This window comes from Phoxinus phoxinus (genome assembly GCF_949152265.1).
Source record: "Phoxinus phoxinus genome assembly, chromosome: 19".
Lineage (NCBI taxonomy): Eukaryota > Metazoa > Chordata > Actinopteri > Cypriniformes > Leuciscidae > Phoxinus > Phoxinus phoxinus.
Window position 1 is genome coordinate 15,396,232 of NC_136894.1, and position 72,089 is coordinate 15,468,320.

Below are 72,089 nucleotides of genomic sequence, written 5' to 3' on the forward strand. Positions count from 1 at the left end.
CCTGCGATGACCGAGCAGGATCAGATAGAGGTGGGGCGGCTCAGGGTGAGTGGGCACAATGTCCGGTGCCCATCGGGGACACATATCTTCAGCTTAAGGGGGACTCCAATGAATGTCAACTTGAAGTCCGGCTCTTCAATGGGTACAGGAGCTACACGTCAAACATCAAATGCTAGACCTCATTGTCGTAGGGTAGAGACAGCACATACACCATGGCTTCAACGTCTTGTGGTGATGTAAGAAACGATATTCTTCCAAAGGCATGACTTTGGTGTCTCTCTTGAGGGTTATGGTGCTCATTCATTGTTTGGTTAGATTTTGATCTCCAAACTATAACTGGTGTTTAGGAAAAGTAACACTATTACTTATATTGTCTTGTATACATTGTCTTATATTTTAAATATAACTTGAATATTTCTAAGGATGCTATGTTCTTTCTGAGAACATAGTTTATTGCAGAATCAGTGCATTATATATTGAGATATACGGGGAGATGGATTTCCTGTCTTACCATGCATATGGAATCATATTTTAATTATCGCTTTTAATATTGTTTATATTTAAGAACACACTTTGTCATTTTATTGGCAAGGCTAACCATCAACAAATATCAAATATAGCTTTTGCTTTTAATATTGTAGATTGGCATGCTTTAAAGTGTAATTGTTTTATATGTGTGTGTGTGTATATATATACACATACACATAGCCTACAAAAAATTATAATTAATGCATAAGCCAAGTCTTGTATTTATTATAGATTTAAAGCATTCTTTGCATCAAACTATTGTTACCAGCTATTATTATTACATAATTTAACGTATAACGTATTTATGAAATGGCATTCTCAACCTATTTGCTTAAAGTGGAATGTGACATATTCCTAAGTGAAACAGGATATTCAGTGAGGAAAAAAATGTAGGCAGGGACTTGATTTTATCCATTGGGAATTGATGTTCCTTAGCAGAATAGAGCCAGACTTGAATGCAAGGGGTTTACATTTAAGTGGCTTTAGCTTAAAAGGGCCGTTGATTTAGTCGGTTAATTTGAGGAATTACTACAAAGACACGTATGCCCGGTTTCACAGACAGGGCATGGATAAATCCAGGATTAGGCCATTGTTCAATTAGGGCAACTTTTTAAAATGTGCCTTAGAACAAAAAACATTACTGGTGTGCATCTTGAGACAAAATAATGGCACTGACATGTTTTAATATATATCAGTGCAAGTTTCTTTCAGTTAAAACAGCTCAAACGTGCATTATAGTCTGGGACTAGGCTTAAAGGAACACGCCAACTTTTTGAGACTTTAGCTTATTCACCGTATACCCCAGAGTTAGATAAGTCCATACATCCCTTTTCATCTCTGTGCGTGCCGTAACTCTGTCTGACGCACCCACCGCTAGCCTAGGTTAGCACAAAGACTGGAGGTAAACGGCTCCAGCTAGCATACTGCTCCCAATAAGGGACAAAATAACGCCAACATTTTCCTATGTACATGTTGTGATTTGTATAGTCACACAGGTACAAATAACAAGGTCACATGAGACACAGCCATCTTCTAACCGTATACATACTGGGAACTATATTCTCAGAAGGTGAAGCACTGCTACTTCTGCGGAGGTTGGTGTGTTCCTTTAAGCCTTGTCCGTGAAACCAGGGGTTATTTTTATATGCATGATCCTAATCTAATCATGCACAGTAAGACTAGGAGCAAAGGAAAATAAACAAGATCATAATTTTGATGTCATGTTGCCATTAATACATTTTTGTTGTCCTGAGAATTCACATTGCAGCCGTTTTGGATGTTCTGTTTGAAAGCTTTACTCTTTCAATCATGAACTATGAAATGACAAGTTTAATGCTTTAAAATTTTGTTTTTAAAAGAAATATCAAAGGGTATAATGGCATATTATTAATCCTAGTCTAACAATCATTACACACACATGTGAGTGAGTGAGAGATTATATTATGATATTATGATCCAGGTATGTATTATGAGGGCAAGCACATGTCCATGTCATTATTTCACCTCAAAAAAAAATGTTGTTCAAAGAAAATTAAGCCTATTTTTATATTATCTTGAGAATGTGATATTTTTTCATGCCAATTAAGCTCATTTCCTACATGAGAAAAACTAATATTATTTATACAGTTATATGTAATACCACTTTAAATCTATATTGATTTTTTTTAATACAGCATTGCTATTTTATTAACAGTAAAAACTGTAATAATTAAATTAAAATGGGGGGGGGGGTGTTTTTCATTAAAATTAATTATAATAACATGCTTTATTTTCCTTCTGCAAAATATATTAAAGGGGTGGTTGAGTATGATTTCACTTTTCTAACTTTAGTTAGTGTGTAATGTTGCTGCTTGAGCATAAACAACATCTGCAAAGTTACAACGCTTAAAGTTCAAAGCAAAGGAAGATATTTGCTTTTAAAGAAAAGGACTACAACAAACGGGTGATATGGACTACACGACATTCCTCCTGGGTTAGTGACATCAGCAACCCTAAAATGTACATAAACCCCGCCCCCGGGAACACAGTCCATGTTGAGAAGAGGAAAAGTTGTTGTATAAGAGTACATTTGTGAGTCAGCTCAAACTTTAGCATCCATATTTTCCAAAGCAATAGAAAGTCACTCTGTGTGCATCTCACAACAGTTCCTATACAAGCGATTTATAGATTATCTTGACAGAATTCATGTCATTCAGACAGAATTTCTGTCATTTAAGTGTGGTTGCTTGAGGTAATAGCTAACAAGCGCGAGCTCTTGAAACCCCGCCCTCTGCAGCAGCTCGTTTGCATTTAAAGGGCCAGGCACAAAACGGTGCGTTTTTGCAAACCCTCAAAAAGTGACAACTTTAACATGCTATATAAAAATATCTGTGGGGTTTTTGTGCTAAAACTTCACACACACACTCTGGGGACATCAGAGATTTATTGTACATCTTGTGAAAAGGGCATTTTACCACCCCTTTAATATTTCCTTCTGATTTTGGAGGTAAATGGCCTGTTTTTTTTTAGATTCTCTCATACATCTGAATGGATCTGATTGGTGTATAACCAGGAAGAAAAACAAAACTGAAGTCAAATTGGGCCCTCAATAATATCACATTATTTTTATAGTAATAACAGTAAATACTGTGTTTACAGTAATGACATTTTGGGGGACTTTTTTTAATTGTCGTGAAAAAAATAAGATATCCTCCTAATATAGCAGGCTTTATTTTCTTTATGCAAAATATGTTTTCATTTCCTTGTGATTTTGGGTGAAAATGTTTCACTCGTACATCTGAATGGATCCGATTGGTGTATAATCCAGAAAAACAAACCTGAGGTCAAAGTGGGCCCTCAGTGTTCTGGATCGAATCTAACCTCCATTACTGTAATCTAACACAGAAATCCTGTTAGAGGTCTGTTTGCTCTTCTCCACTGTCGCATTGAACTGTGCATTTAGTTTCAGACACATCGAATCCTGCTGTAATCTTAGACTATGGTCTGGACACCAAATCCGTTTCCATGGCTCCTGTGCGTAAATGAAATCCCCTCTTTGTTTCGACTCAAAAGGAAAAATCACTGAACTCCCCTCTTATACCTATTTCTCTCTTCTCACATTTTTTCTTTTCACTCCCCCTTTCACACTCTCTCGGCCTTTGGAAGTATTGCCAAGAGCAGCAGGTAGCCAAATGTCTTGAGCTCTTTGGAGACTCTTCAGATGGGTTGCTGTGTGTGTGAGGAGTGTGTGGCCCCTGCTGGCACCGGCTAGAGCTGATCAGATTAGAAAGCCTGTGTGAAGTGTGACGTTCTTACCGACGGCTTTCCTGTCTTCAAAGACGTGAACTAGTGGATCAGAAGCACATTTAACTGTTTTAATAGTCACCGCAGCCCAGTAGTTCCCATTTCCTGTTTGTAATCCCTAAAGGTGATGGCATTCCACGGGTTTATACTTTTTATAAAACATTCATTCATTCACTGAAATCCTGTCTATAGTTACAATATGTAAAATGTTAAATGCACATGCCACTTTCCACAAATAGGGGACAAAAGGGCCTGAAAATATTTATAAAATATCTTATTTCATTTTTTTTGTTTTTTTGTTTACAAGGCTAATTTGTGTGATTTTTCAAAACAAAAAAATACAAGTTATATTATATTTATAACAATTTATTACAGGCTTGCAAATGTGGCTTGTTTGTGACCTAATTATTGATGCACTCTTATTTCTCATAAATTATTGAAAATGACTTGATAACTAACAGGTTTGAATGGTTGAGCTTGACAAATGTAGTCATTATCAACACAATTCTTTGTAAAAGTTTACTTTAATGATTGGGGTGTCACCGTTACAATTAATGTTCCCCTTCTTGTAATGGGGGAATCATTTGGTAAAATGTGTGACGCTACAAAGTATGGCTTCTAATTAAAAAAATATATATATGTTTTCATGTTTGTTAGATAATAGTTTTCCCTACAAAAACATTGGATTTGTGCTCTGCCTTTAAAAAGCAATGAGAGATTATAGGCTTCCCTATATGGAAAGCAGCACTTAAATATGTGATATATTTTTGGCATTAGAACAGTTTTGTTAGCAGATTCCATGTTTCTGTTATTGGTTATTGGCTAATTTACAACTTATCTATAATGTGTAAAAAGGAGCTGCAAATGTTTTCCTTTCAGCGCTACCTACATTACCTTTGCACAATGGATTGCTGTGATTATCACAACTTAAAATTCAATATTAAAATAAGAAATAATGTGTAGTTTCAAACTTTCAATTTTTGTGTTCGTGTTTCATTTAAAATATTAAGGTTAGTTAAGTTGGATATTTAAGTTATCTCATCAAATTTTAAGTTGTTATAACTAAGTACGCATGTGTCTGCTACTGAGAAAGTATGATATTGGCGATTAGTTGATAGTTCTGGTTTTCTTATTTATAGCTAATAATCAAATGCATTTTAATATCAGGTCATAAGAATCTTTGTAATTATATATTTTGCCTTATAGAGAACTGGCCGCATGTATTTTGCCTTCTGACTGCAGTATGTGTGGTATGTTGAGTGTTATATAAGTTTTTTTTAACCCTGCCTGCATAACATTAACCATTCAGTAAGAGCACATGGAACAACTAGAAACAGGGTAAAATAAAAACACTTCACAAGGCCTTTCTTATTCCAGATGAGTTACCACCTATTTTTATATTCATGATATAATAACCTTATTCTGCATTCAATATAAGAATGAGGAAAAGATTACTTTGTGCTTTATCCGATTTCTTTTTATAAATTGTGCATCAGTTTAAAGTGGTCTATTGGTCTTTCATTGTCATTTACTTTTCCTTTTACTCCAAAGCACCCAGTAATGGTGGTTTTAAATCGAGTTATTGAGTTTGCACAATGTATTTCCCTCTGACCATAACAAGAAAACCAATGGCAAAAGCCAATATCCTGTCATCAAAAACCAATGGAAACATCATCTTCTAAATCATTTAAAGTTCCAGTTTTGTATTATCATCACATTTCAAACAGATTCTGCCAACAATATAAGTTATGATATTTAATGTCCATGCATCATTGATTTCAATAAAATGTTTACTACTACAATGGTTTTTTTTTTATCTTTCTGAGTGCAAAGCAGCATTTGTCTCTACAAAACTGTTTCAATAGCAGCATGATGAAAGACATAATTAATAAACAAGTTTAAACAGTTATTTTAAGTATTGTAGTTAATTACACTGTTCATGGTTTCTGATGAACAACAACTGGTTTAACTGGTGTGCATTATATTTTACAACAAGCACTGCCTTATTCAATAAAAATGTTGAGACTATATGTGTTCTATTTGATACATTTTGTATAATTCAGAAAAAGTGGACAACATGGTTTTGACTCGGGATATATATAGCATGACTTAAGATACATGCATGCATTTTCAGAATGTTTCAAATGTTATTTTTTTGTGTGCTCCTTTGCACTGTTTCCCTGGAAACATTTAATTGCGCTAGAGAACAAATGACTGACTCAGCAGGCAAAAGAACAATGTGTTGAATTCATAGCTTATTGTCCCCCTGCACTTCAACAGACCCCCGCCGAGTTCAAAGGATGAGGAGTCCTGTAGAGTGGGATATCACATCAATGTTCCCAACTTCACCATGCAAAAACATTGAACTATTAATCTTCAGAAAACCTGAAGCCAATAACACTGACCCGAAGAAGCTCTACAGTGCTTTTCATCCAGTCAGTTTCCAAAGGCCCCTGCATAAGCTATAATAATTAAAGGAACAAAGACTGTCATATATTCAAATAATGAATCATAATTAACTTTCATAATTAACATAATTTCATAGTTTTTTTTTTAGGGTTAAAGAAATCAAAACACTCATATAACAGTTTTTTTCTTGGTCTTGCAAAAGATACTGAATGTGTTGCTTTGGATACACAACTTTCTTAGAATCCTCAGTCAACCTACCTTTTTTTCTTTTAAAGGAATAGTGTTAAAAAAAAACAATACATGTTTTTTTTTTTTTTGGGGGGGGGGTAATCAATATTATAGGATCATTAAAACAAATCCTCATGCCATTCCCTTCCGGACATCACTTTTGGCTGGTATATTATGGGTGAATGCCCCCTTTGAAAGTTTACCCACCCCCTAATGGAGAACCGCTCTGGTGTAGCATTTATAACCTTGTCAAGAACATGCAGCCACAAAAACCTTTGCAGAACCTACAACTTTTGAACAGTCTTATGTGTATTGGCATGGCACTAGCAAATTGGAGACCTTGAGCTATAGTACTGAAGTGAAAGATCGACTAAACTGAGAGATCTTGGATTGTCGTAATCTTTTGATGAGCTTTAATCACTATTAATTAGGCCTATCAATCACTGTGATGAGTGTGAGATGTGAGTGATCCTAGTATCGGTCTATATGGTGAAGCGGAGGGGGAGAGGTGTGAGTCCAAAGCTCCTCCCTGCTGATTGTTGAGAGCAGTAGTGATTCAGTCCCATTGTTTGAGAGAAGCGGATCAAACGCCCCACACAGAGAACCCCCTTTTCTCATGGAAATAAAGTGTCTGCCTCTCATTCATACATGAGTTTCTCTAATGCAAAGAAGTCGAGCACGCAGAGAGACTACACACACACTACTGAGTGAAGTTAAGAGCACGCGGGACTTGGAGAGCGACTTTAGAGAAGAGGATCCCTGGACGCGCACACACGCTAAATGAGGGCATTTCTTTAGTGAGATTGATGAGGTTTTGCTGATATTTCACCATGTTAGCCCTTGGACGGTGCGCGCTTGTTTTCGGGCTGCTGTGCGCTGCGCTCTCCGCGGGCGCATCGGTGTGTCCAGCCGGCTGCGAGTGTTCAGAAGCCGCGCTCACGGTCAAATGCGTTTCTAAAGATCTGCGGGACATACCGACCGGCATACCGAGCTACACCAGAAACCTCTTCATCATCGGAAACCACATCAGTCAGATCGGACCCGAATGTTTCCAGGGACTGGACAACGTGACCAATTTATCACTGTCTAACAACAGGTAAAGTCAATGATCTAATTCATCTTGACCCATAAAATAATGTTTTTGTGCTATTATGTGCCACTGTTACTAAAGTCATGGTGAATTTATATGGGATCTCCTTCAAACTGTGTAAGAATTGCTGTCATTTTAATTTCTTATTTTAAAGACAGTAAAGACTAAATCTAAGTTGCATGTTTCTGTATTTTGTTAGAAACTGTGCTTACAATGGTACTTTTTTCAAAAGCTCAAAGCTCTAAGTTGTTTAATGTGTGTACAGGTTTTATTGACCCTCAGATAATTTTAGCTTGTGATTTATTTTTAAATAAGTCAGATTCTATTGTGCTGAAGAATGTATGAACTAGTAAAAAAGTTTAATGAAGAAATGAAGTAGGATCTTATTAGTCAAGGATGTGACCACAGGACCAGATGTGAACACTCCATCATCTTAACATTGTTTTTTTTTTTCAGAAAGTTCCCCAAAAGAGTGTTTAATAGTGTTAACAAAAAACAAAACAAAAAAAGTTTTATCTCCAGTTGGTGTTATCTCAGTTTAAATATGCTTATCAATTTATATGCATTTTTATAAAAATAAGTAGTGTTACCATTCTTGCCATGAAAATAGCCTAAACTGAGATGGATTAAAACAAATTATTGGCCTTGACAATCATGGACCAATGAGGAACCTTTAACATTACTGGAAGAGTTGCATTACACAAAAGGTTCTTTATAGAGGAAAAAGTCTAGATTATTAAATTTAGATTATTAAAATGTTAATCACACAAAGAAAAAAAATCACTGAAAGATTCTTTGGGGAACCCAAAATTCTTCTTCAAATGCATCACTGCGTTAAACCCCCTTTTGGAACTTTTATTTTCAAGAGTGTAGAGTAAAATTGTTAATTTTTTCTCTGTCCAGGATCTCTGAGGTGAAGTCCCACACATTTACTAGTCTGCGTAGCCTCAGATCTCTGGACCTCAGCAACAACCAGCTGGCCATCATCCATCCTGAGGCGTTCACTGTCCAGAGCCGTATGCTGAGGGAGCTCAACCTCAGTCGGGCTCTCTACAACCACTCGTCCGTCATCGATCTGGCCACCTCTCTTCGCTGGAGTACTTTGAGTGACCTGCTGGTGCTGGACCTGTCCAGTAATGGCCTTGTCTACTTGCCCCCTGGCATCTTTTGCCATCTTGTCGGCCTGCAGCGCCTTCAGCTTTCCAACAACTCTATAGTGTCCATACATAACGGCACATTCACAGGACTGGAACACCTCGAGGAGCTCGATCTCACCCATAATGCCCTCAGGACTTTGCGTGAAGAGGCTTTAAAGGAGATGGATCAGTTGCGTTCGGTTAGGCTCCACTTGGCGGAGAATCCTTACACCTGCACATGTGACATCGAGCCTTTTGCCGCCTGGCTGAACGGCTCACGAGTGCGTGTAGAGGACGTTGAGCGCCTGACTTGTGCGTTCCCCGTCGCATTGCAGAACACATCGCTATTGACTGTGGGTGAACTGGAATTGGGTTGCCATAAGGTTGGAGAGGGCGACAACCTAGCACTCCAGACCTCCTACGTGTTCCTGGGTCTCGTGCTGGGATTTGTTGGTCTCATGTTTCTCTTTGTACTCTACCTGAACCGTAAAGGTATTAAGAAGCGTATCAACGACATGCGTGACGCATGCCGGGAAGTCTGGGAAGGGTATCACTACCGATATGAGATCGATTCAGATCCCAGATTGTCACAATTTTCTACAACTGCTGATGTGTGATTTGGACATGAACTCTTCAAAAAACCAATCTCCTTTAATGAACTTGTTTTCTATTGCATTTATACTTGAAAAATGCTCGTATGTGTCGCGAACATGTAGACATATTTAAGTAGGCACATTTTCTTGTGAAAAGCATGTAATGCCTGTCTTGTCGAAGCCTTTATAACAAGCACACCTCCCCCTCAAGTCTGCACAGAATTAGCCTTTGCTTCTCAGTCGCATTTGCAGAGTTGGCTTTTGCTTCTCAATCATCATGGGATGTTTGAGGATTAGCTCAATAAAGGGGCAGAAGCCATAAAGTAACTCTGACCACCAACAACCAACTAACCCCCCAAACCCCCAACCCCACACCAATCTCCATTGTCCTGTACTGGAATATTGCCCACCTCTATAGTGCTCAAGTGCCTTGTTTATTGGATTTAAGGGGCTGACCAGCTTCAAAAAGGGACAACTCTATATATACATATACATACATATATATATATATACAGAGTGAGATAAATGCATACTGTGCTGTTTGTGGAGTTTTGAGGACTGTTTTATTGCATGCTTGTGCAGCCCTGTTTTTATGGAAGTGTACGCCGTTCTAGTGTCGGACCCTGAGCAACAGAATTAGCAACCTTCTATGGTCCTTTCTGTCCCTCTATCCACAGGGAGTCCGCGAAGAATGTGCCGGATTTTCTCTCCAAAAGCATTCCAGCAGGAGGATAACCTCTTCTAAGCTCTAGAAGGAGGATCTTTTGAAGAAAGAGAGCCAGTTTGCAAAAATCTCCGGCTGTTTTTTTTTTTTTTTTTTTTCAAAAGAGACGTTTTGCTTTGTTTTTTATTCCACTCATTTTTATTGTCAGAATGATGAGAACCAGCCCTTATGTGGGCCGCTGAGCGAGACCCCTCCTCCGTGAAGCCTGTTCGCTCTTTGAAGACTCAGTCTGGCTCAGTTCCTCATATGTTCCCCAGCTTTTTCTGTTTAAGGGACTGTTACGGTGATAAGATACAGATGAAGCTGGGGCCGTTGTGCTGAAGGGTCGAGTATTGTTTCCAAATGTATAAGACTGAAAAGAAATATCCTTGATGTGTTGTGCCAGTGTCCTGCCCTTGTGTCTGCATAACATGGTTTTATGCAGCATATGTTTGTCAAAAGACTAATTAGTGTCTGAGTGAATCTCACAAAGAGAAAAAAAATTAAAAAAAACTTTTTTTTGTATAAACAACAGACATTTTTTTTGCATTGTGACATATTTATGACAATTAATTACATAATAAATAAGCGTGCGTGCGTGCGTGCGTGCATGCGTGTGTGTGTGTGTGTGTGTGTGCTTAAGTCATGGTAGTATTTGTTATGGATGGAATTATAGTAGATTTTATTAACTGTCGTAATCTCACAGTGCAAAATGAAATGAAAATCAGTGCAAATGTATATATATATATATGTGTATGTAGCCTAATATATATTCCTTTGTGAGATTCACCCAGTTGGCCACAGTGTTTTCGATTGAGAACCATTTTCTATGGTAAAAACATATCTTTGCTTGACAAATTATGATATGAAACTTCACAGAAATCGGGCTTCCTTCCATTGTGCTTTCATAGCTTTGTACTCATGTATTATTCATTATATTCAAATGAACCTTTCTTTAAAGAGGTAAGGAAAACCGTTTAAATGGGATGCCAAAAGCAAAATGTTTACTCATGAATTTATCAGGTATCAAGTGCAAAAACAACTCTTATGTGGATGTGGACAAAGAATTGGTCTTTCTTCAGGGCAGAGTTTATTTTGCATGCTAAAAAATAAAGGTTTTTACATTTTAAATTTAAATTATTCTCCATCTTGCGTCTTGTTGGTCAGAAAGCTGTATCTTTTTTAAAATGAGAATTCCTTTAGTTCCTTGATAACAGGATTTACAATAGGAATTATTCACAAACTTGCACATATTTGAACAGTATCTAACAAATTAGTACACAAGTTGTTCCCCTCATTTTGAGTTTCTCATTGTTATCCTTCAAATCAATCCAAATGAAATTGCATATTGCAAAATGAAGTGAAAATGCGTTAGAATGTTGATGCTGTAATATTATTCTCCCTCATAACAAATGGCCTTTACCAAGAGCTTGCAGGGCATCAGAGGTGTTTCATAACTGATAATAACTATGAGCAGGCTTAGTCAAATTTTTACGGCAACACGTTATTGGAAACACATGAGTTCAGCATATGTATGATAATGGGCTACAGTATAAAGTTGCATGTAATGCCTCATTGAAAATCATCTGTGGTTCAGAGAAAGGCTCTGTGACTAATTTAAAACATTTAAAAATATTTTAATGAACGTTTTGATTACGTCAGCTTTATGTACCATATGTAAATCAAAATAGTTGATCAAAACTATTAAGAGACATTCACATTGGCAGCGGTCTGGAGCAAAACAAAGCGACCAAAAGTCTCATGTTTAATGTGAGTTGGCAATACAAAGTGACTTGGTGAGTAAAATTTTATGCAAACTAAACATTGACCAATGAGAGTCTAGAAATTGCTCATGTGATATACTGCCAGTCAAGGAAAAACTGTACAGCGATTTAACCTTTCTGTGTGAATTCCCCTACATTGAAGTGTTTTTATTGCTATTGCTTAATGTTATCGTGACATGATGTTAGTATTGCTGATAGTGAATGCAGCATGAGAGCAGAACTGAAGAGTTTACAAAGTACCTCTAACCTCCAACAGCTCCCTGTACAGAAGACCATGGTGGGCTTGTTAAAAACAAAGAAGAAATTTAGCCAATTAGTTATGAATTTATGGTTGTCCTAAGGCTCCGACCCACGAACATTGCTATTTACCTGGCATCATCTAGCTGGACACCGCTGTGCCAAAGAACAGTAGTGAAGATTAATGTAATCTTCTCTCGGCCTCATGGTAAGCCTGCAGGCAAGACAAAATATCCCACGGCTCTAAATTTCATCTTGTTTGCGTCTGACTTTCAAGCAAACTAGCCTTTTAAGAACAAGAACAAAGACATCCAAGTTCATGAGACACACTTGTTTTACTTTCATCGTTTTATTCTTTCTATGTCCCTACACTGTGGTTTTTGCTATTAAACAGGAAAGTGCCCTCGGGATGTTACAGAGAAAAGCTGCTCTTTTGCAATTAGTCATGTATTTGCAGACTCTAATGCTCTTTGGTTTAGAAACATCCTGGCACCATTAAGAGACATTTAGTGGATTGATATATGTGTTCATGAAATTAATCTCACGTCAATGAGGGATTGAATACATTAAAGGCAAACCCACAACAGTCATCAACATGACAACAGCGATTTAATGGCAGCTGACTGTCTACAGAGGCTTTTTTCTCCTCAGCTTTCTTTCCTAACCTCAATTCCCAACCCCGCCTCCAGCTTGTCCTTTTATTTTCAGTTCTTTAGTAAACATCTCTTTGTTACTCTTCTTGTCTCTTTCCATATCTTTTATTTTCATTAAGATATATGACCCGTTTTATCACCCTTAGATGCATGTTTAGTGGTGTTTGCTATGACAAACTTACAGTGAGGGATTAAATATATAACCGTAACTCTATTAAACATCAGTTCATCATATCTCTTCCTGCAGGAAGAGATTTTTTTTGCCTGATGGATGGTAAAACGTAAGAAGAAATCCCATAGACATCTACTGAAGGAAGGTTTCAAGTTACATCTAGAGAGAAGAATATTGATGGGGGGAAATAGGTGTGGGCTAGTAAGCACCCTTGAGAAATGAAATACACTTTAGCATGCTTTTCAGAAGTATTTATTACAGATATACGATACTTTATATAAATACTTTATAGAGATATACTTTAAAGTGCAAACTGAATGCAATGTATTCAGGCACTTAACTGCATGTTAATTGCAATAAAAATAAAAGTATTATAATTTAAATTGATATTAAATGCAATCAACTTTAAGAAGTGTATCTTATTCCCCCGGTTTCACAGACAGGGCTTAAGATAGTCCCAGATTAAAATGCATGTTTGAGCTGTTTTAACTGAAAGAAACTTGCACTGACATATCTTAAAATAAGTCAGTGCCATTGTTTTGTCTCAAGATGAACACCAGTAACGTTTTATAAAAGCTACTTTAATGTCTAATTCTGGCTTAATCTAAGCCCTGTCTGTGAAACCAGGCCTAATTTCATTATCACATCAATTCACCTTTGGCTAAGCCACACCCTAGAATGTAGATTGACCAATCACAGTGCAGCCAAGAACGAGCTCCCACAGAGGTCCGACACTTTTTCACAGCGCTCCATTGACTTTAACACAGGCGTCTCATATTTTTGGTCTCGGCAGGATATTACCATCGTAGTTTTATCAAAAATATGGTTAAACGTTGTGCCTGGGGCATTTGTAACACAGATACGCGTTTCCCAGATAGATTGCAGGGGGGTGTCCGTTTTTTTCCCTTCCCAAAACCGAAGTCAAATCCTGACATGTGTCGTCTTTGGATTAAACTGTGTGGACGTCCTCACAGTCAGCTAAACCCCTCAAGGATCAACAAGCACACTTTTGTGTGCTCTAAGATAAACTTTGCTTTGCATGAACAGTGTTGCTCGTTGATATTGTTAGTCACAGCCTCCGTCTCGATTAGGATATGCGGTGGTTCCTTTTTTGACTGTGACCATTATGCTTTTGCTCTATTTGGATGCCTTGTTGTTGCTTGCGTTTCACCTGTATATCTTGAATATAGCCTTCGAACGCATATTGCAGCCACTTTTGCCTACTTCTATCGGACACTTTATTTACTGCTTTATAAAAGTTTGATAAAATTTCAGCAGGAAGAGCCGTCACAGCATAAGCCATGTTGATACCAAACCAGAGCCCAGATGAAGTTGACGGACGTAGCAACAGTAACTAAGGGTGGCGGGGCTTAGCCAAAGGTGAATTGTCTTTGAAATATGCTTATACTGTACTGCAGAATGTACTGACAAGCATTTTTGGTAAGCTAAAATATACTTTAATGTACGTGTGTTAAGAAACAGTCATGAAAGTGAATTCTCTTAAAGTATAAGTGGCCTTTTGTTTCATAAATATTATATTTAAAAAGTACACTACAAGAGCACATTCAATACAATTAAGTGCACTTTTTTTTTCACAAAGGCATGTCACCTAAAAACACTTTAACAACCACATAGCAAGGCCCTGGCGACCAGACACAACAACAATGCATTAAGTTAAAGCGAGTTTTGCGCAGGGAATTTGAAAATGTCAAAGTCTACTTCATTTTATGTCTCCAGTGAAACTTTGCATGCTAAGATGTTGTAAATCAAGTGATTTCCTTGTGGTTTCAGTAAGATTGCATGATGTACTCTTCTCTTTTGGATGGATGTTTATGTACATGCTAAGTTAGTTGAACATATAGTAGATTTGGCCTTTTGCCTCTCGCACGCATACAAAAACACACATAAAGCATCTAATTCTCTCCCACAGCACTAAATATCAGCTTGTGATGTTTATTCAGGTTTATCTGTTTGGTTAGTCCAGTTGTCCAACCCATTGACAACAGGCAGCTATAAAGGTCCTACTCCCAGTGGCGGTGCCCCATTGTCCAACTGTTGGCTGAGTTTGGCAAACGATTGTATTTTGAGAGCTTTAATAAACGGGGGGTTGTTATAGCTGGAGGTACAGCCAATGCCGTGTCTGCTCCATTTATCACTTTCAATTAGGGGTAAGAATCAACTCACACTCATACACACACCAGTATGCACCTGCTTACACAAATACACACTCCCAGCCAAGCACATACACAATGATGGATGTGTCGCTATATGCTACATACCAATTGTGCTTTTCCTCATGTGGCCTTTTCATGTATAATCACATAATCTGAGCAAATAAAGTTGAAGGTATTATTGCAGCGTTCTATATTGAGTAATGTGCTGTGCTGAAAGACAGAGGGTTTAATAAAGGCCAATAAATCATGATTATTGCTCACTAGCATGAAGTAGGAGCCATAACAGGCTTTCAGAACTCTCTATGACGCAGAGACAATTTCATGGCCCATTGGGTGAATCTCATGAAGAACATGATCAGGTCATGTTTCTCCCCAACATCAAAAGAAAAAATATCAATGTCTGGCATAAATGAAGCCTATGTGTGTTTTTTTTTTTGTAACAATAGAGATTGTCATTACTGTAATACAGTAATCTTTGATTGTACTGCACTGGAAATAGTGTAGTAGGCTACAAATATTTGTTTTCTTAAACATCAGCAAAATCAACACAAATTTAAAGATCTAAAGCAGATCCATGAAATAACTTGATGGGTGCATTTTTTTTTTTTTTTTGCATTTTATTCCTATTGAAACAAACGTTAAGGTGGGACATACTAATATATATATATATATATATATATATATATAATTTTTTTTCAAAGCCAATAGGCTGTAATTATGGCACATGAACAGTTGTGTGGGTTGTGTCCGAAATCTCACACTTTTGTGAGAAGGTGCTTATTTTGAATAGGTAATTACTTCATGCTGAAAAATAATGTTCTATTTAATTTGAATGTATGTACTATGGATTTAATCTGGATGTACTACATTTACCAAGTTGCCCTTTTCACGTGTTGCCTACTCTTTTATGAGTACTGTGAATTTGGACGTATTTCGTTTTTCATTTTTCTGTTTCCTATATATTAGGGAAGTATGCGATGATGCAGCCGGTTTGCTATTTGCTAACCAATTCCAGTTGGTGTTTGAGGGCCATTCTCATTCTAGAGAGCTCAAATTTAGTGCAGGTCAGGATGACTGGGTTTTTTTCTGACTGGACAAGTTTTACTGGAAGAAGAAATCTGTACATCTTAAGGCGATAAGATATCTCTGCGCCCAAGTAGCAGTGCTTCGCCTGTGCTTCACCCTAATATAGTCCCAAGTCAATTTCTGCCTAGGAAATCGCCTAGTCTTAATCTGCATTGCTATTTGTACTTGTTGTGAATACGCAGGCCACAAGAAGTAATTGGGTGTTTTTTTATTTTTTATTATTGATCCCTTTACTCAGGACATGCTAGCTGGCAACAAAGGATTCCATTCATTATGCTAAGCTAAGCTAGCGGCGACCCTGCCAAACTAAAACAATGCATGCACTGAGACAAAAATGCATTTGCCCACCTATCTAAATGTAGGAAAGACGGTGAATAAGCCCTATTTCAAAAAACAGTGGAGTGTTCCTTTAAATGCACATAAAGTGAATTTGGTCTACATGTAGGAGTACAGTAGAATATAGATGATCCCAAAGCAAACAGACATGGATTAAATTTTATGGATTAAAAACTTTATATATATATTCTAGATTTTGTAGGTTTTCCCACTTACAACGCATGTAGAAGTCAGGGGAATGTATTTGGTAATGATAAAAATTACAAACCTCTACATGCTTTGTAAGTACAGTAGGAAAACCTGCAAAATCTGCAGTGTATCAAATACTTGTTCTCCCCACTGCATAGAATAACAGTCCATCATTAATAAGTAACTATGCAGGAAGTAATGCAGGACTATTAACTAATATTAGAAACAAGCTTAACTAATCAGTAAGTAATATAGAATTTAGGACTAAGATCGTTCCTTATTAGGTAATCAATAATTAATTAATGAGACTGGCAACATTAAGAACTAATAGGTAATTATGACAAATTATAAAGATTTACTCATAAATTACTAATCACAATATTAACGTGTCTGAGACGTTAGCAATTGTCTTTCGTTACTCTCACCATGATCATAAAATGCATCACTAATTGCTCAAGTGTTACCTAGTCACTATGCAGGAACTACTAGTTCTACCAGAAACTTAATTTTGTAACATAACCATTTATTTAGAAGCTCAGCAAGCATCAGGTTCTTTGGCGTAGGCCCCTTTCGTAACTCGCATTCAGAGGGTACGGAATCTGCGTGTCCCGCCTGAAGACGAAGGCAGGGACGCAGCCCACCCCCGAGGGGCCTTCTGGTGGTGGCGGGGTGGATGGAGAAAAATAACATTCTGAAGTCTTCAGGATGGAGGGGATAGCCTGTCTGGAGGTGTTAGGGATGATGGAGGGAGGACCCGACTTGGTGGAGTAGGGGGGTTGAAAGAAAGGTCCCGTCTTAGTGGAGGCGGGGAGGATGGTGGTAACTGGAGCGACAGCATCTGCGAACTCAGACATGTGTAAGAACTACCCTTTTATGCTACAGTAAAAATGATATGATTGGATAGATGAGAAGGTAATTAGTGACATGAACGATTGAGTCTTCCTGGCAGAACTTGCGCTAGCTTCATTGACCTGGACCATTATTTTAAAGTGAAAAAGATGTTCCCTTTCTAAACGGAACTCGCACTGCGTCGATGATGATTTGGGGAACGCCTCTGCTTGATCTGGTGCCTGAAACGCTTATCTAATCACGGCAATCCTATTGGCCGGGGACAGTGAGTTGTAAAACGTCACTAGTAGTGCGACACGGAAGTATATAAGGGGCGCCTAGAGAACACGTCATCCACTTTTTTGTCTTCAGGGACTGTTTTTTCTGTATGCTTCAACCTGAAAACTTCAAAAGGTAATCATGGCTTGTGAAAAAATACTTCAGGATGTGTATGGAAAATCCATGTCTAAGATGTTGACACCTGATGACACACACAACTTGTACGTTGACTGTTTGGGCTGAGAGCACGCACGATCAGTTCTTGAGGGAGTTGCTTGTGCCAACTGTGAAGTGAGCTGCCGGATAAGGATGTGTTGTCACTAACATCCTCTGATCCTGCAGCAAGTGTTCTGCTGCCCAGTCCAAGAGAGCAGGAGATGGCTGATGAGGGTGAATGGGATGTACAACCCGAACCCTCACAGTCACCCTGCCACGCGTATGTTGTGTTGTTGAGTGTTATGAAATGCGCTTCAGCTGTAATGGGAGTGCGTGAGGGAAGAGACCGCTCGTAGTGGTTTCTTTCCGACCATTACGCTCCAGCTCCTGTGAGACACAATGAGATCGAAAAGGCATGAAAGAACCCGTATTCAGTGCGCATCCATACGTATAGTAGCTGGCATATCCAGCAAGGCCTTAAGTTGAAAAAAATGTATCTGAGCCCCTTGAATAAAATAATTAAAGTCATAACTTTTAATGCCGTTGGCCACCTACTGAGGCCTCCAGTCCATTCCCTTGTGTTTAGTAAGAATTTAATTTGTTTGGCATCTCAGTGAAACTGCCATTTCTGACGTTTTTTGTTTACGTATTTTGGTATGCACTCCCCTCAGCATGGTGCCATTGGTATATCGTTCCCCAAAGCGCCATCAACGCATTGTGAGTTCCCTTTCGAAAGGGAACGTCTCACGTTATGACTATAACCTTTGTTCCCTGAGAACCGGGAACAAGACACTGCGTCTTTCGCCATGCCTCTGGGATGCCTGCTTGAACAGTACATTCAGACGATAAGTGGATGACATGTTCTCTAGGCGCCCCTTATTTATTTCCGGGTGGCACTGTAGTGACGTCATAGGCTGTCACCGGCCAATAGGATTGCCATGATTAGATAAGCGTTTCAGGCACCGGTTCACGCAGAGGCGTTCCCCAAAGCATCATCGACGCAGTGTCTCGTTCCCTGTTCTCAGGGAACAAAGGTTACAGTCGTAACCGGAGACGTTTTTCACTTTAAAATAATGGTTCAGATTACTAGTAGTTTCTTCATAGTGACTAGGTAACACTTGAGTAATTAGTGATGCAGTTTATGACTATATTCAGATAAAAAATTATGACTAATTACGTCTCAGACACACAATAATGTTCTTTATAATTTGTCAGTTAATTAATAGTTCTTAATGATGCCAATCTCATTAAGTAATTATTGATTACCTATTAAGGAACTATCTCCTGAATTTGATATTACTTACTGATTAGTTAATCTTATTCTATATTAATAGTAGTACTACTCATTAGTCCTGGATTACTTCCTGCATAGTTACTTATTAATGATGGACCATTATTCTAAACTGTTACCTAAAACTCTACTACTGATTACATGGGGCCTTTATTTTATTATTTTTTACTAAATATAATTTAGTTTCTATTGTGATTATTGTGTTCATTTAACTGGTAGACAATAAGCCAATAAATCATGAGTGTTGCTTGCAAGCATAAATAACCATGACAGGTTTGCAAAACCCTCTACGACACAAGCCTGGCTTCTTCGTGGCCCCTCACACAAACAAAGAGGCATAATGAAGGACTGGATTTTAAATGAAAAACAAATGCATGTTGAACCCAGTGACCTTGCGTTCAACAATAGGATAATATCTCTGACATCCCAAACAACAAAAGAGCCATCAAACATTAAAAGCTCTTTGATCTCTGAATGCATCCATACTGCATTCCCTTAATGCAGTAAAGTCAAAAATTATTTCATCCCTCTGGGTTTTCCCTACCCTCTGCCCAGCTGTGGGTACTGTTATGTGGGTTTGTTTCTTGTGTTGCCTCCCTGTCTGTTGGTGTGTCCTACCAGAAGGACTTGGAAAACTTCTCGTTGTTTAGTTCTCTGGGAGAGAAAAATGTCATTGGTGGTGTTATGACATTGCGTGGATATGAATACAGCATATGTGAGTAACAGTTGATGATAAATACTTTTATCACCATGATATGAAGCAGTGTCCACAGTGTCACAGCATTGAATCTTTAGACTATTGTATATTTTGTATGTGAGTCAAAATCACATTTATTTACAATCATGTTACAACTGATCTTTACAGAACTATCCTAAATGTGCATCCATGGGGAAATAATGTATAGGGGAAGTATAAATGTCAAGGAGTTCTGATGTGCAGGGTTAAATTTGTATGGTCAGTGTTTAGGATTTAGGTTTTAGGTTTAGGATTTAATATTGCATTTACTTACAAGTGTGAGTGTTGAAATGTCCTCGAACACAGTGGCTCGAAAACTGTATCCCAACCAGAGGCAATCCAATAAGATTTCAGCGACAAAATTTGTTCTGGCAGGACTATAATTCACAGAATTCACAGCCAATCAAAAGAGAGTGTGGGCGGAGCTCTCTCTGCAAGCGCACTGCACTCGCAACGCATTGATAAATCAAATTCAGAAATATTACAAAAAAATGTCCCCTAATTCAATTTAAAGAAATAAAAATTCTGTCATCATTTACTCACCCTCAATTTGTTTCAAACCTGTATGAATTTCTTTCTTCTGCTGAACACAAAAGAAGATAGCTATTTTGAAGAATGTCGGTAACCAAACAGTTGATGGGCCCCATTGACTTCCATAGTATTTTTCGTTTCCTACTATAGAAGTCAATGGGGTCCATCAACTATTTGGTTACCGACATTCTTTAAAATATCTTCCTTTGTGTTCAACAGAAGAAATAAATTAATAGAGGTTTGAAACAACTTGAGTGTGAGTAAATAATGACAGAATTTTCATTTCTGTCAGGACCACTATCGTCATATACTGTATGACAGTTAGCATGCAGTTTGGATTGGCGGTATGGTTCCGTTCTGGGCGAGAACTCCCTGCGCATCCATGCAGCCTAGCATGGACAAGAGCAGGGAGAGCAGCAATAACCATCCTTGGGGTAAACAGAACAGAACCAACATGAATGTATTGCAGATATCATTAATTCAAGATTTTAAGTACGTTATAATCCGAGAATTTTGATTCAAGGGGAATCAGAATGCCAAATCCTGACTGACGAGAGGAGGAGCTGGGGATGGAGGAGGGTAATTTGTCCTGAGAAACGCGATAGCTGCTGATAATACTAAAAAAGCGCTTATATATGTATACGGTGATAGGCATCGTATTCCTATAGGTTGATGTGGATCAGCTGATAGTCAGCTGATGTGAGCTTGACTAACGATGACCTGCCAGAACTAACGCTACGCTTGATTTTTAAGTTCAGTTATTTACTTGCTTTATAATCAAATTGGCTGTACAAGCCCATTTCAACTTTTCAAAATATTGCCCATTGAATTTTGTATAACCTAAAAAATAGCTAAATTATTTTGAAAATTGGTTCAATTATTTTGATGAGTTAAAACAATGGAAGAACATGTCTTATTGATCCCAGAAACCAGTATATCCAGTGACTGAAACAAATTTGTCATAGAACACTCTTTGAGTTTACAATGGGTGCTTCTCAACACTCAAAAATAATGCTTCCTTGTGTCCCCCTCGCTCCTATGTCCTCAAGCCCATGACCCAGAAACCGATCAAACTCAGCCATCTTGAAGGACATCTCAATTCTCTAATTGCACCATGAGGAAGCGAGGAATGAGGATTGATGAAGCTTCCTGATGAGGAGTCATGAGCGAGGATACACATGTAGGGTGTTCGGGCTCAGGATTGTTACAATATACATATAGCCCCCATGAACTGACTTGAGCCAGTCTCTTGAGCTATAAAAGTCATATGACTGATGACTCTATGATAATGAGCCCTCCCACAAAAAATAAATAAATAACTCACTGGCGAAACATCTATAATACAATTAAATTTTAGGAATTTATTTGATGTTTACATACAATGTTGTTTTATCAGAATACATGACTTCTTTTTAATGTCCATTGATAATAAAACCATATTTACATATTTAATAGTGTAGATGATGTAGATCTACTAGCAAAACTAATGGCTCAAGCACAGAGAATCCAATTTACTAACCTTGTTTAATTAGGTCTCACTTGACCATTTAAGAGAACACAGGAGACCATTTCCTAACAATCCGTGTTATTAAACATTTTCTGGAACAACATTGCTTCCGTTGTACAGGGAGTGCTAGTCAAACGGAAAGCAATTGGTAATGATTTTAGACGGAAGAGCATGATGAGAGGTGGGCGTATCTTTCTTTAGTTAATTTGACCTTTTGTTCCCGCTGAGCATTAAGTCCATTATGACTCAAGTTATTGTTATTACGTACATTATTCAAGATGACCAGATGCCTGAGCAGGAGGGGGGTTTTAAGTGCCAAGCCAGGGATGGCTGTTTGTGATTGGCTGGTATATGGAGAACGTTCTAGGGGTCAGAGGGCAGATACTTCCAAAGGGAAGACACCATCTGGCCCACTGCTGATTCATGGTGGACTCGGATTTTGATCTTAGTGTTCCCTCCTGTCAATGAGAAACATGACAGATTGACTAAGATCAATAAATTGTAACAGCATACCAATGCATCATCATCACAGACTTAATATAATATAAAAGTATGAGCATCAAGATGCAGAAATAACAGCAAAGTTGTGTTCTGTCTAGTAATGAGCATTTTAATAAGCTTTAGATACTTATTCTATCTACTAGACATCATTTTTTTATACGACGGAAAGCATCACTCTTCAAATTGGTCACTTTTAACATGTGAACAAACGTGTAACCATTAAGTGGTAAACTTTAGAATGCTCATCGTCCTGCAGTTTGTAATACTTGACTTGCTCAGAAGAGGGGTGACATTACTTTTCTAACTGATCATCAGACTAAATATATAGATCGTTAGCCTCATAGCATAATTGCCTAAGTCATTTTTAGTTTTTTCTTGTTTTCCAAAAACATTGAAATATGACTTAGGCATTATGCTATGAGGCTAACAATATATTGTTATAATCCTTTAGACACACTGTGAAGGAGCGAACCAAGCCATATCGGATGTAAATATCAGTTGTGGACAAAGTACACAAATCAAGAACTTGAGTAAAAGATACCGTAATAAAATATCCATCCATTCGCCAAACGTCTTTTCTTTACAGGGTCGCATATAATAAAAGTACAAGTAGCCTACTCCTTTTCAATGTAAGAGTAAGAGTGCAAAGGTTCAGCGTTTATTTTTTTATTTATTTTTAAGTTGCCAGCCACCTTTTTTGATAATTTTTACAAAAATGTCATGGCCCCCAGAATATTTTGTTGTATGAATATCGGAACATGCAATATATAAAAAGAAAGAACATACCCTCTGATCAAATAATTATTATAATAAATAAAAAAACAGTTTTATTCTAGCTTCATGCATCCTGACACGTCAGAGCCCGCCAGAATGGCCGTGGTCCATGACTATAAAGGGACCAGAACTCCCTTTAAGGAAATCCAGATTTATCTCCTTCAGCGAACTCACCACTTCACTGACCTCCAGAAGCAAGAAGCTCACTGCCGCCGAAAAGCCACCAGCGGAAAACGCAGCTGCATCACAGTTCTGAGGAAAATGGGCATGGCTCACGTCCTTCGCACCGAGGTGTCGAAACTGTTAGAAAAGGGAGCTGTCTAACTAGTTCCCCTTTCACAGAGCGAGTCGGGCTTTTACAGCTGTTACTTCCTCGTCCCAAAAAAGGATGGCGGCCTCAGACCCATCCTGGACCTCAGACATCTGAACAAAGCGCTGATGACGCGCCCGTTCAAAATGCTGACAACCAAGCAGATCCTCGCGCAAATTCGTTCAGGAGACTGGTTTTTCTTAGTGGATCTGAAAGATGCTTATTTTCACATCCAGATATCGCCCCATCACAGGCCATTCCTGAGATGCCTTCAAGGGGCAGGCTTACCAGTACACAGTTCTACCATTCGGCCTATCACTGGCACCTTGTACATTTACGAAGTGTATGGACGCAGCCAGGGGCGTAGCACAAGATCCCGGGCCCTATGTATAGGCGGTCCTGATGGGCCCCCATGTTCCAAATAAAATATATTCCAGACTTTTCTAGGGCCCTCTCTCTCCTTGGGGCCCTGGCAATCAGTACTGGTTTTACCCTTAGTCCGACGCCCCTGGACGCAGCACTTTCCCCCCTGAGACAGCAGGGAGTGCAAGTGTTAAATTACCTCGGCGATCGAAGGCAGAGGTAATAACTCGCAGATCTTGGATCCTCAGCCATCTCAGGATGCCTGGGTCTCAGGATCAACACAGCCAAGAGCACACTGTCTCCCAGCCAGAATATTTCTTTCTGGGTACAGCGATAGACTCTAAACAAATGAAAGTGCGCCTTACACCAGAGTGCGCGTTTTCCATTCAACGCCTAGCGGCATCTTTCAGAGTGGGCGCACGCGCGCCCCTCAAAAGATTTCAGAGGATGTTATGGCCTCAGCATCAGGGGAATGGTCTCTTCACCCACACACGGTTCAGCTGATATGTAGCATCTTCGGCGAGGCAGAGGTAGAACCTCTTCACCTCAGAAGACAACGCTCGCTGCCAAACATACTTTACAAAGAGCAGAGACGCACTGGCCCACGAATGGCCCAGCCGCCCGCTCTATGCTTTCCCTCCGGTCACGATGCTTCCACAAGTCATCGAACGGATCAGGGAGAGCAATTGTGCAGTTCTGTTAATAGCCCCCCTCTGGAAGACCCAATAATGGTTCTCCGAGTTGGTGCAGAAACTCAGAGAAACAGCCCCATGGCCGATACCGCTGAGGAAGAACCTCCTCATGTACCGTAGTGTATCACATCCGTTTTTTTCTGCGCATGCGTCGCGACTGAGCGCGTTGTTTGTGTTTGGAGCTCCGTCGAATTGATTCATAAATCCTTGATTTTCTTCTTTACACTCATTTATAAACGAGCATTTTCTATTTTCCAGCGTGTGAAAAACAATCGGATTGCTTTGATATCGCTAGTTATATCCAACTTTCCGAACTTCCATTACTATCCTTAACGTTAGCCCGCTAGCATTGCACGCGTGGTCTCACCTATCAATCGTCTTATTTATACTCGTATCACTGAAAGGATACGGGTTCTATCCATGATTTCAGTCCTAAATTAGTAGTGATATTGGTAGTATCACTGCTAATTTATTGTTCATCTGTTATAATGGCGAATATATCGGATGTGTGTCTACCTCTGAGTGCAGGTGAGGACACGTTTGAGCTGCATTCGGTGCGGTTGGAGCTGGAGTCCGTGGAGAAGCAGATCCGTGATCTGCTGGGGAGGCAGGCCGAGCTGCGAGACCGGCGATCAGCGCTTGAAGCATCACGCGCCGATCCTAACAAGTCAGTGGTTAGTAACTATTCGACACCGTCCTCTTACTCCGCGTGTTTCTCTGCACAGGACGCGACCTACCATGGTTTCATTCACTCCGCCACCGACACAGCACCATGGACCCTGGATGATGCCACAGCGGAAGACACGAGCCAGGACCAGAGCAAGGACCTCTCCGCCCCTCCCGGTCTTCGAGATCTCCACCCGGAACCGCTTCTCCCCTCTTCGCGAGACGGATCGCGACGACGCTGTGATCATCGGCAGTTCCATCGTCCGGCATGTCCGCGCTACCTCAGGTAAAGGTATGGTGCGCACTCACTGCTTTCCTGGTGCTCGTGTTCTCGATGTCGCTGCGCAGGTCCCCGAGATCCTGAACGGTGACGAGCGCGTCAGAGCTGTCGTGCTGCACGCGGGGGTGAACGACATCAGGCTGCGGCAGACGGAGGTTCTGAAGAGGGACTACAGGAGCCTGATCGAGACGGTACGCAGAACATCGCCTGAAGCAAAGATCGTCGTGTCTGGACCGCTTCCCACGTACCGACAAGGACAAGAAAGGTTCAGTAGATTGTTTGCACTAAATGAATGGTTAATGTCATGGTGTAATGAACAGAGACTGCTCTTTGTAAATAATTGGAATCTGTTTTGGGAGCGACCTAGGCTCTACCGTGCTGATGGCCTGCACCCCAGCAGAATCGGAGCGGCTGTTCTGTCGGACAACATCTCCAAGACGTTACACACCATATGACTAGTAAGTCAAAGTCCAAATCACATTCTTTGCTGTCCCAAATTAATTGATATAAGCACCAGTGTAGAACACTATATAGAAACTGTGTCTATTCCTCGTTTAGTGAGGCCAAACAATAAATCTACTGTAGGATCTAAGAAAAATCTAATTGTGATTAAACCAGAAAATCTCAATATTAGTGAACAAAAACAATTTCTAAAGCTAGGTCTTCTAAACATTAGATCGCCTACACCTAAGGCGGTTATTGTAAATGAAATGGTCACAGATAATAGCATCGATGTACTTTGCCTTACTGAAACCTGGCTTAAATCGAATGATTATTTCGGTCTTAATGAGTCCACACCACCGGGATACTGTTATAAGCATGAGCCCCGTCTGATTGGTCGTGGCGGCGGTGTTGCAACAATCTACAGAGATATTCTTAATGTTACTCAGAAAACAGGTCACAGGTTTGATTCGTTTGAAGTACTTGTGCTAAATGTTACACTCCTAGATGTAAGAAAGAAATCCCTATTATCTCTAGCCTTGGCTACTGTATATAGACCACCAGGGCCTTACGCTGATTTCCTAAAAGAGTTTGCAGATTTTCTCTCAGATCTATTGGTCAATGTCGATAAGGCAATAATTGTTGGAGATTTCAACATACACGTTGATAACACAAATGATGCGTTAGGGGCTGCGTTTACAGATTTATTAAACTCTTTTGGGGTCAAGCAAAACGTTAGTGGTCCCACTCATCGTCTTAATCATACTCTAGATTTAATTATATCATATGGAACTGATCCAACCGATATAGATATTATACCGGAAAGCGATGATGTCACTGATCATTACATGGTAACTTGCATACTACGCACTGCTGAAATGTGTCATGTTGCGCTGCGTTAACGACCAGGCAGAACAATCCTTCCAACCACTGTAGATAGATTATTGAATAGCTTACCTGATCTATCTCAGCTCCTCAGTGAACCGAAACAAACAGAGGAACTAGAAGAAATGACTAGCAGTATGAGCACCATTTTCTCTAGTACATTAGAAACTGTTGCACCAATTAGATTAAAAAAGGTCAGAGAGAAAACTAAAGCACCATGGTACAACAGTGCTACGCATGTTATCAAGAGAGAAACTCGTGACTTAGAGCGCAAATGGAAACAAACTAATTTAGAGGTCTTTAGAATCGCGTGGAAAGACAGTATGTCACGTTATAAAAAGGCTCTAAAAGCAGCCAGGGCTTAGCATCTCCGCAAACTAATAGAAAACAACCAAAATAATCCAAGGTTTTTATTTAACACCGTGGCTAGATTAACAAATAAACAGACATCACCTGAACAAAATATTCCGTTACATTTTAATAGTAATGATTTCATGAATTTCTTCACTGAGAAAATAGAAAGCATCAGAAACACAATTGTAAATGTGCAATCTTTGACAGCGTCTTATGATTCAGCCTCAATTATCACCCCTCAAGAACAACTGCAGCGCTTTACAACTATAGGACAGGAAGAGCTAAATAAACTTATCACTGCATCTAAACCAACAACATGTTTATTAGATCCAATACCCACTAAACTACTGAAAGAAGTGTTACCTTTAGTGGAAGAGCCTCTTCTCAATATTATTAACTCGTCTCTATCTTTAGGTCACGTTCCAAAAACGTTCAAGCTGGCAGTTATAAAACCTCTTATTAAGAAACCACAATTAGATCCAAATAACCTAGCAAACTACAGACCCATCTCAAATCTTCCATTTATGTCTAAAATACTAGAAAAAGTTGTGTCCGCTCAATTGTGCTCTTTCTTGCAAGAAAACGATATCTATGAAACATTTCAATCAGGATTCAGGCCACATCATAGCACAGAAACTGCGCTCGTTAAAATTACAAATGATTTACTTTTAGCTTCTGACCAAGGCTGTATCTCAATACTAGTTTTACTCGATCTTAGTGCTGCGTTCGACACTATAGATCATAAAATACTCTTAGATCGACTTCAAAGCTACACTGGTGTACAGGGACAGGCATTAAGCTGGTTTAGATCGTACCTATCAGACCGTTACCATTTTGTCCATTTAAATGGGGAAAAATCAAACATAACGTCAGTAAACTATGGATTGCCGCAAGGATCTGTGTTAGGCCCTCTGCTATTCTCAATTTATATGCTGCCGCTTGGTAATATTATAAGAAAACATGGAATAAGTTTCCATTGTTATGCTAATGACACTCAATTATATATTTCATCACGACCAGATGATAACACTAAATTATCTAAAATTACAGAGTGTGTTAAAGATATAAAATATTGGATGACGTGTAATTTTCTTCTATTAAATTCAGAGAAAACGGAGGTATTACTGATTGGTCCAAAAAACTGCCCACAAAACCTCTTACAATACAACCTTAATCTAGAAGGACGTCCTGTTACTTTATCCCCTACAGTAAAAGACCTGGGTGTCATACTAGACCGCAACTTGTCTTTTAAAAAATCATATTTCAAATGTCACAAGAACAGCCTTTTTCCACCTTAGAAACATTGCTAAGCTACGTAACATGCTATCAGTTTCTGATGCAGAAAAGTTAGTTCATGCATTCATGACCTCGAGACTAGATTACTGTAATGCTCTATTAGCTGGTTATCCTGCATTCTCCGTAAACAAGCTACAGTTAGTCCAAAATGCAGCTGCTAGAGTTCTTACTAGGTCAAGAAAATATGATCATATAACGCCAATTTTATCATCTCTACACTGGTTACCTATTAAGTTCCGTATCAATTACAAAGTATTGTTACTGACTTATAAAGCCCTAAATGGTTTAGCTCCTGTGTATTTAAGGGATCTTCTATCGCCCTACAATCCATCGCGCTCTTTAAGATCGCTAAATTCGAGGCTTCTGGTCGTACCTAGGATAACTAAGTCCACTAATGGAGGGAGGGCGTTTTCACATCTAGCTCCTAAACTCTGGAATAGCCTTCCTGATATTGTCCGAGGCTCAGACTCGCTCTCCCAGTTTAAAACTAGACTAAAGACGCATCTCTTTAGCCAAGCATTCCCATAATGCATCGTACCTTTTATACTACAGTTAAATCAGATCAAATGCATTCATATTATGAACAGCAGCTACGCTAATTATTTCCCATCTGCCTTTTTTGTTGTTATAACTCAAATAGAGTTCGTCAGCTCCAGTTATGTATCCAGCCTCTCATGGAGACTTCAGATGCCCCAACGCCTGTGAAGAGACGACTCGACGCCTGTGAAGAGACGACCCAACGCCGGCGATATGTTATGCCCTAAATTTATGATTAACTAACTGTATTTTTGTTTGTACATTTTTTAAATGCATTTTCTGTAAAGCTGCTTTGAAACAATATGTATTGTGAAAAGCGCTATACAAATAAACTTGAATTGAATTGAAAACTTGAATGTAGGCAGACGGGATGATTTGGCATCCCCGTCCCGACTTGTGGGCCCTCCACATATAATACCCGGGTGCCTCCCAGATAGGGTGCTGAAAACCATCACTGAAGCAAGGTGCCTCTATGCTCAGAAATGGACAGTATTTTCCGGCTGGTGCGCTGCACGAACCCTGGATCCCTACTCATGCGAAGTACCAAGCGTACTCGCCTTTTTACAAGAGCTCCTGGATGCGGGTCGTACCCTCTCCATGGTCAGAGTGTATGTGGCGGCCATAACAGCATCTCACGCTCTTGTGGCCGGTAATCCAATAGGAAGAAAATACCTTGTCGTGCACTTCCTTAAAGGGGCAAGGAGGCTAAACCCTCCACGTCCATCTTCTGTACCTATCTGGGACCTCTCCATGGTCCTGGAAGCCATGAAGGGTGCCCCATTTGAGCTGCTGAGGTCCACAGACCTAAAGCACCTCTCGCTCAAAACCGCTCTCTTGTTGGCGCTTGCGTCAGTCAAACGAGTGGGTGACTTGCAAGCGCTGTCAGTTAGCGCTTCCTGCCTTGAGTTTGGGCCTAACGACTCCAGAGTCATCCTTAAGCCAAGGCCCAGTTACGTCCCTAAAGTGCTCTCCACGCCATTCAGAGTGCATTTTATTTCACTGGTAGCTCTTTCCTCGCCAAATGACGAGAGAGATGCAAATTTACTATGCCCTGTCAGGGCTCTCAGAATCTATTTGGAGCGTTCTGCCTCATTCAGACAGTCAGGACAGCTTTTTGTATGCTTTGGTGGCCACACTAAAGGGCTTGCTGTCACAAAGCAGAGACTATCGTGCTGGATAGTGGGCGCTATCGCGCTGGCTTATTAGTCTAAGGGCCTCCATTGCCCCTTAGGTGTCAGAGCCCATTCCACAAGAAGTATGGCCTCATCTTGGGCTTGGTCAAGTGGAATACCTATTCAAGATATTTGTGAGGCGGCCGGCTTGGCCTAGCCGTCCACATTTATTAAGTTTTATAACTTGGAAGTGCCCGCTTTGCAAGTGAGGGTTCTTTCAGTATAACAGTGAAACACATTCCCCCTAGCCTAGGGCTCGACACATGTCTGGTTATGGCCACTTGAACTAAGGTTCTTACATATATATTCTTATATTATAACACACACATCCTACCCTCTTTCTCCTTGCTTTCAGAGACCGAAGTCTCCAAACTCATCCTTTCCAATCGCCCTACTACCTGTCCGCTTGATCCTACTCCCACTAACCTACTTCAAGCTATTTCTACTTCTGTTATACCCACACTCACACACATCATAAACATCTCTTCACACTGGCACATTTCCCACAGCTTTCAAGCAGGCTCGGGTAACCCCACTGCTTAAGAAACCCACTCTAAATCCAGCACATCTAGAGAATTACAGACCGGTATCCCTTCTTCCATTCGTCGCAAAAACACTTGAACGAGTTGTTTTCAACCAGATCTCCTCCTTTCTTACGCAGAACAACCTCTTGGACAACAATCAGTCTGGCTTCAAAAGCGGACACTCGACTGAGACTGCTCTGCTCTCAGTAATTGAAGCTCTGAGATTGGCAAGGGCAGCTTCCAAGTCCTCAGTTCTCAGCCTGCTGGATCTGTCTGCTGCCTTTGACACAGTTAACCACCAGATCCTCCTGTCAATCCTAAAGATGAAGGGCATCTCAGGAACTGCACTCCAGTGGTTCAAGTCTTATCTCTCAGGTAGGTCCTTTAGGGTGTCGTGGAGGGGTGAGGTGTCTAAGACCCAACATCTAGCCACTGGTGTGCCTCAGGGCTCAGTGCTTGGGCCACTTCTCTTCTCAATCTACATGACATCACTAGGATCTGTGATTCAGAAACATGGCTTTTCCTACCACTGCTACGCTGATGACACACAACTCTACCTCTCATTCCAACCGGATGATCCGACGGTAGCTGCTCGCATCTCTGCCTGCCTGACAGACATTTCTGGCTGGATGAAGGACCACCACCTTCAACTAAACCTTGCGAAGACAGAGCTACTTGTAATCCCGGCTAACCCAGCACTTAATCACAACTTCACCATCCAGCTAGGCTCGCCATCCATAACTCCATCAAGATCAGCCAGGAACCTTGGAGTTGTAATTGATGACCAATTGAATTTCACAGACCACATCGCTAGCACTGCCCGGTCATGCAGATTTGCCTTGTACAACATCCGAAGGATCAGGCCCTTCCTATCAGAGCATACTACACAACTCCTTGTTCAGGCACTTGTTCTTTCCAGATTGGACTATTGTAATGCTCTCCTGGCTGGTCTCCCAGCTTGCACTGTCAAACCTCTGCAACTGATCCAGAATGCTGCAGCTAGAGTGGTCTTCAACGAGCCAAAGAGAGCACACGTCACTCCTCTCCTCACGAAATTGCACTGGTTGCCGGTTGCCGCTCGCATCAAATTCAAGTCACTGACGTTTGCCTACAGAACAACCACTGGCACTGCTCCCCTGTACCTGAACTCATTAATTCAGACTTATGTGCCGTCCAGAAACTTACGCTCTGCAAGTGAGCGGCGTCTGGTGGTGCCATCTCAAAGAGGCACGAAATCTCTCTCTCGGACCTTCACCATGACTGTTCCCTGCTGGTGGAATGATCTGCCTAACTCAGCCAGAGCTGCTGAGTCTGTAGCCATCTTTAAGAAACTGCTGAAGACGTATCTTTTTCGGCAGCACTTGAGCACTTGACCAGTACTACTAACACTAACACTTTCTTTTCTATTCTACAAAAAAAAAAAAAAAAAAAAGACTTGGATTGTACTGTGAAGGGTTATAGCACTTACATACTGTTGTCCTACTGCTAGTTTAATTGCTTCTATTGTTTCTCATTTGTAAGTCGCTTTGGATAAAAGCGTCTGCTAAATGAATAAATGTAAATGTAAATATTCGCAAAGTGCCCTGATTGGTTCCTGTGTCCGAGCCGCCTCGCCATAGGTTTGTGCAGTTGCCGCAGCACAGCCAATGACTGCGCTCGCACTCATATGTGTCTGCTGTGCAGCTACACTGCGTTTTGAAAAAATTGCTTCAGTATTCTCGCGAAAAGGAGTTTTCTCATAGCGTAAGCCAGGTCTTATCCAATACTCGTTCCCTCATCTCAGGGAACTGAGGTTACGTTAGTTACCGAGTAGTTTAGTCTTTATTCCACATGCGAGAAAGTAAAGCCTTGTGACAGACACAGCTAATTTTAGAGTAGAAAATCTTGTTAGAAAAATGTAAGAAAGTAACTTTTTTTACTTCATTTTACTTAATTTCATTCCCTTTGTAGTTAAACTCGTAGAAGTTTAATTACGTTTTATTTTGTGTCTATATAGATATGCAAGATATGTAGATATGCAAGTGTTTGCGTTAACATCCATTAAGCATGTTACAACCTACCCCAAGTACATTTTTTGTTATCTCATTTTATCTGAAATTCATTTATCTGAATTTCAGTATGCCTAGGTCAGGGGAGTCCAAACTCGGTTCTGGAGTGTCAGGGTTCTGTCACTTTTGTCTAGTCATTCATTTCTTGGTTTTGTGACAGAGCCCTGGCACTCCTGTTTTGTCTTGTCTGTGTGCCTTGTTTCATGTGCTTTCATGTCTTGTGCTGTGTAGCACACAGCTTGTGTTTTACACTATGTGTGCTTTTCTTGTTGTCATGTTTTGTGTGAACACGTGGCTTATGAGGGTTTTCATTAGCTGTGTGTTCATGTCTCGTTTTGTGTAAGCACATGACTTGTGTTTTGTCATGTTTGGTGTAAGCACATGGCTTGTCATGTGTTTCCTTGTGCCATGTGCTCTCCTGTCAATTGTCTAATCCCGCCCACCTTGTTACCTGATTGATTAATTTGCCCCACCTGTCCTCCCTCATTACCTGCTTTGTTTGCTCTCCCTAATTCGTCTTCCTGAGTTTTCAGTCCTGTGCTGGTTAGTGGTTGTTTATTCACCCCTGTGTGTGCGCGCCTAGTTAAGGCCCCGTTTACAAGTACATGGTTATTTTGAAAAAAGGAGACATTTCCCTTCGGTTGTGCCCCTCGTTTACACGCAAACGGAGAATTCTCCTCTGAAAATGATTCTTTCTAAAACCTCCGGCCAGAGTGGAGATTTTGGAAAACTCCGTTTGCACGTTTGCATGTAAACTGGGAAAAACTGAGTTTTAGGCAGTCGACGTCACAGTATGCGACAGAACTTGCACTGCGTCAAAAGTGCAACCTATATTTTTGGGATTCTGATTGGCTAACGTGGGCTTGAGCTTCTCGTTACACTGCCACCTATAGGTTTGGCATGCTCTTGACGGCATATACACGGGTTCGTGTAAACGAACACTTTTCTGAAAACGAAGAGGGTGAAATGTCCGTTTATGAAAATAACCGGCCACGTGTAAACGTAGCCTAAGTCTTTTGTTTTCCCCTACGGGGTAGTTTATGTTTTTTATATTTAATAAAGACCTAGTTTTTTTTCTGCGATTGAGTCCTCATCTCAACCCCCAAACCTGACACTGGAGGGCCACTGTCCTGCAGAGTTTAGCTCCAACCTGCCCCAACACATCGGCCTTTGTTGAATAAAAAGCTTTCAAAATCCTTTTTTTTGTGTGTGTTACATATCACCCCATGGTGTTACAACTAACCCGGACTTTAGGGTGAATTGTAACATTTCACTCCTCATGTTTGAAACTAAACCACTCATTTTCTGTTTGTGACATCTAATAGCTGACACTTATAACTATTGAATGGCATTTTAAATGCACTGGATTAAAATAACTCCAAGATGCAGACACAAATGTCAAATGTTACAACCATCCCCAGTCTCCCCTACTATAGGTCTATTACAGTAGCTCTTACTGTGAGAATTTAGTGAATGATCTCCAAAGTGAATGATGAGAAATAAAAAATAGTTTCAAAAACCTGGACATATATTTGGTAATGAAATGGAGAAAAATGTTTAGTATGATTTATTAGGGTGACATGACCTAAACATGTTTTAGTAAGATTAACTTAAAGATTAAATAGTCCAAAATTCAGATCTGTATATAGTGTTGCAGAATGGGAAATACAGTATCTAGTCCAAGTTTTATAATAAGAATCCTTGAATGTTCGATGATGAATAGATTCACACTACACCTCACAATGGGACATTCTCTCCTGTGTGTCACTGCTTGCTTGCTAAGGAGAATCTGCTGACGATGGAATTTGCCAAGTGTGGCTGGCCATTACTGGAGCTTATTCTCAATAATGTCCTCATAAGTGCCAGATAAAACAAAGGATTCAGAGCAGGACGGATAGAGTGTGTTTTCCTGGGTACATGTTTTCTGATTAATGAGGCTCATTGCAGTTGAAAAAAAAAACTTTTTCATTTCTTTTCATTGTTTCCATACCGAGTCACTTTATTTGTGCTACTATAATGATTTCTGATGATTCTAGCAAGAAAAAAAACCTGCGTGTCCTTATTTGTTTCTAAACAGACCTAAACAGGAATCAGGCATTTATTTCATTGATTCCTTTCTACAGAAATCAAAAAGTGACATATATTAACAGTCACCAAGTTTACAATACATTTTATTGTAAACTTGACTCTTAATCACAGCTCCATGCAAAGGTCACACAGTCACATCACTATCAATAATGGCAGGTGAAGAGCTCATGTGGGATTCTGTTAATATATAGGAAATTACTCCGTTCCAACATTCCCTCTTCACCCCTGGTTGGAGGAATAAATGAGGGACAATGTAAAGGATGAAATGACATGCCAAGGAAAAGTAGGACGGTGTGACAGATCTCCTCACCTCTTAAAGTATCGGAAGACAAATGCTTCTCCTTCCTGCTGACTGCAGGAATGACAGTAATGATCCCTATCTATCAAATGTGCACTGGTGGGAATGGGAAATTGTCAGAGTGGTTCATATATGTGTGTGGGTATGAGGGAAGGCTATGTATTAGACTGCATTAATGGCTTTCGCTTTCATACCTCCTTAAGGTATGAAACCTCATACTGCGAACACATGTCAGTACTTCAGCTTGATGCATTAGAAGCTTCTTCTTCGAAAGCACTCGCTTCAAAATATAGTGGATGTGGAGCCTGGCCATTACTGTACATTATACACAATGAATATTTTGCCATCTGAACTTTAACACAAAATGCTAGTTGTCCATATAAATATGATAAAAGATATAAACTCTGCTTTCTTTACTAAGTTCAGCACATGGAAAAGGCAAGGCATTGTATTTTATTGATGTGAGCTCATGATGAAAAACTATATGGTCAGATGAGTATGTGCAGCACTTTATATATTCATCACAGTCTATAAAATATTCTTTTCAGACATAGAAAATCTATAAATACCAGAAAAATTAATGTTTTCTGGAAAAGTCGTGGAAATGAATTAAGTGATTGACCTGTTTGCAAGTTTCACAAATGAGTCTGAATGATTTATTAATGATTTTCTAAAATCCTCATTGTCAGCAATTTCCTCCTGATCTAACACTTAAACATTATTGTCATTGGTTTTATTGAGGTAAATATATAGCTGTTTAAATAAAATAAATAATATTTTGTTAAAAAATCTTCATTTTCACCATATAAAGTTAATTTTATGTTACCTGTCAAAACATTTTGAAATTAGTTGTAATTCATTTTAATTTATTATTATTATTATTATCATCATCATATTCTTTTAATTAGAAGGCATAGTCAAAACAGGGATAGGATCATTCAACTGATGTGAAAATTGTTAACAGCTGCATTGCAGGTATCTTGATTGCTGATTGGCTGAAGGTAAGGAGTGGGGTGTATAAGAGATTCCTATTGAGCTTCTTGTCATAAGCTATCAAGTGAGGGGATTGTAACAGAAGTTGCTGGTTTCTTTGTCTGGTGGTGCCTTAATTAACCATGGGTTCTAGATACTGCTTAAGGTGAGCTCTAAATTGACTGAAAAGAAGGTGGTCTGAAGCTGACTGAACCTGTACATTGCTCTACCAAATGGTTGACTTGCTTTTTTTCAGAATTCTTTTTGCCTTGTTTCCTGTTTGTGTAACCTGTTTGGGCAATTATGAAGGTAGGCCTAACACGCTTCTGATATTTATCTGAAACATTGCTGTCTCGTGCTGTTTGTGTACTTTTTATTTGTTTCAACAGGGAGCATGCCAACTGCTAATGTGCAAAGAGATTCAATTCGTGCTTTCCCAGTGATTGTCCCTGAGGTGAAACAAATGGGAAGTCAGAATGACCATGCCTACAGTTCTGTTCACCTGCCCCACCTTCAAGGTGCCCATGGAAATTATAATTATCATAAAGGGAGATTAGTTGCAGGCTCAAATATAGAATCCGATTCAAAAGATTGTCAGACTCAAGCTAAAAGTGACAATCAAGAAAATATGATTAATTTTAAGCCTTCTGCTCCAAAATATGACTTGTCAGGCTTTGGACAACCCTCTGTTCAATATGGGTCCCATACAGCTACTGATGCCTTCAAAAATGTGCAGCCTAGTGGCCGACTTGCTTCTACTTCATATCAGGGTGGGTCCAGCTTGATGAGAACCCTAAAAGTACCTGAACCTAAGCCCTTTAAACCCTCTAGAGGTGAATCTAGTTATACTAGAACATCTGGATCTAGCAGGATCTTTGTAGTGAATACTCCTAAAAATGCATTTGGCCATGAGTTCAACTCTGAAGTTACTAGAGAACCAAATCATGGATTAACTTCTAGCTCAAGTCAGGTGTCCCATCAGCATAGTTCATCTAAGGGGAGCCAAAGTATTAACAAAGTCCAGACAGCCAGTAGCAGTTATGGCCCATTGCAGAAGGGAACACCTGTGTATTCCAGTACAAATCCAAGAAAAGCCTCTAGTAGTGGAATGGAGTACAGTGAGGTCAGGTCTTCAATTGTTAGCTCGGGGCCAGTCTTTGTAGTTCAGGGTGGAGGAAGTGCTCAAGGTCATGGGGGCTATAGTGGGCGTCCAGATTCTGTTCACAGTCATGTTGACCCCTATCAGACCAGTCAGACCTCCAGAGATGTGACTGCCAGTAGTCAGGGCAAGTCATGGAATGAACCTCTTCACTACTCAATGAGTGGTACTCCATACAGTCCTAGTCTTGAGCTAAGAAAACCTTCCAAAAATGACTGTAGAGACAATGTTGATAAATCTTCAATTGCCAGCTCTGGTGAGGTTCTTCTCAGTGCTCCAGAAAGTGCTCATAGAAACAAGTTACCACCTCACTATGAAGCTACTCTCCCCAAATTCCAGCAGACCTACAATTTCCATGGTCAGCCTAGTCAAAACTATAAGCCCATGTACCCCTCTCATAGTCAGGCTCAACATGATGTGGCAAAGTCCTTAATTGCCAGTTCTGGAGCTATCAGGATAATGCAGGATCCAACAAATGTTCAAAGTAGACCAGAATCCAATAAACCCAAAGTTCATCCTAGCTTTTCTTTCTCTTCTGTGAAGGGGACCTCATATAAACCAAATTCTAGTCCCTCAAAACCTTCTAGAAGTGAATCAGGATCCAGTGCCACTAACCCCAATATTGCTGGAGCTAATAAGATCAGTACAGTCCGTGTTCGGCTTCATAAACCACCCACAAGCAGCTTTGGTAATTTTCAGAACCAACGGGCTAGCAGTGGTGCTTTCCAAAGTTCCTTACCTTCATGTTCCCTGGGTCAGAGGCCAGGTCAAAATGTACATATGCCTATTGGTTCTTCAGCTCCTCCATGTCGTGGTTCCAAAGGAGTCCAAAGCCAATTCACTTTATCTCAAGGAAATACAGATTACACTAGGCATATTTCTACCATTCCAAGTGAGTTTGACCAAGGTTCCTTCCGAAGGATGTTTCCTACGCTTTCCAGCAACTACAGACAAGGTTTGCTCCAAGTGCACCGCAATCATCTCATTGCATGTTTGAAATATGATTTTCAGTCAGAAAATAACATTGTTCCTTCTGCCACAGCTGAACAAAACCAGCCTCAAGTTAACCGGCTGGGTTCCACCGCTCCTAAATGTGAGGTGACCCAAAATAGCCCTGCAGGTCTTGGTCAACAGGGCCTAGTCAAATTCCAGGATGTGAACCCCTCTATCTAGAAGCAGTTCTTTACATCTGTCATGAAGTGAGTACAATTGCTTATCTCTCTGTTTTGGTGTTTACCAGGAAATTATCTGCACTCTGCAAGCAATACTGTAGTCCAAAAGTGGGATGGTTATTTCAGCCTTTACAGCATCCCAGTAATCTGTCTTTGCTTTATGTAGTGGGCAGTCTCATTTCCTTATTGTAATTCAGCATGGTTTTGGCTATGTTCAGAATATGATTGTAGTTTACTTCATATATGCATGACAACCATTTAAAAAAAAGTTGTGTAACTGTATAATGCAATGAACCTTTTCAAACAGCTGAATTCTACGTTTTTCACAACTTTACAGATGTCTATCACAATTTAGTTAAACTGTCACAATTTCAATTTAGCTCAATACCACAGCAATATTCATAAAATATAAAGTATTCCACATGGTATACTAAGATACTTTACTTTTTGGCAGCTGTAGTAGGTCATTGTGGTATTCGAAGTGTAGCCTACAGAAAATCTGTGAAAATGTGTACAGCAGAAATTTAGTAGCCTACACCTTTTTTTTTTTTTTTACATTGCCTGCCCTACAGCATTGAAGCCTGTGCAAACTAATGTTTTTAATAGCATACTTGCATGATTCTCGAATGTCAACATTAATGGTTTTTCAAATTCTTGCAGCCTTGATTAGGTGTGTGTTGGGGAGAATGTCAGTCATCAGGCTCTGGTCTCTGCAAGGACTATAGGATGCTCTGACTGGTCCAAGTGCGTTGCTGTTCAGTGATCATAGAAACTGTGGACACAGGAAACTGTCTTGGCAATTTATGACTCTTAATTCACCACCTTTTCAAAGACTGTAGCCTACATTTCATAATAAAAACTTTAAACCCACAATCTGTTTAATGCTTCCAATCCTGTTAAAAATGCTATAGGCTACTATGTTAATGTGGCATAAATGAATAGGCATGTTTGGGGTTGAATTGCTTATTTAGGGTTGAATATGCCTATTTTGTCTGTCAGAGACTAAGATGGGCTACTTGGATTAGAATGAATGGAATAAATTGGTCATTGTTCTTGCTGTTTAATGACAGCATCGCTGCTGTTGGAAGCTCAAAATCGCAGAAATCAAAGTAAAAGAGTTTGGTGTGGTGAAATTGGCTGTAGCTTTATATTCCCAAGTTACCTATAGTCCTACTTCGGAAGGAGAAAAACTTCTCCCACTCCGCTGTAGAGTATTGACGCCATCTGTTGGTTAATCTCAGTGCTGCGTTAGTTTAGCCTACCTCTTCATAAAATGTAGAAACGACTCAATTCAAAATAAAAAAGGTTAACTTGGTTTTATTCAAATATACGTGTGAACTTGGTTGCAAACGTCTTCTGGTCTGATTTACAGTCAATGAAACCATGGGTTAGACTTTTTCAAATTACGTCACTGGTGTCCATGTCCTGATGTAGGCTACCTGTAGAATCAGGTAGCCTGCGAGATCTGCCTGTGTGTTTATAGAAGCAGGTACGGCGAGCATTCCGGTCAAATTATTCTCCCTTTTTTGCTCTTTTTAATAGTTTTGGGACGACTGAATGTACACCGGCGGTATATTTGTGGAGTAATAGTGAAATCTAAGGCGAGCAACCTTTTTTTAGCTCTCCTGACTTCCGGAAGAATCTCGTCAGACTTCGACATTTCCCCCATATGGTGTGAGTAAACTAACAAAGTTTGTATTGTTAATATTACTCAAGATGTTCTGACGTTGTTTACGTTTTTTACACAGTAGCATATAGTTAATTCCCAAATTCGGATCGTTAATTTGATTGAATTGTTAAAGAAAAATGTGGCATGTTTGTTTGGGGACAGTGTGAACTTTGTATCTTTTCGGAATTTGTAAATAATCAATGGCGGCCTAGATATTAATATTAAAGTGCATGGATGTAATTTACTCAGCAGACTAGACAATTGGATCTTTGTGATGCAGTGATCTAAATCTTTATTACAAAGTTGGAAATAGTTATGTTTTAAATATTTTAGACAGACTGCTTTTAATAAACGTTTAATTGTCCAGAAGTGGAACAAAAATCTGTTGTCTACTGTAAACTTGCATGTTTTTAAAATATATTTTTTACTTTATATGGTAAGTTTTTTTCACTTTCATAAGGCTTTAGGTGACACTAAGAACATTTAGATTCTATGTGTTGAGGTGAACGTTTTACTTTCACTATCTTATTAACAATGACAACAACAGTCAAGAAAGTAAACACAAAACAGCTTTTAAACTGGTTGGTTTACATTTAAGGAAATTTGGGACAGTATGAGTTGTTTTGTTACTGAGACTGACTGAAAGTGGAAGGTAAAACCTTCCCCCTCCCAGTTTTCTCCCATTATGTGTCTTTTTCTTTAACAGACCCTGAGGCCACAGTCCAGCATCAGGTAACTGCAAAAAGCAGCCACCAGAGGACGGTCTGGGCCGAGTGTTGTCCCTATGGAGAGCACCCCGTCCTGGACCAGTGGTCCCATTGATGAAGGGCCATACCGAGAACGATCTGTCGACCCCGTGGAGGTTGAGATCCAGCACATTGGAGTGAGGCACAAAGTCAACAAGGATGCTAATGGCAATACGACTGGGCCGGAGACAGTAAGCTTTCTCCCTGCCAGAGAAGAGCCCGTTTCGGGGACGTGTATGTGCGGACCTTGTGCCTCCGTGGGTAGCTGCAGGAAGCTTTTTTGTAGCGTGTTGACTTGTGGATTGTACCGCGTATGTCGGCGCTTGCCTTGTCTCATTTCGAGCGAAAGCTCAGCTCCTAATGCGCCGGTGGAGAACCTGTCAAGTCCTTCACAGGTTGAGAATGGCTTCTATACTGACGTCTGTATTGGTGGTGTCAAGGTGGACACATCCGTCATTGAAGAAGATGAGTGCGTGTTTTCCACTTCTAAATTAGAGATGGACAGTCCAGTCTACAGCTTACGGGAAGATGACTTTATCAATGGCAACGAGACAGAAGATGTGGACACACTCATCACCCAGAAGCTTATGGAGGTCTTCTCTGAGTTTGAGATCAACGAGCTGGCCAAGTGCACCACGGACTCCATGTTCCTGCGGCGTTCCCGGGAGATCAGTCAGCTGATCTCGGATATCGTGCAGGAACACAACATGGAGGAGAAGGAGGCCGAGTGCAGGCTTGTGCGAGAGATTGTTCGCATCAGTACGCGCAAGAGTAAGAAGAAGCCGCAAATTCGTCCGCAGGAGCTGCAGCGGGACAGCGGCAATGACACCTGGAACAGCAAAAAGAACAGCCAAAAGAGCAGCTTCAATTCCATGAGTGATGGAAGTGAGTGGCAACAACATTTATCTTTCTTTTTCTCAATGTCTATTCCTGAACTTTGTGAAATATATGCCGTCTCATTCTCAGTGGCCTCTTGCTAATTTTAAAGTCACCATGAATTATAAATGATTTATCCATGCTCATCATTATTTCTTTTTTTTTATTGTTAATGTGTCCTCGTAATCTTTAATCAAAATAATAATGATCTCTTCTCTGATGATTTGTTTACTGATGCGAGAACGGGACAACATGTCACTCACATGAGCATACAGCAATAGCAAACCACAACGATCCAATCAATTCCTGATGGACAAAATCTAGTCCCTCCCTATTTTTTTTTAATGTCCGAGAAGCTGTTTCACTCAGATATAGGCCTACATCACAAGGATTATTGCAACTTCCTTTTCATGCAGACTTAAGTAAATAAACCATTATATTCTCTCTTTAGAGTTGCAGATTTCCATGGAGAGGTCCGATGACATAGAAGCCAGGAAGTTACGCAACAACAGTAACCAGTGTGAGTAGTGAATTTGATTTTATGAACTGTTTACACAGACTTTTCTCAACACAAAAACCTGATTATGGCAATGCGAAAATATCTCTAGAATGCATTTCACCCTAAAATCAGAATCCCCATTATGTATAAAAGCAATTTAAGTATTGATATTAAAATAAAACAGTACTGTTCCAAAGTTGTTGTTGCTTTGCTTTGTTTTTAAATATATTAATACGTTTATTTAGCAAGGATGCATTCAATTAATAAAAAAGTGTCAGTGAAGAATCCTAGGGATAAATGTATTCGTTTTCACTAAAATATTAAGCAGCACAACTGTTTTCAACATTGATAATAATAGGACATTTTTCTTGAGCAGCAAATAAGCATATTAGAATGATTTCTGAAGGATCATGTGAAAAGAGTAATGATGCTGAAAATTCAGTTTTGCCATCACAGGAATAAATGTCATTGTAAAATATATTCACATAGAAAACTGTTATTTTAAACTGTAATGATATTTGTATTATTTTACTATCAAATAAATGCATCCTTGTTGAGCATGACCAACTTCAATTAAAGACATTTAAAATGATCGTACCAACCCCAAACTTTTTAACGGTAGTGTACATTACAATGTTAATAATAACTTGTTTTATTTTCACATTACAGTAATGTGAATATTTTATTTAATTAAAATATATTTTAAATAATACTGCAATTTGATTAATCAATGGTCCTAAAACCCTAAAAAGTTTTTTTTATTTCTTTTTTTATTATTTTGGGCTGCAATGTGACCTGATCTTTCATGAGATTCTCCCACCATTTGTTTTGCATAAAACTAAGCAAAGACCTTGGCTTAACCTCATGCTAATTTAGTTAGCTAGCAGCGCACGCTGGTTCTGTGTGCTAGCGTAGCAGTGCTGTGAGCCTCTCCCTGCCTGAATTAAAGGCTGTTGAGTGCCTGCATCAGCTCTGGGAGAAGGACAGGGCAGGGTTGTGTGGCGAGAGAGTTTGAGGGGTCTGTGATGTAATCAACCACATTGTCACAAACAATGCTCTCTTGTCTGGAAGCCATCTGATCGGTTACACTCCTCTGAATTTGAATGTCTCTCTTTTTCTCATCAGTGGTGGTTTACCCCTCCCTCTCACTTTGCTTGATGTTGTTTTCATGCTCTACATTGTTGGCAAGCAATAGCTGGATTTTTTGCCTTTATTCCATTATATAAACATTTGTGGGGACATAAAGTTGAGAATATAATAACTTTCAGCATGTCGTTCTAAGAGTACACATTTATTACTCCAGATTTTGTGTTTTCTGCTGGCAGGGCCATGTCATAGTTTATCATTTAAATTGTATAATTTTTCCCTGTTTCTCTTAGCTGTTTTTCTTTTCTTTTTTTGCCAGACACTTATAATCGCATAATCACAGTCCCCTTCAAAAAAATAAACTGGCTGTTTTTTTTTTGTTGTTTTTGTTTTTTAAGACCATGCAAATATCCTCCTCACATGTGAGATGAGATGCAAATGCAATGAGATGCAAGCTAGCTTGTTCACAGGCTGTGGGTTTTCTGGCAGGTCAACCCTTCAGTACACTTTACCAAATTTTAAAAAAATAATTATTATTATTATTATGGAAATAATACACTTAAAGAAAGAATATACCTAAGTGTGAACAACTCAATTGCATGTTAATAACAATTAAATGAAAATTTAGTTTCTTTAAATACACGTCAGTGAACATCTATCTAAATTATAAGTGCATATTCGATACAATTAAACAAGGGATGTATAGTTCATAACTGATCCATCCTTCAACAACTTCTTGTAAAAACACATTATATTGTTTAAGTCAAATTACAAACTAATAAAACAATATGCAGGGCAGTGGCTTAGAGACACCGTTAGGAACAGCACACGGTTTGGTAAACTACTTAAAAGGGTTAGTGTGATTTCAAAAATCATGTTGTTCCAACCCCGTAAAACCTCCCTTCATCTTCAGAACACAAATTAAAACATTTTTGATGAAATCCGAAAGCTTTCTGACCCCTCTATAAACAGCAACGTCATAACCACTTTAAGGCCCAGAAAGGTAGTAAAGACATCGTAAAAGTAGTCCATGTGACTACAGTGGTTTAATCTTAATTTTATGAAGCGATGATAATACATTTTGTGCATTTCCAAACTGAATGTGACATTTGGAACACGCATGCGTTTTGGTGTACTGGCGTTTTGATGTAATAGCGTCAGAGACTGACAAGGAAGAGACGAAATTGTTGAATAATGTGTGTGTGTGGGGTTGTGGGTGTGGGTGTGGATGTTATTGTATTATTTTATGGTAGATTGAACACTTTTATTTATAATTCTATTTCTCGTGAGTGACATGACTTCCATAAAGAGACTAGATCAAATTACATGTTTATTTGCTTTCATTTGAATCTCTCTCTCTCTCTCTCTCTAAACAGCATTCTCTCCGAGCTTCCAGGAAACTGGTGTGCCGATGACATCGGAAACTCCATTACTGCCCAGCAGCATACGGGCGTGAGAGTTTTCCTTCAGATCATGAGTACTTCATCTCTGTGAAGAATATGTCCTTAGGCTTGGATTTTAGAAGTATACCCCTGAAAATTGTGATTTCATGGGCAGTTTTATTTTAACATATCTGAAGAGCTAGTTGTATTTATGCTTCTACTTCACATTTTTGTTCTTTGGTCTCTTGTGATGGATGTGTGAAGTATCTCAATGTTGCTGTCCAGAAAACATAAGCCAACAAATGAATTTGCTTGACTTCCTGAGAATGAAGAATAGAAAACAATCTGACCTCTTTATAGCCACCAGATGGGCATGTACTGTAGCATGATTTAACGCTCCACTCAGTTCTGCCTTTTAAAGAGTTAGTTCGTTCAAAAATTCTGTCCTAATTTATTCACCCTCATGCCAGTTTTCCTTCTTACATGAAACACATAAAAATGCAATGCCGTTGATGATACACATACACAAGAAAAAAATGGCTTTTGGCTTTTAATATAGGGAATGAGATCCCCAAAGATTGGCCAGAATATTCTTCAAAAATTCACCTTTTATGGTGCACTGAAGAAAGGAAGGGTGTGCAGCGACATGAAGGTTAATACATCAAGATGTTTTTTTGGTTTTCATTTTTTATAAATAGTGAACTATTGCTTATTTGTTAAGTTGAGGAATTTATTAGTCAAATGTTGGCTCTTCAGTGAAGGTTTGACTGCGTGAAGTTTGTTGTACCAAACAAAATGCTTTGAGGCGGAATGAATGAATGAATGTTGAAGAGTGCTAAATGGACCTGCTTATTTAAATGTACAAAGAAACTATATATGCACTTCACTTGCCATACGCGATGTCTAGGATAGCATTTAATTGGTTACTTGTTTAAATTCAATGTATACCTTATTGTGAATGTCACTGTTGCAAGAGTTATTTGTTAGGAAAAATCATTCTCTTATGCAAGACCCTTAATGTTGCTTTAGTGATGATCATTTAAAAAAAAAATCTTTGTTGCTTGGTAAACATGGATTTTATAAGAAATTGATTTCATGGTTCATAGGATGCTTGTTTTGCTCAAAAACGTAAAAATTGTACGCTAACTAAATTAAAATATTTTGCATTTGCATGTGCCTTCAGTGAAGACAGCTGACATCATCAGAATTGAGTAAATGCACTGTGTTCAACAGAAATCAGTTGGACTCGCATTCACACTCTACTGTAATGCATGTAAAGTATGCAAATAAAAAAAAATCCCTTATGCATGCTGTTACAGTGCCAGGACTCATTTCATCTTTGGTATAGGACACAATGTTGCATTCAGTTTGGAAATGCTTGAGTTAAGCTGCTATACAGCATGCTTCGTATATCGAAACCATAAAACCCCCAGTGAATACCAGGAAATTGTAAAGCAGAAAGTGATATTTGCTTAAGGAGAAAGGGCAGAGCAATAGTGCTTCAACAAAAACTTGAAACTGATTCTTTGTATCACATTTGGCATACATTGCATATTCACTGACTGAATCACTTTTTTTTTTTTTATTAGACTTTCAGTTTCTGCCTTAAGGTTAAATGGCAGTAAAAGTGTCATGTTTTGATATTTAGAAAACACGCTTGCCTGTGATCATTTGGATTAGTATTCATGAACCCTTCAGGCATTTAGTTATTTATATGGTCAAATGTTTTAAAGGGGTTTACTGCAAGTAGACAATGCATATTTGAACTATCAGTCAGTGTGACGGAAGAGTTGTTTTAATACGTCATCCACCTTGTTTGATATACCAAAGTGTTTGTCTAAGAATTTATCGTAAGACGCAAAGCCATCTGCGAGAAATGCTGTTGTATTATTTGCGAAGGCATTATAATGATAGATTTTTCATCACGACTGATTTTTTCATACTAACTATCGTACTTATGTTATTGACATTTGTAGTCACAATTCTCCTTTGTTTTGTGCTCTAATCATTGGTAGCCTATAAAATCTTACCCATGGAGACCACGGCAGTGTCTATAGCACTTTCACGAAAATCCATTCGCTTTCTTGACTCTTAACCTCGATCAAGCGGCCCATAAACCACACATGACCTTAAATAACCCTGCAGTCAGTGTGGGTTACGGATCTGCCTGTATAGACCACAGTCTTGGTTATGTGGTTGTAAATAAATTATGTCTTATGTGAAACGAGCACAAAGTCAATCATTTATAAATGATTGTGTTTGAATCTGTCTGTCATTGGCTCAATATCAAATAAGTCCACTTATTTCCTTATAACACAGAGTGTATTTGCCATGAATGATGTCGCTGCTGTTTTAGTTACAACAATCCCCCCTTGTTTAATGAAGCCTCCTCCAGGGGTTTTTGGAGTCTGGCAGGGAAAAACAGGGTCATTTGAGTGTTTGTCAACGTACTTATATCCAGGATGTTCCTGTTGAGGTTTTATGAATCATCTATGGTTTAGCTACCATCGAAACTACTGAAGCTTGTCATACCTGATAGTGCAGGTTCAATACGGAGACATCATGCTTTTTGTGTGGATTTATACGCATATCTGAAAAAAATGATGTACATGAATAATATAATGCACATTTTAATTAGTTGCATTAAGGTGTGATTGTGTAGTACTATAAGCCTGAAGATATGATTTATGTCTCCTCATATAAAACAGAGCTCTGCTAACAGCAAACAAACGCAACAGGTTTGACAAGCTCTTGTCATGGATGGGAAATAACAACACTTCCTTCATATTGGTGCTAAATAGAGAGGAGGTGCTGCACCGAGTCATTTTTCACATTTTCCAAAGACAAAGGCCTGTTCACACTAAGGACGATAACAATAAAGATATATCTCTAAAAATCATTCTAAATATACCACACTACATATAACGTAATGGAGAAATGAGTTCTTCTCTGTTTACACCATGTCGTAATAACCGTAATTACGAGATGACTACACGTGACGATCTACTCGGAGCTGTTCGCATCCTCAGACTTGGAATTGTGTGTTGAGACTGCTCCTGAAAGCTTATAGGCGGCTGACTTTTTGCCTCGCTGCCCTATCAGGCAATGACTTTGCAGGCAGTGTTTGCGCATGAAGGACCTGCTGAAACTGATCTACACCAAAATAGAGAGAGCTTTAGTGAAGCAAACTAAGCAAATATTTAATTACTACAATATTAATTGCTGAATAGAAATTACATCAAAAGTGGAAAACGTTGATTTAAAAAAGTACATTTACACACAAACTGACCATGAACCACAACTTTAAGATGCCATGTATATTTTCAAGCTCAAATGTCATGGAATGGAACGCACAGGATTGTGGGATATTAAAGGCAGCGAAGGACACACAGGCAGCCTTTAAAAATTGATCAGATGAAGGTATCTCAGGAGACAGGAAGTGGAGCTAACATAGGTTTTGGACGTGCCTTGATCCCTGGAATTGGAATGGTCCTCCGAAGGAAAAATTTTCAGCTTTTTGACGCAGCCCGAAGGTGCGTTCACTCCATGTCATTCGTAACGATTCTGAACTGAAAAAAGCCTTTATGTGCTTGTAGAACTTGTAATTATAAAAAAAACTGTTGCTTTCCTCATTTGTAAGTCACTTTGGATAAAAGTGTCTGCTAAATGATTAAAATTGTAAATGTTATCAGAGATTTTGTGCGAAGATTTGTGCTCTAATCAGAACAAGATATGATCAGAATAGCATATTACATGACTACTATTTGCAATTTATTTAATTTTTACAACAACTATATATTATTCATAAACTGTAGGCTACATAATAGATGCACATTTTATGTATAGACAGAATTCCCTGATGACAGACTAGATAGAGTAATTGAATGCTCTTAATTAGATCGGCATTCAACCATGCTGGTCATGTGACACATATCCTACAGTTTGAAACCTCTTTATTGTTGTATGTACCGTTTCACATACTTTTTTTTTTTTCTCAAATTGTAGGTTCCATCTCAAACACAGCCACAAACTGTGCACGTCAACTTGTGCTATGCAGGGGACAACCAATAGGTGGAGACAAATAATAGTTATTAGAATGGATTACAAAATGCACACATTTAATTTTACTTGATTTTAAGAGGCAAAAACAACTCTCTGACTTTGAGGTTTTAATATTTAAAAAAATAACATAAAGGTTAATAAAACATCTTGCACACACACAAAAAAAACACACACACAAGCGTTATACTTTCCCAGATTGTATGCCATAGATTATGTAATTATATAATTCTACATTATTTTATTGGTTGACAATCTCATTGAAGAGTTCCTGGAGATCCGTCTGGCCAGTGATGGGTCTGAAAAACAGTTCTGTCACCAGGCTTCGGGCCTCCATCTGTAAAGTGCTTGCCGTAAACAGCATGTCCATGAATGTGTGGTGATCTCTGGGGTGATGATGGCAGAGAATAAGCCTGTGCAGAGCTCTCTGGGCCTCCTCCTGCAGTCCTGCGATTACTGCCCAACTCTTCAGGCCAGGAACATCTGAAACAGAGGGAAGTCAGTGGTCATCACTTTCACATTTCAAACATTAAATGTAAAAAGAACCAGAAACAATTTAGATAATCTACGCTTATATATTGAATGATTATATATTGATACATATAAATAATTATAAAGCTGAACAGATATATTCATAAACTTTACTGTTTGAATAGTTACACATTTCATACATTAAAATGTGTGTGATGGTATATATATATAAAAAAAAAACCTCATAATTAAAAATAATAAATAAAAACCCTTTCACACGTAAGTTTAAAATATTCTAATTGACCCCCCAGCGTGAGTTTTTCAAGGCGACCGTAATTTCGAATCTGTCACTTTATTGTTTCCATGGTGACGCGTCACTGCTTGTCACGTGACACAGCGCAACCACAACACAGCGCTGAATGAATGATGATCTGCTTTTATGTAATTTTTCCTTTTTTATTCTAAATATTCACACATTTATTAGCTATAGTATGAAACACTGATATTCCGATTGTCAAATATGTCCATGTGGATGTGTTTTGTTGTATAAACACCTTTATAACGATCGCGGTAGTTTAGCTGTATGCGCGACGGTCGGCGTCATGTTAGTTTGTGCCACAGGTCAGATAATCGGATCTGTTGGATTTACAACACATCAATTCATCCACTTCTCCGAAATACATGAAAGTAAGTGGCTGGTGAACTGGGAGAAAAATAGGGTAAAATGTAAAACTACTTACACAATGTGTATCTGGTATGAATAAAACGTTTCGTCTTTTTATAATATAAAGGATTATTATTGCCGCTTTCTTAGACATCAGTCAGTGTGTATTTTACAAACTTTACAAAATGTTGTTTAGTACTTATGTGATTCTTAAATGTCTGAAACCTAAAATAAACATTATGTGGTTGAAAACACACGCCAAAGCACGTTTGATTTTAGCAGTTGATCACATGATGCACTGACCGTTCTAATCACACCAGTGTGATCGTACATGCGAAAGGGTTAAAAATTATATATTGCACAAACATGTTCCCATATAAATGTGCATATTGTATGTTAAAATGTAGGCTATTTATACACACACAATACCATAATTTATAACATACATCTGTAATAATTTAGTGTATTATTTAATTTAAAAAATCCATACATTATGAAATATATGTAAATATATTCTCACATATTTTTCAATAAATGAAAAGCAGAAATTTTTTATGTATTCAATATATTGCATAATATACTGTAGCCTATTATTCTGTATATTTTCAATAGGCCTAAACATAAAAAACAATATATATTGGTCATTCAAGAAAATATATTTTCTTTGCATAAGGTACTTATTCTCATCTTCATTTTGAAACTATTTTTAATTTGAAAACTGTTAAATGTAATAAAGTTATTTTTGTGAAATGTTTTGCTTGACAACTGTACCGGTACTATCATGCTTCAAAATAAATGGCACACAAAAAAATTATTTTTTATATATACTGTATAAAGATGTTCAGACATTTTAAGTGTCTTTTTTGGGGGCAGCTTTAACATGCATTGTTAAATTAAACCAGTTGTAATATATGCAAATTCTTATGCAAAATCAAGTGCCATTTATTTTAAAGCATGATAGCACAATTGTCAAGAAAAACATTTCACAAAAATAACTTTATTATACATTTAACAGTATTCAAATAAAAAATAGTTTCAAAGTGAAGATGAGAATAAGTATGCCTTGATACAAAGAAACATTTTTTATGTAGCCTAATAGGCCTATTGAAAATATACAGAATAATAGGCTACAGTATATTATGCAATATATTGAATACACAAGGAATTAAAATAAAATAAAAAACTAACAGCACTAAGAACAAGGGGAACAGCATTAACAACAATTTAACAGCATTAACAGCATTAACAAAATTTTATTAAAATTTTTTTAATAAAATTGTTTGTTTTTTTTTATTATAATTTTTAACGCTTTACTACAATGTTGTGTGTGTTACCATTTGCTTATGTAACACGTATTACCGGTACATGTTTTCACATCTTTTTACAGCATTGATATTTGGTTAATGTTAAAAGTTTTTTTTTTTTTTTTTTTACTGCATAAGTAAAGTATTAAGTCCTTATTTATACTTCCAAGCTTAATTATGCCTTTTAACATGTATGAAGCCTCTGTTTCAATGTTCATTCTATTGCTCTATCATATTTTATCCTTCATTTAATAGCACAGCACGTAGTTACTGGCCTGGCTGCGTCAGTGGTTCAAAATGTTTAGATACCAATGAAATATCACAATTCTCTATTACAATTTTGATACAGCAAAAACAAAAACTACTAGCCTAATTACTGTAGATTGAAAACATTATTAGAGACAAATAAACAGTCAATAATAAAATGAGAACAAATAATCCAACACAAATATAGAACAAAGATACAAATAAAAAAAAATTGCTTTTCAGGTTTTCAGGTACAGATTTTGAATAAAGGTGGCTAGGATAATCAAATGTAGTCTTTACTGCATAAACATAGACGCATTTTTATTAAAGTTACAAAAGTCATTCAGCCAAGAGCAGTGAGTGATTTCTTTGTCCATTGTTGTTTGATTAACATTAAAAACACAGCAGGAGGTTTATTAAGCTGCTGTCCCTTTAAGAACGAATCGTCTCTATAGCACGCAATGTGTTTATCGTACAATTTAGACGCGGAAATGGGTTTTTACGTGCATTTGATACGCACTTCATTGCGTGTAATACACACGCATCCCACACCATTAATACCCAAACGTATAGCCTAATACACACGCACCCCAAACCACTACTAAACCTACCCTAACCAACCCATGCATATCCTATGCACGTAAAAACTCATGTTCGCGTATAAATTACACGATAAACACACTGCGTGCTATAGAGACTAATTTAGTGTGATCGGGTTGAATCCACGGATCCAACTAATACATAACCAGCTATGTTTAGGATACTGGTGGTGGTCAAGACAGACGTTTTTACATAATTTTGTGTTAGTTCATCAAATGCAAGATGTGAAAGAGAATTCAATTCATTATTGAAGCGCTGTCTGCATGAGCTTCGGATGTTTGCGGACAGTATACTTCCTGTAATAATGTAGGGAACCACCATTAGTTATACATAAAATTCTCTTCGTTCGCCAAACTGATCCAACACACAATTAAGCGGCAATGAGCAGCAAAGCGCAGTTTGGTGCCGCATTGCGCCGGGTGTATGATAGGGCCTTTATCTCATGTGCTGGGGCACCGCCCCAGTAGTTTGAAAAGTGCCGGGTCAAAAGCCGGCTCCCCTTTTCTTTTCTTTTAAATGATCTAAGCTTTTTATAAATGTTACTGTTAAGATACAAAGTACACACCTGCACATTCAATACAATTAAGCACACTTAATTTTCAAAAGCGATGGAAAACCATGCAATTTAAAAAAATATATATATTATTTTTTTTAAATCTCACCTTGACTGAACAGTATTGCACCCTTGAGATACGCAAACTCCTTTAGACTCAGGTCCAGACACCATACTTTGTTTAGGAACATCTTAAGTTTATCCACTTCTGCCAGGGTGGGCGGACAGTCATGTGATTTCTGCTGACCGTTTATCAATATGTTTCTAAGGATGCTGGAAGCAGGGAATTCCCACACCTCGAAAGTCATGTGCTCTTGCGCAAGTCCAAGGAGGAAAAGAGGCACCCAGCGGTTCTGAAGAAGGACGAGCCGGTCGTTGAGCGGCAGATTTTGGAAGGAAGGTAAACTCTTCAGGAAGTAAATCGTTTTTACCAAGACCCCAAAGGCAGCATGACAGGTCGTATGTGGGTTTTTCAAGCACACTAATCGCTCACAGTGGCAGCGGTGTGTCTCTGGATAACTAAAGTGCACAAAGTCACGCTTACGGCTTAGGATGCTGAAGAGAATTCCATTATGCATTTCCTCTAATGTAATGCCTAACTAATGTTAAGCTGTTGTAACAGGTCCTGTTTTGCACTTCTGAATGGCTCCAGTTTGAATCCTCAAAGGCTTATTTATAGCATCTACTTTATGTGACTATAATCTTCAGCCTTGACCTTTCTGACCCTTACACATCAGACAGACCTAACTAGACTTACTTTCAAGGAAAAGGTCTGCTCCACGTGGAGGCGGTAAGGTTCACGCTGTGGGAGCTGAATCATGGTCTGCATGAGGAAAGGGGTTAATGACATTTATCATGTTTAACTGCCATTAACTCAGCCTGTACCAAGTCACCAAGGACTAACAGAGTCATATTATCTTGGCTTTGGGCTTGAGTTTGGGCCCAACGTTCAGTATGTCTGCATAAGAATGTCACTGCATTTTCATAATGGTACTGCATTTTCTTGTAGGTTTATATTATATTGGTATTCATTATTCTTCAACATCTGCCTCGATTTTAAATGAAGGGACTTCTGACTATTATGTTCCTTCAAGAGTATGTATGTGTCTATATATATACACACAGTATACATATATAGCCTATATTTAAAAAACATTGAAATAGTAATAATAATCTTAATAATAAATAATAATCTGTTGAAAACTATCAATAATTATTATTATTTCAATGTTTATTAGTAGGCCTATTAGAGTCTGAGATAACAGACCCCGTGATTTGTTATCTTAGTCACAGGTTGCACTCTTGGTCATTCACCTCACATTATTATCATATTAATCAGCATTGCGTTCAGAAGGAGACATGCTTGAATAGATGATCATTAACAACCTCAGGTTTAAAAATAAATAGAAAATCATATCATGTTTGAAAATAATGTTTTATTGTTTTTATCCAATCATTTTAATTGATAAATTAAATCATTATCAAAATGTGTATATTATTCATACATTATTATGCTGTAGCTATTATATTACACTGTAATACATTATTCATACATTATTACAGCTGACACAACATCATAATCATCATGACCATGTTATTATTTAATGCTTACATAATTCATTATTTTATATTATTTAAACAGAATAAATGTAACTGACAGTGTAAAGAATAGGCTACAGACAAACATGTATTAGTGAATATGGAAGTATCATATTCGCAGGTACTATACGAATGATATTTCTATCAATTTTATTTTAGATTTTTATTATTCATTTTTCCATTGTACATAGCTATGAAATTGCTCATGTTGCCTATTGGTAGGTATGATGACAAAATTGTCAAACACCCCTAAGCTCAAAATGGATCACATGACTAGACAGAGCTGAAAATTCCCTTTACAATGATACCTGATTGTGAGAATCAGTTAAGGATTGAGAAAGTTTTGATATTTATAATATCGGGGATTAGATTAAAAATATACATTAATTACAGTAGAAGGCATGTGACCGAAAATGCTTATTATTCACATGTTTTTGCTTGTAACTTCCTCATTTTATCAGATATTTGAATGAAATTTTAACAGAAGGTTGAATTTTGTTAGCTCTTTCAAATGAAATCATGAATATTAACTGTTTTAGTTGGAATGGGCATCAGACCCATGGTAGCCTGCCGCACCGAAAACAATTCTAATTAATAAGCGTTCATTCATATTCATAAACATTTATTTTCAGAATATTTTCAGTCATTCTTCTTTTTCTTCCATACTAACAATGAATGATTGGTACAACAAATATACAGGTATACAGGTTTTCCGTTTTTTAAATGGAAAGTTTCAATTTTCCTATTGAAAATTACTCTGTTGCCACTCAAATCCCACGCATGACATATAAATGCCGCCACCCCTCTGCCACCCAACAACTCCTTGATCAGGCTAATTTTTTTCTGCTGGGAGTTCAAGAAACGCATCCTCGATCTTGTCAGGTTCTCAGACTGGATCCAGAAGATGTCCGCCGGGAGCTGAAGAAAATCGACCCGCGGAAAGCTGCTGGTCTAGACATGATACCAGGCTGCTTGCTTAAGGTGTGCGCTGATCAGCTGTCTCATGTCCTCACAGACATATTTAACATCTCCCTGAGTCAAGCTGTTGTGCCTTCTTGTTATAAAACCTCAGCCATCATTCCTGTTCCAAAAAAGCACACCATCAATAGTCTAAACGACTATCGGCCCGTAGCACTCACTTCTACAATAATGAAGTGTTTTGAGAGACTAATAAAGGACCATATTTCATCTGTCATCTCCCCTACACTGGACCCATTTCAGTTTGCCTACCGCACGAACCGCTCTACTGGAGATGCCATAGCCACCACACTACACTTCAGCTTGGAACACCTGTAGAACAAAAACTCTCTTGTGAGGATGCTGTTTGTCGATTTTAGCTCGGCGTTTAACACCATAATCCCCCAGCATCTGGTCAACAAGCTGGGCTCAGATTCGCTGGGCATAAGTTCTCCTCTGTGTAATTGGATATTGGATTTTCTCACAGACAGGCCTCAGTTTGTGAGAGTAGGAAATAATACATCCACCGTCATCTCACTGAGCACTGGCTCCCCGCAGGGATGTGTTCTCAGCCCTCTTCTCTTTACACTCATGACACATGACTGTTGTGCAAAGTCCAGCACCAATCACATCATAAAGTATGCAGACGATACAACAGTGGTGGGTCTTATCCAGGATGGAGGTCATATAGGGAGGAGGTGAGTCTTTTTTCAGACTGGTGCAAGACAAACAACCTAGTTCTGAACATTGAGAAAACCAAGGAGATGGTGATTGATTTCAGGAAAAATCAGCCTGTGCACGCCCCAATCCACATCAATGGGTCTGTTGTGGAGATTGTAAAAAACACAAAGTTCCTGGGGGTTCATGTGGCTGACAACCTGTCCTGGGATCTGCACACCTCCTCCCTCATCAAAAAGGCATACCAACGTCTGCACTTCCTGCGGAGGCTGAAGAGGGCCGACCTTAGTCCATCCATCATGACCACTTTTTACAGGGGCACCATCGAAAGCATTCTAACCAGCAACATTTCTCTCTGGTTTGAGAGCAGTAAAGCTTCAGTGAGAGAGGCACTGAGCAGAATGGTGCGGAGAGCTGAGCGGACTATTGGGACTACTCTGAAGCCCATTCAGGAGCTGGCCCAGCAAAGATGTCTGTCAAGAGCAAAGGGCATCATCAAGGACCCCACTCACCCAGGCTACAAACTGTTTTCCTATCTCCCCTCTGGTAGAAGGTACCGCAGTCTGAAAACAAGGACTGTAAGGTTCAAAAATAGCTTTTTCCCTACTGCCGTCAGATTATTGAACACAAAAATCCACTAACATATCAATTAATGTATACAAATTATTTGTTCTGATTGTATCTTATTTTAAAAGCATTATTTTAAACATGGATATTTATTCTCATAACTGTATATACAGTACCTAGTATTTATGTAACTAATATTTAGTTGTTGTTTTTTTTGATGGTGTTTTTATTTGTTTTATGCTACATTTTAGCTGTGAACTTTGCACGTAATTTCATACTACAGTGTACTGTGGAATGACAATAAAGTAAATCTTGAATCTATCTTGAATCTTGATCTTGTCTGCACCTAATTCTTCAATCTTTTTCTCTAACACTTTCCGGTCTTGTGCACTTCTCTTCCTTTATTTTGTGGCTTGACGTTTGTGCAATTCCTCTTGTAGCTCTCCTTGCTTCTTCCTCCTCTTTCTTCTTTGCATTTCCGCAGCCTCACTGCTTTCCTGATGACCAGCTCTTGTTTTTTGTCACAGGTCGGGGGGGGGGGGCAAAACCAGGCTGCACCCTCCCCTGAAACCCAGGACCACCCCGAGGAGCGTACCAGAAGGAACCAGACCGACAAAGGGATAAAAGTTGAACAAGTTTTATTAAGTAAAATCAGTCTAAAAGGAAAGTCTCAAGAGTTTCTTCTGTGTTCCCCCCACCAGGACGGGACCGGGCCCTGGACACCCAGGAAGGCGTGGAGTACTCTTCGGGCCGCGTCGCAAGATGAGGAGCCGATCAACGGTCCTCCTAGGTGGGTGCGTATTCCGGTAAGTAATACTTTCCCGAGGTTCCAGTAGAACTGGATTCTGTCGAGGGGCCGGAGGGACGTAGCACTGTGCGGACGGGCTGTTGGTCCGGGCGGGACCTTCTACCAGGAAGGTAGGTATACTCCAAGCAGGTAGGAGGGGCTTACGACTGAGAGGGAGGCTTCAGTGGACCCGATGGAAAGATGCTGCTAACGTCCCCTTTTTCCTCCGCAGGCGTCACAGGGAGTCTCAGCAGAAGGATCCGTTGTCTATAGGACAAAGGGAATGATCAAGACAGGTGCGTACTCTTTGTTCGTTGGTGGGGGCTTACGGCTGAGAGGGAGGCTTCGGTGGATCCGATGAAAGATGCTGCTAATGTCCCCTTTCTTCCTCCACAGGCGTCACAGGGAGTCTCAGCAGAAGGATCCGTTGTCTATAGGACAAAGGGAATGATCAAGACAGGTGCGTACTCTTTGTTCGTTGGTGGGGGCTTACGGCTGAGAGGGAGGCTTCGGTGGAACCGATGAAAGATGCTGCTAATGTCCCCTTCTTCCTCCACAGGCGTTACAGGAAGTCTCAGCAGAAGGATCGGTCCTCTGTACAACAGGATGATTCAACACAACATGCACAGCTCTCCAAGTTATAACAATAAATCTTCTCACTGGGCTCCGGGTTGTTAATTTAAAGACAGTGGTAGGCTTTCGGAATGGTGAGTGTACGGCGAATTAAGGTAATGAAACTTTCAATCCACTCTATCACCCCACTTCAAGCAATCGTCGTGTAAACTCTCCACTTCAGGCACTGCATAACCACACTCGGTGAATTAAGGCCAACACTCACCCCACGATCGCCAGCTCCAATGTCGAGCTGGATCAGGTCACACCCAGTAGCGAGGCGGTCAGGGTACTCTGTCACTAGCATGGGGAATCAGCACTTCCTCACCCACACTCAGAAGAGAAAGACAGGAGTTCAATGAATCACGCAATACACGCTCTCCCAAGCGGCGCGACACTCGTGCTTAGTTCGCTTTACAATTAATGTTCAATCTCGGTGCAGGTGCATGTATGCAAACAATATTCAGATCTTAGTACTTATCGGTCCTCCAAGGATAAAGCGCGGCTTGATCTTCACTGACTCTCTCACAACAAAATCTCATTCCTTCTCCCACATCTCCATTCAGGGCTACTTAATCGTGACTAGATCCATTCCACAGCCGAACAGCCAACCCCACAATAATCCTCAGTTACCTTCACACATCAGCCCAGTAGCAAGGGAAAATCCACTTCTCTCGAGGAACACGTCCAAAGGAAAACACATCCGAAGAAGACAAACATCCGATGGGTAGAACAGCACCCGAAGAAGAACAACATCCGAGGGAAGAACACACAGGAAGAATCGACAACACCCCCATGGCCTCTGTACTTCCCTTTTTATAGGGTTGCCCCGCCTCCATAATCCTCTCGCAGATCGCCACATCAAACTCTCCACACCAGATGTCAATCGGTCATTAGTGTTGTTATTGTGACATACCGCGCAACCCGGAAGTGGGCCGGTGTTACAGCGACACCGTTCCGGGCGGAACACAATTCCAGCGGGAACTCAGTTCCGCTTCTCTTTCGTCACCTCGTGACATTGTCTAAACTGTCCAAATAGTCCACAGTGTTGTTTTTCCGTGCTCGCATTTTACAGAACAAGTAGGCTAGCAGATGGTGGCATTTGGAGCTTTCTTCTTCAATGCACTAAACATCCCCATCAGCTCTTCAGCATCCATGTTGTGTGATCTTGCTGAGGTTGTCTCTTGTTTTAGTTTCTCCGTCACTGTCCATGTATCAACAAAGTATTGTTGATACTGAGTAGTATTGATCAACAAAGTATTGTTGATACTGTCTTTCAAGTACTAAAATGACCGCTCTCAGACAGCTTTCCATCATTTGAGTGAACATGGCTGTGTGTTTTGGTGGTTGTTGCAATTTCTCAAGGATTTTGTCTGAAGCATTCAGCTGATTTCCAAAGAGGTCTGTTGTGCGAGTTAGGAATTCAGCAGGTGAGTGTAGTTGATCTAACAGGTTCTGCACAAATACATTTAACGTAATGCCTTACACTACTAGTTACTGAAAAAAGTAATATTATTACAGTTGTATTATTACTTTGTAACGCGTTACACCCAACACTGCCCACATATATGGAAAAGAATGTGCAGTCGATTACCTCTGTAGCGTGGTATGAGGCTAAGAGGGAGATTGTTGTGATTCAGAAAGATCTTAAAGCCACGAGGGTCACCCTTGCCATCCATGTACCTCATCTTATTCATCTGAACCACAATATTGGCCCCCATGCAGTCTTTCCCCTTGATTTTCCCAGTAATCCCCATGGATTTCTCCATCTCCTTCAGAGCACTCTTTGTCTTTAAAGCGATTGTTTCCAGAGGATGAAGGTTGCAATTCAGCTCATTCAGGGCCTTGTTCCAGGACGCACAGACTAAACGAATGGCCGCATGATTGGCAGCACAGCGGTCAGTGAGTGTGTTTGATATATTCTCTATCATTTTTTGAAGAATGTTTTCGTAGTCTGCCTCAAAAAATTGACAGTAGACATTTGCAAGGTTACTGACGGAGTCACAAATATGGATCTGGTAATCCTCAGCACAGCCTCCTGGAAGTTCATCTACAGCAACAACATAACAGTTCTCTTTGGTGGTGAAATGTATGCTGTTCAAGTGGATTCCCTCTTGTAAGGTCACTTATTGCCCCCAATTCTCTGGTCATGGCTTCCACAGTAGCTCTTTTTGGTACATCACTTAAACTAATGTTGAAGCGCAGCCCAAACTTTTTAATCAAATTGTGGATGTTAGCAGGGGGCACCTGATTGGATATCGCGTCAAACACCATCAATCGCATTTCATTTGAGTATGACTTCGCGTCTGTTTTTGTAAGCTTTTTTTCACTTTCCAAATCCAGGATTTTTTCCTGGACAGGAAGTGGAGCTAACATAGGTTTTGGACGTGCCTTGATGCCTGGAATTGGAATGGTCGCCGAAGGAAACATTTTTCAGCTTTCTGACGCAGCCCGAAGGTGCGTTCACTCCATGTCATTCGTAACGATTCTGAACTGCAAAAAAGCCTTTACGTGCTTGTAGAACTTGTAATTATTACAATGTGTAATTTTCAACTCTACCTCTCATTCCAGCCAGATAATCCGACGGTATCCATCTCGACCTGCCTGACAGACATTTCTTGGTGGATGAAGGACCACCACCTTCAACTCAACCTTGGGAAGACAGAGCTGCTTGTGGTCTCAGCCAACCCAATACTTCATCACAACTTCTCCATTCAGCTAGATTCACCAACCATAACTCCATCAAGGACAGCCAGGAACCTTGGACTTGTGATTGACAATCAGTTAAGCCTCACAGACCACATTGCTACAACTGCCCAGTCCTGTAGATTTGCCAACATAGGAGGATCAGGCCCTTCCTATCGGAGCATGCTACACAACTCCTTGTCCAAGCTCTTGTTCTATCCAGACTGGACTATTGTAATGCCCTTCCAGCATGCACTGTCAAACCTCTGCAACTGATACAGAATGCTGCACATACAATACTCCGCATAAAATTGCACTGGTTGCTAATTGCCATTCGCATCAAATTCAAGGCACTGATGTTTGCCTACAGAACAATCACTGGATCTGCACCCCTATATCTAAACTCATTACTTCAGACCAATGTGTCCTCCAGGAGCTTGCGTTCTGTAAGTGAATGGCACCCTTTGTTACCATCCCGAAGAGGCACAAAATCACCTGTTCCAAGCTGGTGGAATGACCTGCCTAATTCAACCCGAGCTGCTGAGTCTTTAGCCATTTTCAAGAAAGCATATTTTCGTCAACACTTGATCCATTAATACTAACAGTGATAAGAGCCGTGGGAACGGTGTGAGGCCGGTGGAGCAAGAGTTAATTAGCATCACCTGCGCATTTATGGGTGTTTGTTTGAATGTTCGCCGGTTCCCGCCTTCTTCCCTGAACACAATCCTCTCTACATTGGTGCTGAAGCCCGGGAGGAAGGAGGAGCCATCGTCGGCCGTCAGGAGGAGAAGGAGTATCGAGCCATTGCTGCTTTTCTTTCGTTTTGTGTTCGATTATTTATTAAAGTGTGTTTGAACGTTTACAGGTTCCCGCCTCATTCCCTGAACATTAACCTCTCTACACCAACACTTCCTATTCTACATCTATAAAAAAAATGTAAATAAAATAAAAAGCTTGCTTTTTATCAGTGCTTCAGCTTGTAAAATAACTGGGACTAGTCACCGCACTTGCATATTGTTGGCCTATTGTTGGCTTGATGGCTTCTGTTGCTCTCCTCATCTGTAAGTCGCTTTGGATAAAAGTGTCTGCTAAATTATTACAATTGTAAATGCTATCACAGATTTGTGCTCTAATCAGAACAAGATATGAACAGAATAGCATACCACCATATTACATGACTATTTTTATTATTTGTCATTTTTTTATTTTTACAACAACTATATATTATTCATAAACTGTACATAATAGATGCACATTTTCTGTATAGACAGAATTCCCTGATGACAGACTAGATAGAGTAATTGAATGCTCTTAATTAGATCAGCATTCAACCATGCTGGTCATGTGACACATATCCTACAGTTTGAAACCTCTTTATTGTTGTATGTGCATACCGTTTCACATACTTTTTTTTTTTTCTCTAATTGTAGGTTCCATCTCAAACACAGCCACATACTGTGCACATGTCAACTTGTGCTATGCAGGGGACAACCAATAGGTGGAGACAAATAATAGTTATTAGAATGAATTAATTACAAAATGCACACATTTAATTTTCCATGATTTTAAGAGGCAAAAACAAAAACAACTCTCTGACGTACTTTGTGGTTTTAATATAAAAATGAAAAAACCATAAAGGTTAATAAAACATCTTTCAAAAAAAAAAACACACACAAGCGTTATACTTTCCCAGATTGTATGCCATAGATTATGTAATTATATAATTCTACATTATTTTATTGGTTGACAATCTCATTGAAGAGTTCCTGGAGATCCGTCTGGCCAGTGATGGGTCTGAAAAACAGTTCTGTCACCAGGCTTCGGGCCTCCATCTGTAAAGTGCTTGCCGTAAACAGCATGTCCATGAATGTATGGCGATCTCTGGGGTGATGATGGCAGATAATAAGCCTGTGCAGAGCTCTCTGGGCCTCCTCCTGCAGTCCTGCGATTACTGCCCAACTCTTCAGGCCAGGAACATCTGAAACAGAGGGAAGTCAGTGGTCTTCACTTTCACATTTCAAACATTAAATGTAAAAAGAACCAGAAACAATTTAGATAATCTACGCTTATATATTGATTGATTATATTGATACATATAAATAATTATAAAACATGAACATATATTCATAAACTTTACTGTTTGAATAGTTACACATTTCATACATTAAAATGTGTGTGATGGTATATATAAAAAAAACCTAAAACCTCATAATTAAAAATAATATTAAAAACCCTTTCACACGTAAGTTTAAAATATTCTAATTGACCCCCCAGCGTGAGTTTTTCAATGCGACCGTTATAGAGAGCCTAAGTCCCTCCCCTTCCGGTCGACCACCATGGGACCTTATTTCGGAAAAATATTGTATGGTAGTCAATGGCGAGAGACAACAAATATTTTGATCTCGTTTGAATTGTGCCCTGAATTACACATATGATGTTTGTCAATTTAAAAGATACATTTTAAAGTCAAGAAAGTCGCAGTTTGATGTAAAACTGTTGAGGTATAAGACTGTGAAAATACGTAATTACAAAGACTACAAACCCAGAAGGCGCACATGCGACGTCATACCTTTTCTCTCAATGAATGAAGCTAACTTTACTGAAGCTAACGTCTGTCATTTTTTCTATAGTCTTACATTATAATCCTAACGTTACGCCGTCATGCCTGACTCGTGTTTTGAGCCAGAATACACACATACGAGCAACGGATCTTGTGACGTAGGCTACATAGTGCGAGACGAGAGATGTAGTTCATCGAGCGATTTTCACATACAACTAAACGTTACTCTTCTGTTTTATGACAAACTGCGACTTTCTTGACTTTCATATTTACCTTTTAAATTGACAAACATCATATGTGTAGTTCAGGGGACAGTTCAGACGGAATAAAAAGATAAGTTATCTCTCGCCATTGACTTCCATACATATTTTTTCCGAAATAAGGTCCCATGAGCCGGAAGCGGAGGGGCGGGACTTAGGCTCTCTATAGAGCTGGTAAGTCCCGCCCCCTCCGTAAAACCCCGCTGGACCTCAAAGTTGAAAAAGCGTCAATGCAAGTGAATGGGAGAAAATAATTATTTTCTGGTCCCGTTTGAATTGTGCCATGAATGTGAACATATGTTGTCTGTGAATTTTTTATATAATCTTTCATGTTACAAGTTTGACAGTACATGGTATGATTCGTCGGCTAGCAGTTGTGGAAAAGACATAACGAGAAAGACTACATGTCGCCTATGTGACGTCACCCCATAAAGTTGACTTACCCGTGGTTTTCGCCAACCTCAACGATTTTGTCCTCTCCCTGAAAGAAGGTGGTGAAGTGCACCAAAGACACAGCCATGTCTAGCGGGATCCGTGAGCTAGAGCCGTGAGCTAGTGGTGTTGACGTTTCAAACGCGTCGAAAGCAGCGAAGAGTTGTAGTCCACAAAGTGCTCTTACACAAAGTCTACCCGTATCAAACTTCTACCCGCTAAATTGTAGCATTCTTCACACGAAAGATTATATAAAAAATTCACAGACAACATATGTTCACATTCATGGCACAATTCAAACGGGACCAGAAAATAAGTATTTTTTCCCATTCACTTGCATTGACGCTTTTTCAACTTTGAGGTCCAGCGGGGTTAGCGGAGGGGGCGGGACTTACCAGCTCTATAGAGCATCACAGTCCCGCCCACAGCCCGAGAGGGCTCTGGTGCCGGAAGTAAATTTCCCATTCATTTCTCCCATTGACTTTTGGAAAAATCTGTATCTAAAGAGTTTTAGAGCATGTCTGAGCATAACCAGCTACGGCTGAACTCATAAGCATACAACATATCATTTCGAGTGAAAAAACGAAGAGAAAATCCAAAAAAAGGCAAAGGTACAAGACTGTGTACATATTTTCATTTCCGAGCGAAGGAACTACTCGTCCCATAAACCACCGCGCCTCACTGAAGTCGACTGAAGCAAACTAGGCCGTGGGCCGGACCCCGAAATTGTGAATTTCACAGATCCCTGCCAAGGAACTAAGTGATTTGTTTACAGATGGCATGTAAAAATTCTTATAAGTAGTGTAATCATTGTTTCCAACGTTGATGTGTGCACATTTTATGAAGATATCGATTTAAACTCTTACATTTTTAAACGGGCAAATTTGTAGAACTACTAAATCGTAGCGCCAGAAAACGTAAACAAATCACCCGTCTCCTTGACAACCTGTCACGTCTCCCTGACAACCAACATATTTGATACAGTAACTTTGCTCTCTTTATAACGAAATCCTGCGATTTAAATAGTCTTTATATACTTTTTGTCTACACGAGCTATACTATACATTGTGCACTTACCGTCAGAAGACCTCTAAGGTTATTGAACACCCGTGACATACATAGAAATTTACATAGACCGCATAACAAAGCGGGACGCGATTGACAGCCGGTGTGCGACAATATGAAGTGCTGTATACATGTTGCTTCTAGGGCAAAAAGCCCAATAACCTTATTTTCTCAAACAAGTTGGGCATCATTTGTTCAGTGTGCCCAGAAATGGGTTAACCTCAACACTGCTGAGAGTTTAATAGCTGAAAAAGCCATAGCAACATTCAATTTAACAGAAACCTGGAGAGCCCAAGATGTGCCCGTTAATGTGGGCTTCCATAGGGAATGCTACACGCTCTTCACCAATAAAGATCACATTGCAAGAGCATGTAGGAGGAGAGAAATGGCAGCCAAAGATACTGAAGGTATGTATCAAATCCATAAATTCTGCAAATTTTCTATTAAAATAATTGTGTATTGATCGTGTAACTTTGGCTATGTGTGTATTGTAGTTAGTTTAAGAAAGTATGTTAAATAAACCTCACACTACCAGTGAATCTTAACTACACAAAGTGATTTTTTATTCATGTATATTTTTGAACACTTTATCTTAAAAAATTTATTGAAAAGCTGGAGGTTTAACAAGGGCAAAAAGCATATTCAATATAAGATTACAGTGAACAGTGTAAGGTTGACAATGAATTGAACACAAAAGTCATTTTTTTAAAGGAATGTTTTATTTGAAACAAAGACATTACATGGTATTCTAACAAATCTAAACAGTGAGATTACTAGATTAAAATTAACCACCTTTGATAAACACATTCTTTGTCATATTTGTCTACCTGACAATTCATCCTATTCATACTGGAATATATACCAAAATATTTTCTATTCCTCTGTTCTACAGGAGAAGTTTGCAAAGCCTGCCAGACATACCTCCCCCAATGCAGCATGGATGGAGGATCGAGGGGGAATTCTATGCAGATCATTGGATGACATTTCCACCAGCACCAAAAAGTGTCTTGGAGCTTGTGCATTGCCAGTGCAAAGCATTACAATGTGTGGGGGGGAACTGCACATGTAGAAAGCACCAGCTACCATGCACAGACATGTGTCTATTGGTGCTTTTCCACTGCATGGTACGGCTCGGAACGGTTCGGCTCGCTTCACTTTTCCACTGCGTGGTACGACTCGACTCGGTACGGCACGGTTCGGTTTAGCTCGGTTGCTTTTCCACTGCAGTTAGTACCGCTTCAAAGTGGGTGGGACTGATCGTTAATAGTTGCCGCCTCTACTGGCTCGGTAGTCACTTTTTAGTTTTTTTTTAATTTTTAAGTTTGTAGGTCCGGTGGTAGCCGTGTGCGGCTAAGAGCTGTGCTACTTCTTGGAACACTTTTTCATTGCGTGTTGCCCCATCCAGCTCTCGCTGGATCCACTCCTCAGCAACCAACGAGAGGAACGTCTGCACCTCGTCCACTAACCACGATTCAGCCATTTCTTGTTTGATTTTTTTTTAACCTCTTTTGTCAAGTAAATACTCTAAAAACAGGTGCTATCGCATTGGCTGTTGTCTGGCTATTTACATCTAGCGGGTTTAGTGTCCCGTGTCGCAAATACAATGACGCTGAAGTGACGATTCTGTCTGACCAATCAGTGACCTGCAGTGTTTTCACGTCACATTTAGTATCGGTACGGTACGCTTGGAACCTCAACAGAGGTGGTACCATTTAAAGCGAGCCGAAGCGAGCCGTACCGTACCATGCAGTGGAAATGCGCCATAAGTGAGCCGTACCGAACCGAGCCGTACCATGCAGTGGAAATGCGCCATAAGTGAGCCGTACCAAACCGAGCCGTACCATGCAGTGGAAAAGCGCCAAAGCGTGCTGTGCCATACCGAGCCGTACCATACCATGCAGTGGAAAAGCGCCAAAGCGTGCTGTGCCGTACCGAACCGAGCCGTACCATGCAGTGGAAAAGCGCCAAGGCGTGCTGTGCCGTACCGAGCCGTACCATGCCGTGGAAAAGCACCAAAGCGTGCCGTGCCGTACCATGCAGTGGAAAAGCGCCATATGTAGGAACTGCACCAACGCTGTCTAAGGATGAAACACACAACATTGTGAACGTGCAGCCATGGCCTGAGTACATCTTTAAATAACATGACACTAATAAAAGTTAATCTGGTTCAAGTTCGTTTTTGTCTGGTGTTGTAAATTCACTAAATAGCCCTAGTTAGCCGTTGATAATCTAACTCAGGGGTTTTCAAAGTGTGTGGCGGGCCTCCAAACAGTTTCAGGGGAGGATCAATGGAAGTGAAACTATTACATTACTTGTCAAAAGGAGATCACACAGAATAGCCTACATGTGTGAGAGTTCAGATACAGTAGTTTTGGGGGAACAGTTTTCCCCTCATCAGGCTGAAACTAAAGCCCCTTTCACACAGAGATTCCGGAAAATACACGGATAAAGTGACCCGGGATTTGACCCGGGTTCGTTTGAAAATGGTTCATTCACACTGCCAGTGATTTGCCGGAATCAGAGAGCGCGTTCACACACAACCCGGGTATGTCCCGGATAGACGCGTGACGTTATGATGTGACGTATAAGGTGGCGAACGAACGATCTCAGCTTCGGCGCGGATTGCAAGGAGCTCTCGGGTCTCTGCTTCAGTCCAGTTTGCAGACATCTTTTCGTTCTTTCTTGTATCGATGACGAACACAAACTTTCTTCTAACAGAGTAACAGAGTCGCACGATAACTACCACATTGCGAAGGCTCGTGCATCATCACTACGACACACCCCTTACGGCATTTGTCCTGGCTTTTGTTCACACAGCGCGCGTTCCGGGTCTGAACACGGCAATGTTACTAGGTCCCCAACCCGGCATCGATCCCGGCATTAAACCCGGGTCGTGTTTGCGTTCACACAGAAGGCGTTCCGGCAATTTGCCGGCAATTTGCCGGGTTCAAAGTGCTGTGTGAATGGGGCTTATTAAATGCCTTAGGACAGACCTTTGTTTATAACTGTTTGGTGCAGTAAGAAGTTATGTTCAGCAATATTAGGCTATTTTGGCTCAAATGTTGAGTGCCTATGGGATAAAAAATATATAATTATGATCCCAAAGGCATCCAGGAATTGAGCGAAACTTACCAAGTAAACTAAAAATGTGGTGGGGGGCACGTCGTTTCCCACGCTTTGTTTGAAGGCACGCAGTCTCAGACTTTGAAAACCCTTTATCTAATGTTTGCCTTACTATAATATTAGCCAACTATACAAAATAAATCCAACGTGGACGTTGCCTCATGGAGATACCGTTAATACGTTGCCTACTTCACCCAAGTGAGGTGTTCCAGAGCGTCTGCCTTCTGCCCTACAGATGTCGGCTTCACCGTCAGGAGAGGAAACGCATGCAAAATATACAAAATACAATGTGCGATTAGACAGGAATCAGGAGATAACGTAAGATGTTTTAGACATCTCCCTGCCCCAACATAGCTGATTCAAACTGTCAACTCATTATGAACTATGGAAGCTGTTTAAATCATCGGTGTTGGAGCAGGGAGATATCTAAAACAGGCAGGACAACGTGTATCGTGTAACTTACTCCTGGAGATGTTTGGGAAATACTCTTGCAGTACATAAGCTTCACTTCAAATAAAGATAAATTCATATAACTGTTAGCTAGTTACACGGAAGGGGCTGAACGATGGAAAAAAACTTTAAAACTTTCTTCTTCTGGACGAAAAAAATAAATAATTCAGCGTCATAGTCAACATTTTAAGACAAATGCAAATAAGCCCTTGATAAACTCTTTACAACACACAGTTAAATAAATAATTAGCTTGCGGTATCCACAGAAAAAAAAGCTGATCCTACCATACAAAGTTACTTCAGGTGCTAACACTAGCCAACTTGCCGTATACTACATTTAAAACGACAAATAGCTTAGCATTACCCACGTGTGTAGCATTCGGCGAACATATGCCAAGACCAATGCATTCAGACTTTTTACAATGTTTCGGATAATGCTAGTGCTAATCAGTTACCTACCGTTTCCACGATGTGTGGTGCAGCCATACACTCTGTAGCCAAAAAACGGAGGACTCGCAGTCGCCACTGACCGGCCGCCGCGCCCGCGAGTTCTTCTTCTTCTTCTTCTTCTTTTTACATTTATTGGCGGTTGGCATACCAATTTGGTGCATTACCGCCACCAACAGTTTGGGGTGTGGAGCTTCAATGCGGATTTATATACTAACATAATATATATATAGCCTATAATGATTTAAAAAAAAAAAAAAAAAAAAAAAAAAACGCCCGCGAGTTCAGTTCACATCCGGGTCTTCGGGCACCGGTTCAAATAATGACGTGATTGGTCAACTCAAGTTGACAAGGTAACAACACGAGCTTTGATTGGTTCTTACTCCGGCTAACATTTTGTGGTTAGCTAGCGAGATTATATCTACGTTATATTTTTAATGTGCAACAATTGACGTTGGAAACAAGCAGTAATGTGCTCAACAACTATTTATAAAGCCAGTTATAAAAAATTAACCAGTTCCCTGGAGGAGATCTATCAAATCGAAAACTAAAGGAGAAAAACAGACTTGGCCCACTGCCTAAACCGCGAAAGAGCCTTTTGAGTGAATTTTATATAGTGAATGTGTAGTTAATAGCAGTTATTTCAATAGTAATCGTGTAAATAAAAATAATAGTGTTTTATATAGGTATTGTGTATTGAATTTTATATTTATCATCGTGTATTTTATATTGTGTGCGTGTGTGAAAGCGGTTAACGATAACGTTAGCAACATGGTGCAGTGCTTTGTACCTGACTGCAAATCACCGCTCAGTCTCAGTCGTCAACACATGTGTGTTCAGTCAGTGTGTAGTTTGTGTGTTTATTTCAAAGCCCTTTATATGACACAGGACACTCTGCTGACAGGATAGGTTGTGAGGTCCATGCTCATTTTCATGAAGTTATAGTTCATTCTTAATTGTAATAACATTTAATGTATTTTCTTAATATCCACAACGAGTGTAAATTAAAAAGTGATGGTCAGCAAACCAGAAAGTGCACAACGCCATCGGTCTGATGCATGGTCTGCTCTTGGACCATCATATTCTCAGTTTATTAACTTGCCATGAATTATTATACAAATGTTCAGTAAATGCATGAAGAGGTAACGTTATGCCTAGGTTAAATATTGTTTTGACAACGGCATCATAAAATGCTTGATATGACTCATACCATATGAAGGCTACAGTAGCCTATCTAAAGTGAACGATAAGTAAGGGATAATGTAAAGCGAGGCGGTTGTTATAGCGAATACAACTCCCGAAAGGCTAACGTTAATGGGTCATGACATGACATGACATGGGGTCATGACATGAGAAACCAAATTTGCCTTGATCTTTTGGTATATAAGAGGTCTTTGTACCATTAAAACGTCCTGCAAGTTTCATAGCTTAAGACGTCCTCCCCATTATAAACGAATCATTTATTTAATCAAGCTCTAAATACAGCTCGTTCTGGATCCATGGTAAGAAGTGACGTCACGGTACGAAGTGACGTACCAGCGTTTGCATATGACCGCCTCCCGCACAAGACAACTACGCTTTCAGCGCAAGGCAGCTACGCTCATTTCGTATCATCGTCGCGCCCGCGCGCCGCTCGCCTCACAAGTCAGTCGACGGACAGCGAGTGGGTCTGTGTACAGGGAAGTTACGATGCCGCAGATGTGCTGTTCCTGGCTGTGGACAAACAACATCTTTGAATACGCTGCGAAAGATCCAGTCGTCAGGGAAAAATGGATGCACTTTATTTTTTGCGGACGTCTCAGTCACGGCAGTGTTAGTTTAAGCGTGTGTTCTATACATTTGAAGGATGACTGTTTTGAGCTTTGCCAGAAAACTGTTGCTCAAAGATAAGTCCGTGCCGACTATTCTGGGCTCAACATCGACGACGCAAACTGTAAGTAATGTATTTAAAACTTTAAACTACTTTTTAAATACGCTGAAAGATCCAGTCGTCAGGGAAAAATGGATGCACTTTATTTTTTGCGGACGTCCCAGTCACGACAGTGTTCTATACATTATAAGGATGACTGTTTTGAGGAAAAAATCCCAATATGATGCTTGGCTTTGCCAGAAAACTGTTGCTCAAAGATAAGTCCGTGCCGAATATTCTGGGCTCAACAACGACGACGCAAACTTACTTTTTACCATGGCTAATATAAACACATTTGTATAAGAGAATCTTGAAAATATGTCGCCTTTCTAGTAGGCCTACATGTGTATGGAGCTTATATTATGACAAAATGATTTGAATTTGAATTGTGTAAATCTGAATTATTTGCAAGTGTAATCTAACAAAATTGAATTTTAGGTGGTAGTTTAAATAGTTCTGAATTTGAATTTTTTTAAACGAATATTGAACATTTGAAATTTAACAAATTGAAATGTTTTTATGGCTGAATTTTATAGACATGTATTTTCAAACAGTAATATTCAGTTTTAAAAAATTCAGATTCAAGTTTTCAAGATGAAGAAATTCAGAACTTCAAATTCAGTTTTCTAAAATTCAATGTCAAAAATTCAAGTTCAAAAATTCAGATCTGACAGAAAGTAGGTCACAGGTCATCCACAGGGAAGAGTAGATGATCTCAGAAAAGTCGAACAGAGCATTTTGGCCAATTGGGGACTGCGGAAGTTTTCCAGCGCGAACGTGGTGGTGGTTCAAGAGGTTGCCACTCTCTGACTCTTGTCATGAATCGCCCGGAGGTCTATTACATGTACGACGCAGTCTAGACCGGACGCGAACGGTGCGACGCGACCCGTGAAATCCCCAACAGCACACGGATTCCCCATCCTATTTCTGACCTAGTCCCAGCTCTTTGCAACAGTCGCTTCAAGCTGTGTTGCGTCGCGCCGCTCGCGTCCTGTCTGTGTAACTGAGGTCTAGTAGACAAGGTGGCGTTCTAATCAATTTTACACAAAATGTAGGCTACTTTAAAACAAACACCAGAGACCGCTTAGACAAATGTCCCACGTGCTGAGAACGCTAACCTAACATATAAACACAAAATCATTCATGTTTAAGAATCTTAACGTTACCTCCGGGCGATTCATGACAAGAGTGGACATTCTAAAACGCTTACGTGAAAAACGCTTAACGTGGCTCACTGTACGAAGACAGTGATATTAAAGGACCAAACTCAGTACAAATCATATTAATAAACCATACATGTATAAAAAATCAGATGAGCCCAGAATATGAACGCAATGCGTTTA

General features: G+C 39.6%; 6 protein-coding genes across 6 annotated transcripts in view; 5 read left to right on the plus strand and 1 right to left on the minus strand.

Moving 5' to 3' along the window:
* The window catches only part of tmem222b (transmembrane protein 222b), a 16,333-nt gene extending 14,297 nt beyond the window's left edge, over positions 1 to 2,036 (plus strand). Inside the window, exon 6 of the mRNA XM_079589870.1 lies at positions 1 to 2,036. This exon is cut by the window's left edge and continues 78 nt beyond it. Coding sequence (XP_079445996.1) covers positions 1 to 10 — 10 coding nt within the window. The 3' untranslated portion in view covers positions 11 to 2,036.
* A 4,995-nt stretch (positions 2,037 to 7,031) lies between these two features.
* tpbg1b (trophoblast glycoprotein 1b) lies at positions 7,032 to 11,103 on the plus strand. The gene is made up of 2 exons (XM_079591377.1): positions 7,032 to 7,543; positions 8,441 to 11,103. The coding sequence occupies exons 1-2, from the start codon at positions 7,278 to 7,280 to the stop codon at positions 9,288 to 9,290; spliced, it is 1,116 nt and encodes a 371-aa protein (XP_079447503.1). The 5' UTR covers positions 7,032 to 7,277; the 3' UTR covers positions 9,291 to 11,103.
* A 13,884-nt stretch (positions 11,104 to 24,987) lies between these two features.
* Positions 24,988 to 26,669, plus strand: LOC306987387 (uncharacterized protein). Its single transcript, XM_079591593.1, has 2 exons — positions 24,988 to 25,520; positions 25,583 to 26,669. The coding sequence occupies exons 1-2, from the start codon at positions 25,057 to 25,059 to the stop codon at positions 25,596 to 25,598; spliced, it is 480 nt and encodes a 159-aa protein (XP_079447719.1). The 5' UTR covers positions 24,988 to 25,056; the 3' UTR covers positions 25,599 to 26,669.
* Positions 26,670 to 36,139: 9,470 nt separating this feature from the next.
* On the plus strand, positions 36,140 to 39,588 carry LOC306987002 (uncharacterized protein). The gene is made up of 5 exons (XM_079590881.1): positions 36,140 to 36,295; positions 36,386 to 36,438; positions 36,519 to 38,243; positions 38,331 to 38,487; positions 39,121 to 39,588. Exons 1-4 carry the CDS (start codon positions 36,273 to 36,275, stop codon positions 38,459 to 38,461), a joined length of 1,932 nt encoding a protein of 643 aa, XP_079447007.1. The 5' UTR covers positions 36,140 to 36,272; the 3' UTR covers positions 38,462 to 38,487; positions 39,121 to 39,588.
* A 277-nt stretch (positions 39,589 to 39,865) lies between these two features.
* kdf1b (keratinocyte differentiation factor 1b) lies at positions 39,866 to 45,240 on the plus strand. Its single transcript, XM_079590882.1, has 4 exons — positions 39,866 to 40,134; positions 40,836 to 41,760; positions 42,203 to 42,271; positions 44,713 to 45,240. The coding sequence occupies exons 2-4, from the start codon at positions 40,914 to 40,916 to the stop codon at positions 44,790 to 44,792; spliced, it is 996 nt and encodes a 331-aa protein (XP_079447008.1). The 5' UTR covers positions 39,866 to 40,134; positions 40,836 to 40,913; the 3' UTR covers positions 44,793 to 45,240.
* Positions 45,241 to 49,018: 3,778 nt separating this feature from the next.
* nr0b2b (nuclear receptor subfamily 0, group B, member 2b) lies at positions 49,019 to 53,193 on the minus strand (the record flags this gene model as incomplete). The annotated part of the gene is made up of 2 exons (XM_079591275.1): positions 49,019 to 49,260; positions 52,725 to 53,193. The coding sequence occupies 2 exons, from the start codon at positions 53,191 to 53,193 to the stop codon at positions 49,019 to 49,021; spliced, it is 711 nt and encodes a 236-aa protein (XP_079447401.1).
* Positions 53,194 to 72,089: the final 18,896 nt, after the last annotated feature.

What these genes read in the sequence shown, in the direction of transcription:
- kdf1b (XM_079590882.1), top strand. Translation starts at nt 40,914, where the DNA reads ATGGAGAGCACCCCGTCCTGGACCAGTGGTCCCATTGATGAAGGGCCA. An exon ending in CAATTCCATGAGTGATGGAA is followed by an intron (nt 41,761 to 42,202) that starts GTGAGTGGCAAC and finishes TTCTCTCTTTAG; the next exon opens with AGTTGCAGATTTCCATGGAG. An exon ending in ACGCAACAACAGTAACCAGT is followed by an intron (nt 42,272 to 44,712) that starts GTGAGTAGTGAA and finishes CTCTCTAAACAG; the next exon opens with CATTCTCTCCGAGCTTCCAG.
- LOC306987002 (XM_079590881.1), top strand. Translation starts at nt 36,273, where the DNA reads ATGGGTTCTAGATACTGCTTAAG. An exon ending in CTGTTTGGGCAATTATGAAG is followed by an intron (nt 36,439 to 36,518) that starts GTAGGCCTAACA and finishes TTGTTTCAACAG; the next exon opens with GGAGCATGCCAACTGCTAAT. An exon ending in TTCCAGCAACTACAGACAAG is followed by an intron (nt 38,244 to 38,330) that starts GTTTGCTCCAAG and finishes CTTCTGCCACAG; the next exon opens with CTGAACAAAACCAGCCTCAA.
- tpbg1b (XM_079591377.1), top strand. Translation starts at nt 7,278, where the DNA reads ATGTTAGCCCTTGGACGGTGCGCGCTTGTTTTCGGGCTGCTGTGCGCT. An exon ending in TTATCACTGTCTAACAACAG is followed by an intron (nt 7,544 to 8,440) that starts GTAAAGTCAATG and finishes TTCTCTGTCCAG; the next exon opens with GATCTCTGAGGTGAAGTCCC.
- LOC306987387 (XM_079591593.1), top strand. Translation starts at nt 25,057, where the DNA reads ATGGCGAATATATCGGATGTGTGTCTACCTCTGAGTGCAGGTGAGGAC.